General features: G+C 37.8%; 1 protein-coding gene and 3 pseudogenes across 1 annotated transcript; all 4 read left to right on the top strand.

The window, feature by feature from the left end:
* The first annotated feature begins 115 nt into the window (after window positions 1–115).
* Window positions 116–4,705, top strand: LOC115512957 (annotated as a pseudogene).
* A 32,691-nt stretch (window positions 4,706–37,396) lies between these two features.
* On the top strand, window positions 37,397–38,332 carry LOC115512068 (annotated as a pseudogene).
* A 9,358-nt stretch (window positions 38,333–47,690) lies between these two features.
* On the top strand, window positions 47,691–48,865 carry LOC115512067 (annotated as a pseudogene).
* Window positions 48,866–50,925: 2,060 nt separating this feature from the next.
* On the top strand, window positions 50,926–53,100 carry DEFB134 (defensin beta 134). The gene is made up of 2 exons (XM_030311901.1): window positions 50,926–50,983; window positions 52,958–53,100. Exons 1-2 carry the CDS (start codon window positions 50,926–50,928, stop codon window positions 53,098–53,100), a joined length of 201 nt encoding a protein of 66 aa, XP_030167761.1.
* The last annotated feature ends 18,989 nt before the right edge of the window (window positions 53,101–72,089 follow it).

The raw sequence follows: 72,089 nt of genomic DNA, 5'->3' as shown, positions 1-72,089 counted from the left end.
ATGGGAAGACAATTTTGCAATAGTGGTAAAAAGAGAGGATCTTGGCCACACCGTGATGAGCCAGAATCTGTAAGTGCCAAGTGAGAAGTGTCTCCATGCTACATGGGGATGGACAATGGACACTCAGAAGGATATTCAACCCCAAAGCAGCAGCCAACAACACATATCTCTGGGAAATGTCACACAGAAAATGACATAAAATCCTGGGATGCAGTTGGATGCAGAGAACATGCATACAGAATAACGTACAAAAAAAGAATTAAAAGATTGGTGGCTTTTGATTCTCAACAAAACATGGAATTCAGAGAAATACCTTCATTTGGATTTGGATTTGCTGTTTTGCTTTTCATTGTTACAAGTTTTTCATTAGCATACTCTCTTTATGAATACAGCAAAATATACATGATTTCATTTTTAAATCACAGTGCATTTAGGTGTCTATTAATAGTTTATAAGAAAATTATTTTTTGTTCAACTACATGATTTACACTTTAATTTTACTGTGTACATAATCTGACACACAATGAAGGTTAAAAGTGCTTCCCCAAACCACACTTTTAATCAAAGCCTAGAATCCTCAGGGGCAATTGTTAAAAATGAAGGTTTCTAGAGCTCTCTAAAGGACTGATTAAATAAGTTCCTTGGAAACCACTGTTTGACATCACCAACTGTAAACTCTCTAGCATCACACTGTAGAGAACATACCGACGCACTTACTATCGGTGTGCATACATGGTCTGGAGTTATATTTTGCATTTGTTACTTGATATAGGCCTTTCTGTATCTTCATTTAATGCTTGATTCTCTTTTTAAATCTTGGGAACAGAAAAAGAGTTTTTTTCTTAAGTTTTTTATGTTAATTCCAGTTAGTTAACATAGTGTTTTATTACTTTATATTAGTTCCACTCATAGTGATTCAATACTTCCATAAGAAAGAAACTTTAATGATTGTTTTCTGTAAGTCAAAATCAATCCCAAGGAAATGGATGAAGCATACTCATAGGACAGGTGCAGTTTCCGAAGTGTAATCCTTTATTAAGGTAAAAAAAATCCTTCAGGATATAAAAATAAAAGGGATTAGTTTACCCTGAATTATTGGATAAATGTTTAAGACTCTTGCCTTGATCTTAGGGATATGGAATTGATGATCACACATACACTCCATCTTTTCCAGGATTCCATCATTATGGAAGAACCTGGTGGCCTCCTTAACATTTTGAAGATTAAATATATCCCAATCATTAATAGCTCTATTAATATCTATGTGTCTGGGACATTCAAAAATTTATCTATGCCAGTTTTCAAAAACACCTGTGTTTCTATAACCATCCTTGAATACTAAGTCTATAAATGTATTACATCTTATACAAAGAACTGCCATGCTCAAATTTTCAGTGTTTCATTGGTTCAGGTTTTCCTTTAGCCACACCTTTTGTAATTCTGTGATTGTGCCATGTTCTTGACCTTTTTAGACAGAGGAATTCCCATAAATGTGATATCTCTATGACAGCCTTTAAACAAACCCCACCTCATTGAAAAATATAGTTATTCTACTCTTAACTGTTCTTAATTTGGCCACAGGTCCTTTGGATACCAATACTTTAATTAAATATTGTTATTTTGTTAACTAGACAGCAGTTTAATGGAAAAAGTATTACCCCTAGAATGCAACACTGCCATTTCAAGCAATTACCTAGTTCTATGTCTCCTTCATCTATAAAATGGGGCTGATGTGACCTCTTGCCTACCTTGACAGTTTTAAGGGAAAAAATGGGAAAATAAATATAAAATTGCTTTTATTTTTTTTTTCAACGTTTATTTATTTTTGGGACAGAGAGAGACAGAGCATGAACGGGGGAGGGGCAGAGAGAGAGGGAGACACAGAATCGGAAACAGGCTCCAGGCTCCGAGCCATCAGCCCAGAGCCTGATGCGGGGCTCGAACTCACGGACCGCGAGATCGTGACCTGGCTGAAGTCGGACGCTCAACCGACTGCGCCACCCAGGCGCCCTAAAATTGCTTTTAAAAGATTATTTTGAATGGTGCTCATAAATATAAATACCAGTTAGTCTGAATTTGAAGTTAACACATAACTTGCCCCCTACTAAACCACTGACCAACAACTATGTACTTGCTTTTTATGAAAAGCATATCCATGCCTATGGGAAAAGCACTAGAAATTGGTTAAAATCTAGCCCTGCTCCTCAGTGATAGGCCAGTTCACTTCATTTCTTTTAATTTCGGCTTTATTATCAAAGCGTAGGAATTATGATGGAAATAGTGCTGCGAGACTTGGAAACTATATTCAGAGACTGAACTTATGAAAAATTCAAAAATAACAGATGAAGTCAGAAATGACCAGTCTTCGGAAGAATAAAATATGTAAGGTAAGAAAGTGTAAACTGAGAAATGCAAAAATAAGTTGCCTTTTCACACATATAAATACACGCACATCTTCATCCCTTCTAGGTTCCATGTAGGAAGTTAGTCAAGAGAGAACGGTCATTCGAGCAGAGGGCTCAAGGATGAGAGGAAACCTGCCATAGAAAGACAAGGGGAAGGAGCATTCCTGAAATAGAGGAAACGGCCAGCGTAAAAGCTGTGGGTAGGAAGTAAGCTTGCCTCAAGGTAGGTGGAGGCCAGCACACTTAGGGTCTTGCAATAGGAAGCCACTGGGGCAGTAAGCAGAAGAGTGACACAGTTTAAAACTCAAAAGATTACTCAAGCTGTTCTGTGACAGTGAACAATACAGAGACAGGTGACAGCGGGGAAGCCCAATTAGGAGCCCCCTGTGATAATTCAGGCCAACAATAATGGTGGCTGGGCCAGGGTGGTAGCTTGGAGGAAGTAGGAAGCAGCTGGTTGTAAGATACATTTTGAAGTTGAGCTAATATGACTTACTGATGGATTGGTTCATACTCAGATGCCCAGTAGACACTATGGGCATCAGCGAAAGGCTTTGGGACCAAATACCCACAGTGCCCCTTGTTAGCTGGCAGCGTGATTTGACCAGGGTTCATTTTCCTTATTTGTAGGATAAACATGAAATAATAGCACCTATCTCAAAGGTTTGTCACAAGACAAAATGAAATAATCCATAAAGGCTTTCAGCCTAATAAAGGTTAGCTATTATTATCACCATTATTCTAATTATTACCATTTTCCACCGGTGATTGTATTAAGCCTTAGGATTGATCTCTCAGCTACTGACCTTCTTGTCCTCCATCCTCTTCAGATTGCTCTGTCTCAAATATAAATTTCGTGGCTCTGTCCTGCTGAGAATGAGTGGTTCCTCATTCAGATAAAATTAACTCTTGGGAATAGTATATTTAGTCTTTGGTAACCTGACTCCTTTCTTACCTCTGTCACCTCTTCAACCCACCTCTCACTTTGTCTTTTGGTTTTAAGGAGATATTTATAGCTCCTTAAGGAGGTAACAGGTCTTATTTCTTTCCTGCCTGTGCCTTTTCTTATGCTTTTCTCTCTGCCTGAAATGACCTTTTCTGGTGTCCTTCTCTGAACTTTTTAGAGTTTAACTTGAGTGTAGCTTCCTGACGTTACAATGTGGTACAGAGTCCTCTCTTAAGAGGCCCCATGACATCTGATCTAGATTATAAATTCTAAACAAGAAAAACTGCTATGATATCAAGCTTGGTCCAGTGTGAAGCACGTAATGTATGCTCAATAAATGTTCAGAGATTTGTACTTTTAAAAAAATCTTAAAACATAAAATGTGTTCCTCTTTTGACATTCTTTTGACCAGAGGAAGACCTTCTGATATGGCACCCATGATTGCTGGGATTCTCAGCGTTCATAAAAGAATCTTAACTCTACTCACACGTCATATATGACATATGCTTGTGAATTCAGCTGGCATTAGCTGCATGAAGTTAGTTTTCAGAGACTAGCCCACTGGACCAGATAATATTGTATATACTTCTCTATCAGTCTAGATCAATCGAGAAATGTGAATTTAAACTATTTCATTTTTACCCCATCCAAATTATTTTCACTTAAAAGGAGTTCCAGTGTCATGACATCAACATGTACTGGGGATTATTAAAACAGTCTTTGAAACACTTAAGAATATTGACCCAAAAGTTGTGGGAAACACTTTTACATAATTACTACTTTAGGTTGAATGGCAAGAGAAATCCCTACATTATCATACTTCATACTTCATCTTGTGAAATTGCTCACATTAATTTTCTTATATGGTAATTTGCTTATTAATCAGAATGCCTTAGTCTCATGCGTTGCTAGTTATCTTAGAACCAAATCTGTACCACTCTCATAGTAAGTATAGAGATTATAATAGTGTGGTGTTTTTTTGGTTTTGGTTTTCTTGCCTAATTCTTAATCTATTGTCCCCACCCTATTCTACTTTCTCCTTTTGTCTTACCTCAAATTATGAATCCTGGTATTAATCAGTAACACTAGTTATAATAGAGAGTAACAAATATGCTGTGTAATCTCTCATATGCATAGAACCTTATCTCATATTGACATGCACAGTCTAGGAAAGGTGACTCCAGCAGACTGAGCCTACCTCCAGGGGGTCATTCCAGAACCCAGCTAACTGAGCCTTTGCCATCTCCAATATGTGGCTTTCAATGTAAACAGATGCCATTGTTACCCCCATTCAACAGGAAGAGAAAAAGAACGCAGAGGTATAGACATAGAACTTTCTTATGGCCAGGCCTGAAAGGGATTCCCACCACTTCCGTTCACAGTCTCTGGCTAGAACTCAGGGAAATGGCCTCACCTGCCTGCTTTGGGGGCTTGGATATACAGTCTAATTATGAGCCCAAAGAAGAACCCAATGTCAATTTGTTAAACAGCTAGCAGTATCTTCTACAAACATATTGGCAAGTCCCAAACCCTTACTAAACAGGCAGAATAAGATTAAATAGAAGCACCCATATGGAAGAATGTTTTTAAAACATTCATAATAGAAGCAGAATATTAGGTTAAAAACTCAAGTTAAATGATGTAGGATACAAAAGTCATTAATCTCCCTAAATTTCAAAATTTGTTACACTTAAAGAAAATTAAACACTTAAGAAAATAAATATTGAATGTTATTTATTTATATTTTTTAAATTTTATTTTAAAGAGAGTGGGCAAGTGGAAGAAAAGGGAAGAGGGAGAGAGAAAGGGAGTGAGAGAAAGAGAGAGAGAGAGAGAGAGAGAGAGAGAGAGAGAGAGTCTCCAGTAAACTCCATGCTCAGCATGGAGCTCGATCCCACAACCCTGGGATCATGACCTAAGTCAAAATCAAGAGTTTGGACACTCAACCAAATGAGTCACCCAGGCACCCCAAATGTTCTTTATTTAGATTAAGAAAATGTTTCTTCATTTTGGAAACGAAAACATTACCAAAACTGAATTTAATTTAGTGTACGGTGTGATCATTTTTTATAGAACATATTTTTCTCAGATTAAGACTATTGATTTGTGCATACAGAATTTTACTGGAGGATGAACATAATATTTTCCTAGTAATGCCATTGTGTTATACTGTCATACTCATTTTAGAGAACGAGTCAAATGAAGAACAAACCACTTTTTACATAAGATAGGGATATCTTATACACCTAAATTATATGATGTACTTAGAGTAATCAAAATCATGAAGACAAAAAGTATAATAGTGGTTTCCAGGATGGAGAAAGAGGAGACTGGGTATGGTTTCAGCTTCGTTTCAACTTCACAAGATGAAAAGAATTAGGGAATGGATGGTAGTGATGGTTGCACAACAATGTGAATATATTTCACATCACTGAACTGTACATTTAAAAATGGTTAAGATTGTAAATTTTATGTTACGTGTATTTTAACTCCATTTAGAATAAGAAGAGAAAGGGGCGCCTGGGTGGCTCAGTCGGTTAAGCTTCCGACTTGGGCTCAGGTTATGATCTCATGGTCTGTGAGTTCCAGCCCTGCATTGGGCTCTGTGCTGACAGCTCGGAGCCTGGAGCCTGCTTCGGATTCTGTGTCTCCTCTCTCTGCCTCTCCCATGCTCATGCTCTGTCTCTCTCTGTGTCTCAATAACAAATACACATTAAAAAAAGTTTTAAAAAGGAGAAGGAGGAGAAGAGGAGAAGAAACCTAAAGAATAACGCATGAAGTAGTGGTTAATTTGGTATTTAAAATATGAGCAAAACCCCTATATAAACATCAGCAAAGTGAGCCATGAACTATATTGAAAGCCTAAGGTATTGAGACCAAGAAAGGTTTTGTGCTAGAAATGCAAGAAGACTGCAATTTATTAAGAAAACTACTAAGGAGGGCCCCTGGGTGGCTCAGTCAGTTAAGCATCCAACTCTTGGTCATGATCTCACGATTCATGAGATTGAGCCCCTTGCCTGGCTCCACGCTGATAGAGCAGAGCCTACTTGGGATTCTCTCTCTCCCTCTCTGCCTCTCCTTACTCTCTAAATAAATAAATAAATAAATAAATAAACAAACTTTACAAAAAAAGAAAAAGAACTAACGAAAAATATCAACAGATTAAAGGAGAGAAACCTCTGATCATCTTAATAGATACTGAAATTGCAATTGATAGAATGCAACCTATGCTCCTTTAACAAAATCCAATCAGATAGAGATACGAGGAAACCTCTCTAAGTTGCTGAAAGCATATTTGGCATAAGCCAACTGGGGCAGCAGCCACTGGAGCCGCTGGCATTATCACTGTCAAGGTGTTTCTTACTCAGGGCTTGATCCCTGTGAGCTAACATCAATCTTCTCTCTAGGCTCAGCTTGGTCATTGGTTCTGTTTCTTAAACAGACCAAACAATGGCTGCAGAAGGTGTAGAAGGCTTCGGTCCGGTAGTTTCTAGAACCAAACACAACGCCATTTTAAAGCTCTGATAGGAATCACATATAATTTCAAAGTCACTGCTTTGTCTGTGACATTGCTTAGGTATTTATTGCAACTAATTTTGCATTAAGTGCAAAGGCTATATTTTTTCCTTCTTTCCCAATAATTCTTTAACTGACCCCCTTAGTTAGAAAAGGAGGTGCATTTTTCCCGTTCAGTGTACACTTTTCCCCCATATATTTACGAAACGCAGAAGCATGGACAGGGTGTGTGCTCAGAAAACAAGCCATGGTCTGTGGGCAAGGGAGAAACCAAACACGTGAGCTAGACCACTACCTTCTGTGAAACAAAAGAAAGGCTTCCAGTTGCCAACATGGTGAGTTGCAAGAACCAGAGAAGACATAAAAGCTTAAGATTCTGCCAAAAGAACACAGGAAGAGCGGTGTAGGTGTGCTGATATGAAAAAAGGAAGCCTCAGTCAGTAACAACACCATCAAGCAGAATACCCTGTCCAAAGGTAACTAACAAAGACTTAAATAGGTGTCCGCTACTTCAAATGTAAAGACAGTTGTACAAACTACAAGAAACATGAAAAATAAAGGAAACATGTCATCACAAAAAGAAAATAATAATTTTCCAATACTGAGGTTGTCTTCCCAGCTGTGCTGGTCATGGTTAGAGAATTCTTGTTTCTCTCCAGCAGCATTCAGAGTACTGACTGAGGCATGACCTCCAAGTCTGAGGAGAAGAGGGCAAAAAAAAAAAAAAAAGGAAGCAAATAAAAATTTCAAAGGGCATCAAAGGGACACAGCCCCTGCTGACTGCTTCAGGACTTCAACAGGAAGTCTGTACATGAGACCCTGGGAGTAAGTCACTCGAGGATCACCCCCCACAAGAGGCACCCCCAACACCTGAGTGCTAAACCCAAACCTTCCCCCAACTCAGGCTTGCTCCCAGGTGCTGCAGTGAGCAGGTCTGGTAACTAGAATGCTCTCAGAAAAACTGACCAGGGTCTGTTTCCCAGCAAGGGAAAACTCTACAGTAAACTGGTGCTTTAGTGCCACCCTCTGGAAAACAAAAAGAAGTTTCCCAGCAGCCAACCAGGTAAATTGTGAGAATGCGAGGATACATAAAGAATTTAGAATTCTGCTAGAATTCTACCCACGCAAATCCTAAACAACCCCAGGAAAGCAACAACAAGGAACGGTGCCACATCTGAATAAGACTAATCAAGGAAGTATGCCATCACCAGAAGGAAAATAATAATTCCCAACAACTGAGTTCAAATCCATGGAACATTGTGATCTAGGTGATAAAGAATTCAAAATAGCTGTTTTGAGAAAACACTAACTCAGAAAGATATCTGCACCCTCATGTTCACAGCAGCATTATTTACAATAGGCATAGACATGGAAACAACCCAGGTGTCCATCAACTGATGAATGGATAAAGAAATTGTGGTACAAATAGACACAAGTGGATATTATTTAGCCATTATAAAACACACACACACACACATACACACACACACACACAAGGAAATCCTGCCATTTGCTACAACATGGATGAACTTTGAGGGCATTATGCTAGGTAAAATAGAGAAAGGCAAATACTGTATGATCTCACTTATATGTGGAATCTAAAACAAACAAGCAAGGAAAAAACACACCAAACTCAGAAAAAGATTTGATCTGTGGCTACTAGAAGCAGGAAACTAGGAAGACAGGGAAAGGAGGAAGCTTGTCCAAAGATACAAACTTCCAGTTACAAGATAAATAATTACTAGGGATGTAATGTACAACAGTTAACACTGCTGTATAATATACAGGAAAGTTAAGAGAGAAAACCCTAAGAGTTCTCATCAAAAGGGAAAAAGAATTTTTCTTTATTTCTCTTTTTATTGTGTCTATATGAGATGATGGATACTAACTAAACTTATCGTAATAATTTCACAATATATGTAAGCAAAACTATTACATGGTATGCCTTAAACTTATACAATGATGTGTGTACATTATACTTCAATAAAACTGGAAAATCAAACCAAAAAATAGCTGTTTTGAAAAAAAAAAAACTTAATGAGCTACAGGAAAACTCAGCTCAATGATATAAGGAAAAAAATACATGACCAAAATGGGCTCATTACCAAAGATATAGAAACTGTAAAAAGAACCCAACAAATTCTGGAGCTGAAGAATTCAGTGAATGAGGACAGGTTTCAAGATGGTGGAAAATCCTGAGCTCATCTCCTCTCACAGACCCAACAAATCCACAACCACATATGGAATAATTCCCTCTGAAGGGAACTAAGAAACTGAATCAATAGAGCCTCTCAAACAAAGGACAGCAACCACCTAGAGAGGTGAAAGGGGCTCCTTAAGCCTCTGCATAGGAGAGAAAAAAAAAACCCAAAACACATGGATTTGAAAAATAACAGGGAATATATCCAGGAAAACTATAAAACTGAAAGGAAAGGAAACCCCACTCTTAAAGAACTCAGACACAGACTCCCTCAACCTAGAAACCAGCATTAAAACACCATATTGAAACGCCCATAGACCATAGGTGATGGAGACCCCCTGACTAATCTTGGAGCACCTGCTGAAGTGGGAGGAGGTGACTGGGACTCCCTTGGGGACTGAGACACTGGTAGCAGCCATTTTTGCTGTATTTTTCTGCTATGCTGATCCTGGAGCTAGCAGGCAACATTTTGAAATCCTTCCTTTAGACTAACCAGGTGGCCTGCCCCATTGGAAGCTGTGCACAACCACGCACCTTGGCTGAAACTATTGTTGACAAGACAATTTCACAACCAGCATATCCACAGCAGTCACAACCGGGTTTCCTAACCGGCCAGGTTGGGGTCCCACCCCCCCCACACACACACCAGCACAGCCTCAACAGTCATGGACAGACCATGCAGCCAGCCCGCCTAGTCCCACAAGTCAGTGCACCCCCAGCAGTCACAGCCCCACCACAACAGCAGGGCTTCATAAGAAATACTAAAGGAACCTCTTTAAGTGGAAATGAAAGGGCCACTGCTAGAATTAAGAAAATATGAGAGGAAAAAATCTCCCAACAAAGGCAAACATACAATAAAAGTAGTGGATCAATCACTTATAAAATTAGTGTGAAGGTTAAAAAACAAAAATAGTAAAATCAACATAACTGCAATAATTAGCTAAGGGATACACAAAATAAAAAGACTTAAAATTTGCCAAAAACATAAAACATGGGGGGATAAAACTGTAGAGCTTTTAGAATGCATTCAAACTTAAATGACCACCAATCTAAAATAGACTGCTATATACACAGGCTGTTATACATGAGCCTCCTGTTAACCACAAACAGAAAAACCTACGATAGATACACAAAAAATAAAGAGAATAGAAGCCAAACATTACACTAAAGAAACTTATCGAATCATAAGGGAAGAGAACAAGAGAAGAAGAAAAGAACAGAGAACTACAAAAACTATCAATGAAATGGTGTACGTACCTGTCATGACATTAACACCTTAAATGTAAATGAACTAAATGCTTCAATAAGATAAATAAATAAATAAGGTGACTGAATGGATTAAAAAAAAAAAGACCCAATTGGGCGCCTGGATGGCTCAGTTAGTTAAGCATCCGACTTCGGCTCAAGTCATGATCTCACAGTTGGTTAGAAGACATCCAAGTTTGGCAAAGCTAATAAATTATTACCTGTACCCCATTATCTCAATGTGAAATGTTCTCCAAGATACTGTATAATGAAATTATCAAATATCAACAATAAAGAACAAATCCTAAAGGCATTCAGAGAAAAAAAAAAAGTGTGTAAGTTACAAAGGAACCACTCTTAGTCTATCAGTGAATATCCTGTCAGAAACCCTACAGGCCAGAAGAGTGTAATGATATGCTCAAAATGTTAGAAGACAGTAATTGCCATCCAAGGATAGTCTATGGCAAATTTTGCCTCAGATATGGAGAAATAAAGACATCCCCAAACAAAAGGTGAAGGAGCTGATCGCCACTAGACTCACTTTATAAGAAAAAATAAAATGAGTTCTTAAAGCTGAAATAAAAAGATGTTAATCAGCAACATGAAAACATATGAAAGTATATAACACAACTGGCAAAAGTGAAAAATATATTGTCAAATTTAGAAAAGTTTAATTCTATAAAAGGGTAGTGTGTTAACCATTTAACTCTGATATAAAGATTAAAGGAAAAAAATATTAAAAAATGACTATAGTTATTTTAATTTGTTAACAAACACACAACATAAAAAGAGGTAAATTGTGACATCAAAAATATAAAAGGGGAAACTATATAAAAGGGAGGAGTAAAAGAGTAAGCTTTTGTAGACTATTGAAGATAAGTTGCTATCATCATAAAATGGAGTTTTATCTATGAAATGGTTTATGTAAGTCTTATGGCAACCATAAGGCAAAAATCTAGAGTAGATTCACAGAAGATTTAAAAAAAGAGGAGGAACAGAGCATACCACATGTAAAATCACCAATTTACAAAGGTTGGCAGAAACAGAAGGAAAAAGAAACAATACAAATACAAAACAGCAAGAAAGCAATCAACAAGAATACATTAGTAAATCTTTACGTATCAATAATTATCCCATGTAGGTGGATTGAATTCACAATCAAAAGGCACAGAGTGGCTGAATGACTTAAAAAAAAGGGGGGGGGAGTGTCTGGGTGGCTCAGTCAGTTAAGCGTCCGACTTCAGCTCATGTCATGATCTCACGGTTCATGAGTTCAAGCCCCACGTCAGTCTCTGGGCTGACAGCTCAGAGCCTGGAGCCTGCTTCAGATTCTGTGTCTCCCTCTGTCTGCCCCACCACTGCTTGCACTCTGTCTCTCGCATTGTCTCAAAAATAAATAAACATTTAAAAAAATTAAAAAAAAAAACAAACAGATCCAAGTATATGCTGCCTACAAGACATTCACTTTGATTTTAAGGACACAGGCTGAAAGCGTAGGGATGGAAAACGGCATTCCATGCAAGTAGAAACCAAAAAAAAATAAAATAAAATATGTGTAACCAAAGTTTGACAAAATACACTTAAATCAAATGGTAAGAGAGAAAGATCATTACATAATGATAAAGAGGTCAACTCATCAAGAAGATATAATAATCAAAAATATATATACACCCCAGCATCAGAGTATGTAAATATATTAAACAAATGTTAACAGACCTGAAGGGAGAAAGACACAATAATACAACAATTGTAGGAGACCTCGGTACCCCACTTTCAGCAGTATATAGAAAACCCAGAGAGAAAATCAACAAGGAAATATTGGACTTGAACCATACTTTAGACCAAATGAACCTAACAGACATTAATAAAACATTCTATCCAGCAACACAATACACATTCTTCTCAAATATACATGGAACGTTCTCTAGAACAGATCATATGATAGAATGCAAAATAATGGTCTTAACAAAGTTAAGAAGAAAGATATCATGCCAAGTATTTTTCTGATGATAATGGTATGAAACTAGAAATCAAAACACAAGGAAAGCTGTAAAATCTACAACTATGTGGAAACTAAACAACATACTTCTAAACAACCAATGGGTCAAAGAAGAGACCAAAAGAGAAATCAAAAAATATTTTGAAACAAATGAAATGGAAACACAATATACCAAAATTTATGAGATGCTGCAGTTCCTAGAGAGAAGTTTATAGTAATAAATAAATATATTAAGAAATTAGAAAGATTTCAAATAAACAACTTTACAGCTGAAGGAACTAGAAAAAGAATACACTAGCAGACTGGATATAGAAAAAACGTACCTCGACATAATAAAGGTTATATATGACAAATCCACAGCACACAACATACCAAATGAAAAATGAAAGCTTTTCCTCTAAGATCAAAAACAAGACAAGGATGCTCGCTCTCACCACTCTTATTCAACATAGTACTGGAAGTCCTAAGTAAAGCAATTAGGCAAGACAAAGAAAAAAAAGCGTCCAAATCAGAAAAAAAAAAAAAAAAACCTGAGTAAAATTGTCATTGCAAGTGATACAATTTTGTATGTAGAAAAACCTAAAGACTTAACCAAAAAACTATTGGAACTAATCAAGAATTTAATAAAGTTACAGGATATAAAATCTATATGCAGAAATCAGTTGCATTCCTATACATCAAAAAACATGAAACATATGAAAAGGAAATAGAGAAAACTATCCAATTTACAACATGGTCAAAAACAATAAAATATCTAGGAATAAGTTTAACCAAGGAAGGGAAAGATCTATAAAACAAAAGCTACAAGACTATGCTGAAGAAATCAAAGAAGACATAAATAAAAAGATATCCGTATCATGGATTGGAATAATTAAAATTGTCAAAATGTCAATACTACCCAAAGCCATCTATAGATTCAGTACAATACCTATGAAAATTTCAATGACACTTTCACAAAAATAGAAAAAACAATCCTAAAATGTTATGGAACCACAAAAGACCCTGAATAGCCAAAACAATCATGAAAAAGCAAAATAAAGCTGGAGGCATCACACTTCCTGGTTTCAAACTATAATACAAAGCTGTAATAATTAAAACAGTAGAGTACTGACATAAAAATAGACACACACAGCAGTGGAACAGAATAGAGAGCCCAGGAATAAATCCCTGCGGATATGGTCAATTAATACAAAAAGGAGGCAAGAGCACCCAAAGAGGAAAGGATAGTGTCTTTGACAAATGATGTTGGGAAAACTGAATACACACATGCAAAAAGATGAAATTAAACCCCTCTCTTATGCCACTCACAAACATTACTTCAAAAAGGATTAAAGACTTAAATATAAGACCTGATACTATAAAACTCCTAGAAGAAAACACAGAGAAGCCCCTCAACGTTGGTCCTGACGATGACTTTCTGGATATGACACCAAAAGCACAAACAACAATAGCAAAACCAACAAGTCAGACTGCCTCAAACTTAAAAGCTCTGCACGGCAAAAGAAACAGTCAACAAAATGAAAATGCAACCTATAGATAGAATGGGAGAAAATATTTGCGAGCCAAATATCTAGTAAGGGGTTAATACCCAAAATATATAAAGAACACATGTAACCGAAAAACACAAAAACAAACAATCCAACGAAAAGCAGGGCAGATGAACTAAGTAGATATTTTTTCTAGAGAAATCCAAATGACCATCAGGTACTTGAAAAGATGTTCAACATCACTAATCATCAGGGAAATGCAAATAAAAACGGCAACCACATAACACGTCACACCTGTTAGAAAAGCTATCATCAAGAGGACCAAAGGTACAACATGTTGCTGAGAATGTGCAGCAAAGGGAACACTTGCACTCTATTGGTGGGAATGTTAATTGGTTCAACCACTATGAAAAACAGTACAGAGGTTCTTTAAAAAATTAAAAATAGATCTCTCACATGATCCGGCAATTCCACTTCTAAAGAAATGAGAACAGGATATCGATGAAATGTACACAGTCCCGTGATCATTGAAACATTATTCACAATACCCAAGATATGGGAACAACCTAAGTTTCCATCAGTGGATGAGCGAATAAAGAAGATGTAATAAAAATGGGATAATTTTGTATATTAAATTAATTGATTTTCTAATGTTGGCCCATCCTGTCATTCCCAGATAAGTTATTCTTTTACTTTGAAGTCAGATTCAATTTGAAAATAGCTTATGTAGCATTTGTATCTACGTTGATAGGTTGTCTTTTATCTTTTGCTGTCTGTAGTAAGTAGTATCTAAGGTAATCCTCAACTATCTCTTCCAGTAGGACATGCAAACCTGTCCCCTTGAGGGTGAGCTGGACTTAATTACTCAGATATATTCAGAGTAATATATCTCAGGTATATAGACTCAGAGTCTATTACCTGAGATGGGATGCCATTTTCAAAGTTAGATAAAAAAGACTATGGCTCTTATTTGGAGTATGCTCTCTCACTCTTTCACAGATGACTTGCTCTTGAGCAAGGCAGTTATCGTGTCATGATACAGTTCTGTGAAGAGGCCCATGTGGCAAAGGACTGAGGCCTGCCAATGACCACATGAGTGGGTTTAGAAAGAAAACTCCCCCAGCCTTCAGATAAAAATATAGCCTCAGCTGACAGTTTTGTCTGCAACCTCACAAGAGACCTTGAGCCAAAGTCACCCAGCTAAGCCACACCCAGATTCTTGATCCACAGAAGCCATAAGGTAATAAATGTTTGTTGTTTTAAGCCACTACATTTTGGGGTATTCTGTTATGCAATAATATGTAACTAATACATCGTCCTTGTGACATTTCTATAATGTGGTTATTCTATTTCATAAAATGTGTTGAGTAGCTATCTTATTCTATCATCTGAATTATTCTCATAAAATGGAAATTATCTATTCCTTGAAAGCTGTCAATAAATTCTAGCTTGGATGTGAAAAGATAGAACTTTGACTACTTGCAACTTTATCTTATTGGCCAACTTTATTGATTTATACTTCCCTAAAGGTTTCCATTTCATTCAGATATTCAGGGAGTTTGTAGTATTGTGTTATAATATTTAAACTCTTCTCTACCTGTTATTTTAATGGAAAAGAAATAAAGCAAAATAGCAATGATCTTTCAAGTGGTAGAATAATGCATTACATTTATCATCATCTCAATTTAATGGGTTTTCTAATTTTAAAATAAAAAATACTATTTAGAAATCAGAATAAAAAATAAAATGTAACAGAGAGTATACAAGTATCTATGTGTGTATATGTGAATATATATTTGTTTATATACAGAGAGAAAGTTATTAATAACACAAGTATATTCAGTAGAAAAACAAGAGAAGATGTCAGAAACCTGTAAGGTAAGAAGTGAATGGAAAGAATTGGAAACAGAGCATATACTACTATTTTCCTGAAACGAAGGTGGGGACATTAGGGTCTTACATAAAAAGTAAACTAGGGGCGCCTGGGTGGCGCAGTCGGTTAAGCGTCCGACTTCAGCCAGGTCACGATCTCGCGGTCCGGGAGTTCGAGCCCCGCATCGGGCTCTGGGCTGATGGCTCAGAGCCTGGAGCCTGTTTCCGGTTCTGTGTCTCCCTCTCTCTCTGCCCCTCCCCCATTCGTGCTCTGTCTCTCTCTGTCCCAAAAATAAATAAACGTTGAAAAAAAATTTTTTTTAAAAAGTAAACTAAAGAAAAGAAAGGTTGGGGCTCCTGGGTGGCTCTGTTGGTTAAGCATCTGACTTCAGCTCAGGTCATGATTTCACGGTTTGTGAGTTCAAGACCCGCATCGGGCTCTGTGCTGACAGCTCAGAACCTGGAGCCTGCTTCGGATTCTGTGTCTCCTTCTCTCTCTGCCCCTCCCCCACTTTGCTCTCTCTCTGTCTCTCAAAAATAAATAAATGTAAAAAAATAAATAAATAAATAATTTTAAAAAAAGAAAGGTAATTTTATGTTTTGTTTTTAAAGTACAGGAACTTGAGGATGTTTATAGACTGCAAATAAGGAAATATTTGATTAAGAAAGATGGCAGCAACAAGAAGGAAAAGAAATCATTGATGCAGCAAGGACTCTAAAGCTTTCAACACTACTGAGTACAAGGAAGAAAGATAGACAATTAACACTTGATTATAAATTATTTATTGAGTATCTAGCGCCTTTCTTGAGAGCTGTATCCAATAAAACACAGTAATTCCTAGGTCTAACTTTACTATTTCATGGTAAATTAGCTCCTTTATCCTTCTGCTGTGACAATGTGTACTTGGATAGCTTGATAGCTATCTGGTTTTCTTCTCCATGTTCTTTTAAGGAAAGGAATTTAACAAAGTGCCTTATTTTTTCTTTCTGATGCCCTAAGCAATTTGGTGATAAGCTACCTTTCAACATTCACCTGGTGCCCACCAACCCACCCCCTGAATGCAGTGAACCTTACTCCCACCCTTCCTTTGATGTCCCTGATTGCCAGCCCATGGATCACATAATGTTCTTGGGCTTCCCGGGCAGCCTTCCAAGCCCACCTCCTGGCTCCAGATCTACCTGGATGGGAAACAAATATTTATAGAAAATGTCAAAGCATCACTGAAAATTCCACCCTCAGTGTTCCACAAGGAAACTTGAAGACTTGTGCTCATGAATTTGATTGTTTTGCAACACAAACTATACTTCCAAAGCTTTTCCTCATAATCAAGAAGACAAGAATTCCAAGACACATGAGAAAAATCAGTAACTTCTGAAATGATGATCAGAGATGCTAAATATTCCAGGTCAGACAGGTTTAAGTAAATGGTGCAGTCATCAATAACCAGGACATATCCCAAAGACCCTCCGATCCCTCTGTGGAGTTTTTAGGATACTGGGAGGCATTTATTCCCAGGTAATATTTTCCCAGTAACGTCAGGGGAAAAAACATGAACCCAGACTTAGGGAAAGTCATCCCCAGAGCTCTCAGCCCACGTGGCCCTACTAAGGCTAAGGCTTTTGAGGTTTACCTCTTTCAGGACCTCCAGTAACAGCACTACATGCTTCCACCAATCCTATATCCTGAGTTAGCTCAAGATGTCATTTTCAAAGTCTCAATAGTCAGGGAGGACCCTCTCAAATAATGTAATTATATGTTCCATTCAATGAAACCCTGAAGTAGAACCAGCACCTAAAGGAAGCACAGCAGAAAGGAGCTGGAGTAAGACCATCTAAGAAATATAGAGATCAAATAAGATCATGAATGTGAATGTACTTTGCAGTTGCTAAAATTGATATTTTTACTATGTCTTCTTTAAGCATTCCCTAGCAGCTCCCAAACTACTCTGGTGTTCCCTTATGTTCATTTCCTTCGTGTCTATGAGGTAATTTGTGCCACTTTGCCAGACATATGTTCATATTGCATTGCCATTGATCGTTCTATATTACTTGCTGTCCTAAGTGCATCAAAGGTATGCTCTTCCTCTTTGATTCCTCTCACATTGCATATAACTGTGATGTGTAAACAATTTGTATTCACTAGGACTTTAGATGTAAACATTAGTTGATTTAATTCGGTCGGGTGGACAGAGAGGCAATCAAGCAGAAGCTTTTCTATGTCTCAGTAGTCTGTGTATGGTTTCAAATGTAATTGCATTGTCTAAGTCTGCTAATACAGACTCAAAAAATATTAATAAATAGACATGCTGTTATACTAGTGTCTCTTCCCGTTGTTGGGAAATAAACTGAATACTTTAACTCTGTAAATGCCTTAACTTTTACAGTTCTGTCAGGAACCATAAGACAATGATTTTTCACAGACTATCTCTTCTGCCTTCACCATAGCTGCTCCTTCTCTGTAAGTGCTTTGCATCCTATGATCTTCATCTACACCCTGTCAACATTTGACAAATGTACTTTGAATGACCGATAGTCCTGTCCGTTGCATGCTGTCTCCTGATATGAAGGCTCATTGGAACACAGAAATGTTCCTGCTCTAAAAGGTTCAATAAGCATACAGCAACTCATCTCTTGAGTACTAAATACACAAAGAAGTCCTCTTCATCCCAGCTACTGATTCTCTCTAACTGGCTTATTCAACATGAGGCTCTTGCATTCCATCCTTGGAGTACTTGCCTTGCTGTCCATAGTTCCTCAAGGTAAGACGCAAGCCTTTCATTACAAAGACATGAAAATATAAATGAAGGAGAATACAAAATCTCCCAAGAGTTAGACAGGTGCAGATTGTACCACACAATGTGAGAGAGGAGTGCATTGGCCCTCACAGGAATGGAGGGTTGGATAGATGCGAAGGGCAGATTCATAAGGTGGTTCCTTTCAGTGATTTCACTTATTTGTGAACTCTAACTTGAGGACTGTCGTTTGATCCAAAGATGGTGAGAGGATGTTCACAGAACAGAGGAAATTGGGGGAATCAAAACAGTGGAAAGTGAGTAGTGATTAGAATGGCCAAGGGTGAAGGGGAGGCTGCCCCGTCATACTCTGTGGGTTGCAGAACTCTGATCACAGATGAAGGTAAAGGCCTCAGTGGAAATTGCTTTGTGTATGATGGGAATTAAGATCCCATCTTAACAATTATCCAAATTACCACTTACACAGGGGATATTTATTGAATAATCAATCTAACCTTCCCAAGTTAATTTTTAAATCCACTAATACTACATAATAAAAATATATTAATTATTGGATTTACAACTGGGATTTACATTATTATCTATTGACTTATCTATCTTTTCTGAGGCACACATTGCCTTAGAGCACATTTTAATAGCTAACAATTCAAGATTTCCCTCATTGTTCTTGTTTATTATGTATTTTTCATGAGATACAACACACTCTTTTGAAGCCTACAATTTCAGTGGTTTTCTACGTATTCATAAAGTTGTACAACCATCACCACTAATTCTAGAACATTTCAACACCCCAAAAAGGAACTCCATGTTCACTAGCAGCCATTACCCATCCTCCCCTCTCCTCAGACCCTGGAAGCTGCTAATCTATTTTCTGTCTCTATTAGTTTACCTGGTTTAATGTAGTCATACAATATGTGACCCTTAGAGTCTTTTTCTTTCCCTTAGCACGTTTTTCAGAGTTCATCCATGTTGTAGCATGCATCAATGCCTTATTTCTTTCAAGTGATGAATGGAAGTCTATTGCATGGATCCACTACCTTTTATTCATCTATTCATCAGTTACTGGACATTTGGGTTGCATCTGCTTTGGAGCTATGATGAATGATGCTGCTGTGCACACTTACATCCAAATTTTTGTGTGGATATATTTTCACATCTCTAGGGTATACAACTTGGGATAGAATTACTGTGCTATACAATAACTATGTTTAACTTTCAGAGAAGTTATCAAACAATTTTCCACAGCTGCTTGCTTCATTTTACAATCCCACCAGCTATGCATAAAAAGCCAATTTCTCCACATCTTCACCAACATTTGCTATTGTCCATCTTTTTTATTATCATTATCTTAGCTGCTGTAGCAATATCTCATTGTAGTTTTAATTTGCATTTAATTCGCAATTTAATGATGTTTATCATCCTTTTTTTATGAAATTTATTGTCAAATTGGTTTCCATACAACACCCAGTGCTCATCCCAAAAGGTACCCTCCTCAATGCCCATCACCCACTTTCCCCTCCCTCCCACCCACCATCAACCCTCAGTTTATTCTGTTTTATCTTTTCATGTTTTATTGGCCATTTATATATCTTCTCTGTAAAAGCTTCTATTCAAATTCTTTACTCATTTTTTAATTAGGTTGTCTTTTATTGTTGCGTTGCCAGTTCTTTATATATTCTGGACACTAAACGTTTATCACATATAGGTTTGCAACTCTTCTCTCCCATTCTGTGGGGTTTTTTTTAATATTTTACTGGAAATGCTTGCTGTGCCAGTGGGTTTCCAGGTTCCATCTACAAACAACTCAAATTCAATTGGCTTAAACAATAAAGAAAATATATTATTACACACAAGAAACCTGAAGGTCAGACAATTCTGAAATTGGCTAATGCAGCAGATCATCTATACCATCACGTGTTTGAAGAGTGTCAGATTTATCCTTAACTAGCTTTTCCCATGGCCTCAAGATAGCTGCCACTGTTCTAGAGATCATATCCGGACCCACCACGTTACACTAGAGTAAAAGGAAAGCATTTCTTCTCATACCAACAAGGAACACTTTCTCTCACGTTCCCCAGAAATGGGTTACATACACACCCCCAAACTAATTGCTGGCAGAGAAATAGAGAACACCATCATTGGCTTACACTTAATACAGATTTATGCCTAGGATATCTAGAAAAATGGTAGACAACCAAACATTAGGACTCTGGCCACAAGAACATATATTAGGATTATGGCACCTAAGCGCATATATCGATACACTATTGTTTAGTTTTGTCACCTTGCTTTAAAATTGATATAAATGAAAGTATGTATGTACATTTTGTATCTGGCTTACTTTACTCCATATGACATGTATGAATTCAACTATGTTGCTGTATATGACACATTCCTATATAGTGTTCAGAGTAATATGCCACAATTTATTCATTTTACCATTGATGAACATTTAGATTGTTTCCAGGATTTGACTGCTATAAATACTATCACTACTATGAATTCTTGATAAATGATTCTTTTTTTTTATCCCATAGGCCCCATTTTATTTTAGTTTTTAAACAGAAGCCCCACAATGAGCACGGGACTATGCATTACAATTAACATCACTTGCCTAAGAACTTTATTTTTTTAATATGAAATTTATTGTCAAATTGGTTTCCAGACAACACCCAGTGCTCATCCCTACAGGTGCCCTCCTCAATGCCCATCACCCACTTTCCCCTCCCTCCCACCCCCCATCAACCCTCAGTTTATTCTCAGGTTTTAAGAGTCTCTTATGGTTTGTCTCCTTCCCTCTCTGTAACTTTTCTTTTCCCCTTCCCCTCCCCCATGATCTTCTGTTAAGTTTCTCAGGATCCACATAAGAGTGTACAACCAATCCCTCAGAAATACAAGCAATTAGCAGGGAATACTATGAAAAATTATATGCCAACAAACTGGACAACCTGGAAGAAATGGACAGATTCCTAAGCACCCACACACTTCCAAAACTCAAACAGGAAGAAATAGAAAATTTGAACAGACCCATAACTAGTGAAGAAATTGAATCAGTCACCAAAAATCTCCCAACAAATAAGAGTCCAGGGCCAGATGGCTTCCCTGGGGAATTATGACAGGCATTGAGAGCAGAGATAACACCTATCCTTCTCAAGCTGTTCCAAAAAATAGGAAGGGAAGGAATACCTCCAGACTCATCCTATGAAGCCAGCATTACGCTGATCCCTAAATGATTCTTGTTGTGTATGTGAACACCTATTTATCAGGTATATAACTAGGAATCAAAGTTTTGTCACAGAACATGTATATCTTCAACTTTAGCAAATAATGCCAAAGAGTTTCCCAAGTAGTTGAGCGAATTCACACTATGTTCAGCAGCAAAGAACAGCGCTGATTGCTCCACATCCCCAGTAAGTTTATATGATCAAGGTGTTAAGTTATAACCATTCAAGTATATGCATGGTAGTAACAGAGTCTACTTTACATTTAAATTTCTATATTAGTAATAACATTGAAGACAGTTTCATTTGGTTTTTGGCCATTTTAATATCAATTCTCAAAGTACCTTTCAAGTATTTTGTTCATTATTCATTGAGCTATTTGATATTTTCTCAGTGATCTGTAGGGTTGCACTATGAATTCTGGATGCAAATGCTTTATTATGTGCTTTGTAAATATATTCTGCTCTATGGCTTGCCTTTTTACCCCCTTTATGATGTTATTGTATAAAAAGGGATTTTCAATATTAATGTAAGTCCAATTCATCAGACTTCATTTTACCTTGGGCTTTTTGTGTTCCTTTTTCACCTAAAGGCCATAAAGATATTCTCTGAATATCCTCTTCAAAATGCTTTTCTTTACCTTCCAAAAGTTTTATTATTCGCCTGTCAAATTTAGATTGTAAATCTCCACCTCGTATTGATTTTCATGAAATTGGGGTCAAATTTGTTCTTAAATTTGTTTTTACTATATATGTAGCTAATTGACCCAAAAATTTTCTGGAGAAAACTTTTTTCTCAATGACTTACAGTGCCCTTTTGTCATAAATCTAGTATATATTCTAGGCTACCTACTCTGTTCCATTTGTCTTTCTTGGTACAAATAATATACTATTCTAATTAATGACAATATATAATGTCTTCATATATGGTAGAGAAAGATATCTACATTTTTTTCAAGGAGTGTCTTGAATATTCTTGCCCCTTTGAATGTCCACATAAATTTAAGAATAAGGTATTCAAGTACACACACATATTCAGTGAGAATTTTCATGAAGATTGCAGTGAATCTAGAGGTCAATTTTGGGAAGGCGGACATCTTTGCAAAATTAAATCTTTCTGCAGCTTTGTAATATTTTGAAATCAGGAAGTGGAATGCCTCCAGCTTTGTTTTTGTTTCCCAAAGTTTCTTTGGCTATGCAAAGTCTTTTGTGGTTCCATATGAGCTTATAAAGGAATACTATAAAAAATTATATGCCAACAAATCAGACAACCTAGAAGAAATTGATAAATTCCTAACATATAATCTTTAATAAAGTAGCAGAAAGACAAATAAAAAAATCAACCTCATTTACAATTCCACAAAAAAGTATAAAATACCTAGGAATAAACTTAAACCAAGGAGGTGAAAGATCTGTACTCTGAAAACTATAAAACATTGATGAAACAAATTGAAGATGATATAAACAAATGGAAAAATAGACTATGCTCATGGATTGGGAGAATTAATATTGTTAAAATTTCCATATTACCTAAAACAATCCACAGATTCGGTGCAATCCTTATCAAAATATCAACAGCATTTTTCACAGAACTAGAAAAACTAGTTCTAAAACTTCTACAGAACCACCAAAAATCCCAAATAGCCAAAACAACCTTGAGAAAGAAAACTATAAAGTTTGAGATATCACAGTGCCAGATTTCAAGATATATTATAAAGCTGCAGTAATCAAAACAGTATGGCACTGGTACAAAAATAGACACATAGATCAAGAGAACATAATAGAGAGCTCAGAAAGAAACCCACAGTTACATTGTCACTTAATTTATGACAAAAGAGGCATGGATACACAACAGAGAAAAGACAGTCTCTTAAATAAATGCTGCTGGGGAAACTGGACAACTACACACAAAAGAATGAAACTACCACTGTCTAACACCATACACAAAAATAAACACAAAATAGATTAAGGACCTAAATGTGAGACCTGAAACCATAAAAATCCTAGAAGAGAACACAGGCAGCAATTTCTTTGACACCAGCCATAGCAACATTTTTCTAGGTGTGTCTCCTAAAGCAAGGGAAGCAAAAGTAAAAACAAACTATTGGGATTATATCAAAATAAAAAGGGTTTGCATACTGAGGGAAATCATCAACAAAATAAAAAGGCAACCTACTGGGGGCACCTGAGTGGCTCAGTCAGTTGAGCATCTGACTTTAGCTCAAGTCATGATCTTATGGTTCATGAGTTCAAGCCCCACATTAGGCTTGCTACAGTCAGCACAGAGCCTACTTTGGATCCTCTCTCCCCTAATTGCTAAACCCCCCCCCCACTTGTGCTCTCTCAAAAATAAATAAACATTAAAAAAAAGGCAACCTACTGAAAAGGAGAAGATATTTGCAAATGATGTACCTGATAAGGGGGTAACATGCAAAATATATAAAGAACTTACACAACTCAATGCCACAAAACCCACAAATAATCTAGTTAAAAATTAGACCAGAATAGACATTTTTCCAAAGAAAACACACAAATGGCCAACAGACACATGAAAAAGATGCTCAAGAGCATGAATCATCAGGGAAATGAAAATCAAAACCACAATGAGATATCACCTTATACCTGTCAGAAAGCCTAAACTAAAAAGATAGGAAATAACAAGTGTTGGCAAGGATGGGGGAAAAAGAAACCCTCATAACACTGTTGTTGGAAATGTAAATTGGTACAGCCACTTTGAAAAACAGTATGTTTTAATTCTATTTAAAAATAGATTGCTTATATGATCTAGTAATTTCACTACTGGGTATTTACCCAAGGAAAATGAAAACCCTAATTTGAAAAGATATATGAACCTTATGTTTATTGCAACATTAGTTATAATAGCCAAAATATGGAAGCAACCTAAGGGCCCACCAACAGATGAATGGACAAAGAAGATATGAGATATATATAAATACACACAAACACACACACACACACACGAAATTTTCACAGCTATTAAAAAAAAAAAGACGAGATCTTGCTATTTGTAACAACATGGATGGACCTATAGATTATTATGCCAAGTGAAATAAGTCAGACTGAGAAAGACAAATACCGTATGATTTCTTTCATATGTAGAATCTAAAAAAATAAGACAAATTAGTAAACAAAAAGTAGAATCAGTTCTGTAAATACAGAGAACAGACTGATGGTTTCCAGAGAGAAGGGGAATGGTAGTGGGGAGGGGTGATGGACAAAATGGGTGAAGGAAAGTGGGAGATACAGGTTTCCAGTTATGGAAAGAGTAAGTCACATTAATAAAAGTCACAGCATAGATAATATAGTCAAAGATATTGTAACAGCATTGTACGGTGACAAATGGTAGCTACACCTGTGGCAAGCATAGCACAATGTATAGAGATGTTGCATCACTGTTCGTACACCTGAAACAAATGTAAACTATCCTTAAAATGATTTTTTTAAAAAAGAAAACAGAAATACTTCAAGTAAACAAGCTCACTCTATATCCAAGAACTAAAAAGAAAAACAAACTAAGGCCAAAGTCAGCTGAAGGAAGGAAATAAAAAAGACTAAAGTGGAAAGAAATAAAATAAACACCAGAAAAAAAAATAGAAAATATCAGTGAAATGAGGAGTTGTTTTTCTGAAAATATAAAATGTGCAAATCTTTAGCTAGACTACCTAAGGAGGAAAAAAAGGGGTTTCAAATAAATAAAATAAAAAATGAAAGAGCAAACATTGGAACTGATACCACAGAAATCATTGGATCATAATTGTATCATTGATCATTCACTATGAATGATTATATGCCAAAAAGTTGGATAACCTAGAAAAAATGGATAAATTTCTAGAAATATACAACCGACAAAAACTGAATCAGGAAGAAATAGAAAACCTGAACAGACCAATAATAAATAAAAAATTGAATGAGTGATCAAAAACCTTCCACACAAAGAACCCTAGGAACAAATGGTTTCATTGGTGAGTTATACCAAATATTTAAAGAAAACTTAACATCAATTCTTCTCAACTGTCCAAAAAATTGAAGAGGAGGGAACACTCCCAAGCTCATTTCATCTGGCCAGATTTACCCTGACACCAAAGCCAGGTAAAAACACTACAAAAAAGTAACAAAACCACAGTCTAACATTCCTGATGAATATAGATGCAAAAACTCTCTACAAAATATTAGCAAACTAAATTCAACAACACATTAAAAGTATGCTACACCATGATCAAGTGGGATTTATTCCTAAAATGCAAATATGGTTCAACATATCCAAATCAATACATATAATACACTAAATTAATACAATGAAAGACAAAAATCATATGATATTCTCAATAGATGCAGAAAAATCATCTAACAAAGTACATCTATTAATGATAAAAACCCTCAACCAATTCTGTATAGAAGGACCATAATATGGACCACATATGACAAACCCACAACTAATATCATACTCAACTATAAAAGGTTGAAAGCTTTTCCTCTAAGATCAGGAATAAGACAAGAGTTTCCACCTCACCATTCTTATTCAACATAGTTCTGAAAATCCTAACTAAAATAATTAGGCAAGACTAAGAAATGAAATGCATCCAAATTGAAATGGTTAAGTAAAATTGTCATTATTTGCAGGTGATATAACCATATAGCAAATCCTTACTCAGCCAAAACCTTTTGGAATTAATCAACAAATTCAGTAAAGATTCAAGATATAAAATTAACATACAGGGGTGCCTGGGTGGCTCAGTTGTTTGAGCATCCAGCTCTTGATTTTGGCACAGATCATGATCCCAGGGTTGTGGGATTGAGCCTCACATTGAGCTCCATGCTCAGCATGGAGCCTGCTTGAGATTCTTTCTCTCTCTCCCTCTGCCCCTCTCCCCCACTCTCTCTCTCTAAAATTAAAAAAAGAAAAATCAAAATACACAAAACAGTTGCTTTTCTATACACAACAACTAAATATCAGCAGAAGAAATAAAGAAAATTATCTCATTCACAACATCTATAAAAAATGTAGGTTTAGTTCAAAATGGTGGCAAAGGAAGATCCTGAATTTACTCCATCTCAAAGATACAACAAATATACAACCATATATGGAATAATTTCCTCTGAAAAAGACTAGGAAACTGGTTGAACAGAGCATCCACAACAAAGGACAAAAAGGACAGCATTGAGATGGGTAGGAAAGGCAGGACATCATCTGGCCAAGTAAGCCCCACCCTGGGTGTGGTGATCCACAATTGGGAGATCTCAAAAATATGGAATCTTTTCCTGAGAAGTAGGGGATGTGTGCTCCACATCAGGGACTACAACCCTTAGATTTTTCCCAAGCCCCCTAAATACTAGGCTTTGAAAAACCAATGTGAAATATGTCCAGGAAAACCATTGAACTCTAGGGAATATGAACCCATTCTTAAAGGGTTTATGGCAGACTTGCTCACCCTGGGAGCCAAGGCAAAAATAACAACGTGAAAAGACCCTAGACCATATGTGAAGAAAATCTACTTATTAATTTTAAATTGCCTGCCAGAACTTTCCCAGGGATGGAGACACTAATGGATGCCATATTTGTGACCTCATTCTAACTTGCTAAGGTTGGCACTGGCATGTGACATTTTGAAACTCTCCTTCTAACTTTCGGGAGACAGTGTGCATAACCAGCTGAGAACCCTACCAATCTTTGTAATACAAATGTGCCTCATAGCTGGGTCAGGCAATGGTTCAGCCCACCTCCATATCCCAACACAGCCATGTGTCACAGTCAGGCTGACACCAGCCCTACCCAATCCCACAGTGCAACTATGGGTCACAGCCCCACCCACCCTTCTACCACATACACACTCCACAACAGCAGACAGGTGTGTGCAGCCCACATAGGAGAAAACCTTTGAGCACGCCAACTCTAATAGTCAGAGGACATTGCATTCCTGGGCTCCAAGTGACATCTCCTAAAAAAGGCTGCTCTGTCAGGACTGGGAAAGGTACTTAATCTGACCAATAAATAGAAACAAACAGAGCCAGGGAAAATGAGGAGACAGAGAAATACATTCCAAATGATAGAACAAGATAAAACATCAAAAAAAAAGCATTAATAAAACAGAAATAAGACATCTACCTGGTAAAGAATTCAAAGTAATGATAATAATGATGTGTGATGGACTCAGGAGAAGAATGGATAAACACAATGGATCCTCAACAAAGAGATAAAAAATATAGCAAAGTTCCAAACAGAAGTCATAGAGATGAAGAATACAATAACTGAACTAAAAAATATAGTAGGGGTTCAACAACAGACTGGGTGAAGCTGAAAATCATATCAGAGAGCTAGAAGACAAGCAATAGAACTCATCCAGACAGAGCAGCAAAAAGAAAAAAAAATAATAATAATAATAATAATAACAACAGTAATAATAAAGAGAACTTAAGGGACCTTTGGGACATCAAATGTAATAACTTTTGCATTACAAAGAACCAGATAGGAAAAAGAAAGGGCCAGAAAACTTATTTGAAGAAAGAATGGCTGCAAACTTCCGTAATCTGAGGAACAAAACAAACATACAGATTCCCAGGAAGTTACACATATGATGAACCCAAAGAGACCCAAACCAAGACACATTATAATTAAAATGATAAAAGTTAAAGATAGAAAGAAAGAATCTTAAAAGTAGCAACAACTTATTACATACAGAGGAAACCTCATAAGGCTACAAGCAGACTTTTCAGCAGAAACTTTGTAAGCCAGAAGAGAGTGGCATAACATATTAAAAGTGCTGGAGGAAAAAAGTTCCAGCCAAGAATTCTCCACATGGAAAGATTTTAATTCAGAACTGGAAGAGAGATAAAGAATTTCAAATGCAAGCAAAAACTAAAGGAGTCCATCACCACTAAATCAGACTTATAAGAAATGTTGAAAGGTCTTCTTTAAGTGGAAAGCAAAAGGCCATGATGAGAAGAAAATTACGAATGGAAAAAAAATTCCCTGGTAAAAGCAAATATATACTAAAGTCAGTAAACCAACCATTTATAAAGCCAGTATGAATATTAAAAGACAAAACTAGTAATCAATAATCAATTATCTACAATAATTACCTAAGGGACACCCAAAATAAAAGATGTCAAATGTAACATCATATACACAAAATATAGAATGGGGAGTAAAAATGTAGTTCTTTTAGAATATATTTGAACTTAAGTAACCATCCACTTTAAATAGACCTCTATATACATAAGATGCTTTGTATGAACCTCGTGGTAATCACAAACCAAAAACCTATAATAGATCCAAAAAAATAAAGGAAATCAAGTATAACACTAAAAAAGTCATCAATTCACAAAGAAAAAGAGCAGGAGAAAAAGAAAGGAACAGAGAACTACAAAACAACCAGAAAGCAATTAATAAAATGACAGTAAATACATTTAAGTATAATAATTACTTAAAATGTAAATGGATTAAATGCTCCAATCAAAAGACATAAGAGGTTTACATTGATTTAAAAAAAAAAAAAAGATTCATCTCCATGCTGCCTAGAAGAGACTCCCTCCAGGCTGAAAGACACATACAGACTAACAGGAAACGATGAAAAAACTTTCTATAGCAGACTTCCCTAGTCCAGCCAGTGAACAGAATTTTCATTCCAACATTTGAGCATATTTAAAGCTAATTATTGGAAAATTGATTTTCCTTACTATAAATATTTGCCAGAATCTGCCATTACAGAAAGAATTTAAACAGTTTATTAACCTTCAGCAAACCATCATCTTTAAGATGTATGCTTGGAATTTACTCCTCTTAGTTCTTTCATTTCTACCCCCTTTCCAGGACAGTAAGAATTTTTTTATTCACTGTATACTCCGGTTTCTATAAACATGACAAGCATATAAGCTCTGTGCTCTCATTATTTGTGAAACAGGTGAATCATTATCATATACTTGCTAAAATCCTAAACTTTTAATTCTTTTACATATAGTAGATAGAAATACATTAAAATATATTCTATAAATTCATTGCAACAGCTCATATAAATTTCAGCAATCAGTCCACTGTAAAAGTGCATATGTAAATTATATTTCTTGGGTTTCTGAAGAGTTCTTTAAAAACAATATTAGACTTGGGGCTTCTGGGTGACCCAGTTGGTTAAGTGTCCAACTTCAGCTCAGGTCATTATTGCACAGTTTGTGGGATGGAGCCCCACATCAGGCTCCTGCACTAACAGCTCAAGAGCGTACTTGTGGGTTTCCCTATCCCTCTCTCTCTGCTCCTTCCCTGCTCATGCTCTCTCTCTATCTCTTTCTCTCTCAAAATAAATAAATAAACATATTTTTTACTAAAATAAAGCTGTTTGGGAAACTTTCTTCTGGTTTCTGGTTTAGCATGTAAGGAGCTTAGAACCATAACTGCCATTTTCACAGAAAGAGAAAAGCAGAATGAACTGAAAGCCAACAACTCTTTCTTTCGTCTCTCAGAGAACTGAAGTCACAGAGCAAACCACAGCCCCCATAATTAGAGAGATAGAAAAGCGGATACAGAGAATTAAAACTTACCAGAACAGAAGCCCACGTGCATTATCCATGAGAACAAGTACCAGGGTAATTGACAAATTTCAGGAAACTTAATATAAATTCGAGAGTTAAAACCTAGAAATTAAGAAAAAAAAGTCTTAGGGGTGCTTTCACACTACTATGAATTTTACTTCCTGGAGTGCTAACAGGTTTTTACAATGATTATTAGGAAGAAAATCCTTTCATAGGTCCAGCAGAAAGAGATGAGAGTAGTCATTTTGAAATATACCCAGATCAATCTGTTCTTAACAAAGCCTGCCCTCAAAAGAAACTATATCACCAGAACCTAACCAACTGAGGTTTTACCAGGGCCAGAGTGACCAGGTGAAAGTGAAATACCCAACTCTAGCCTGATCTAGGTTTCCACATGGGGGAAGGAAAATGCCCAACTCCAGTCTCCTCTAGACTCTTGTCTCACCTAAGGGTGGGAGAGGGGAGTACTGAGAAACAATTTGTGAACATCATAGCCCTTCCAGGGGCACAGTATCACTAAAAACTGATATCTAATCATAGGACTATAAAATGATTTCTCTGCCCCCACACCAAAATATTACAAAAGGGGAATACAACTGGAAGGACTGTGTGTCTCAGACCTTACTCAAGAAGTCATCTTGAGGTAAATCCAAAGGCATTCGGGAATATAAAAGCAAAGAAATCAGAAGAAATTTTCACTTCTAATAGCTACTGTTAAAGTGAAAAGTAAAAACAACTTAACCTCTAGCAAGAGAAACAGAAAATCTCACACTAAAGATTTATTTATCTCAATTCCTTTAGCCCATTATATCATGCTCAGCTTTCAATACAAATTTACAAGATACACTAAAAGACCAAAACACAGTTTAGAGAGACAGGACAAACAACCAAACCAGACACAGATATGTCAGAGATGTTGGAATTATCAAACTGGGGATTTGAAACAACTATGATTAATACACTAAGGTCCCTAATGCAAAAATGGACAACAAGCAAAGGCCAATGGATAATGTAAGCAGAGAGACAGAAACTCTAAGAAGGAATCCAATACAATGCTAGAAATCAAAACACTGTGACAGAAATAAAGAATACCTTTGATGGGTGTATTAGTTTGCTAGGGCTATATAACAAACTATCACAGATTGGTGACTTAAACAAAAATGTATTTTCTCATACTTCTGGAAGCTATAAGTTCAAAAGCAAGGTGTCAGCAGGTCTGGTATCTCCTGAAGCCATTTTCCTTAGCTTGTAGATGACCACCTGTTCATTGTGTCCTCATATAGACCTTCCTCTGTCAAGGCACATACCTGAGGTTTCTTCCTCTTCTTATAAGGACACCAGTCATATTGGATTAGGGCTCCACCATAATAGTCTCATTAATTTCATCTATTTTAAAAATTTGTGTCCAAATATGGTTATGTTCTGAAGCTCTAGGGGTTGGGATATGAAAATATAGATTTTGGGAGAATACAATTTGGGTGATAACAATGGGCTTATCAACAAGTGGGACACATCCAAAGAAAGAGTTAGTGAGCTTAAAAAATGTCAATAGATTGGGGCACCTGGGTGGCTCAGTCATTTAAGCGTCTAACTTCCACTCAGGTCATGATCTCACAGTTCATGAGTTCGAGCCCCGCATCGGGCTCTGTGCTGACAGCTCAGAGTCTGGAGCCTGCTTTGGATTCCGTGTCTCCCTCTCTCTCTCTGCCCCATCCCCCCCTTCTCTCTCTCAAAAATAAATAAACGGTAAAAAAAAAATCTAAGGGGTGGCTGGGTGGCTCAGTCAGTTAAGCATCTGACTTCGGTTCAGGTCATGATCTCGCAGTCCATGAGTTCAAGCCCCACAACAGGCTCTGTGCTGACAGCTCAAAGCCTGGAGCCTACATCAGATTCTGTGTCTCCCTCTCTCTATCCCTCCCCCACTCACACTCTGTCTCAAAAATAAATAAACATTAAAAATAATAATAATAATAATAATAATAATAAAATGAAAATAAATAAAAATAATTTTTTTTAAATATGTCAACAGAAATTTCCAAAATTGAAAGGCTTAAACAGAATGAAAGTGAACAGACTATCCAGTAACTGTGTAACATTACAAAAGTTGTAAAATATGTCTAATGGGAATACCAGGAAAAGAAGAAAGAGAGAAAGATAAAGAAGATATCATTGACGCAATAATGACTGGTAATTTCCCAAAATTAATGATAGACACAATACATTCTAATAAACTCAGAGAATATCAAGGATAAATGGCCCCCAAATATATAAACCTAGCAATATTATATTCAATCTGAAGAAAAATAAAAGACAAAATCTTGAAAAGAGCAATAGAAAGAAAAAATCCGGCCTATAGAGGAGCTAAGATAAGAATTACAACAGTCCTCCTCAGACACCATACAAGAAAAAGGAAGAGAAGTGAAACATGTGAAGTGTTGAAAGAAAAAATACTCCACCAATCTAGAATTATTCTTTCCAGAAAAATTATTCTTCAAAACTAAAAGAGAAATCGTTTCCTTCTTTTCTTACAAGGACTTTAAATTTATTTCATTGCGAACAGTTTTTTGTTTTGCATTTCTTTACACAAAACCCAATCACATCTCTGAGAACAATGTATTAAGAAACATAGCTGGGAAATATTTTCGGTTTGTTTTTGTTTTATCTTCTATAAGGATGACACACTGGACCGGATGGACTTAAAGATATATTCAGAACATTTCATCCTAAAGCAGCAGAGTATATATTCTTCTCCAGTGCTCATGGAACACTCTCCAGGATAGGTTCCATAGTAGGACACAAGTCAACCTTCAAAAAATACAAAAAGATGGAAATCATACTGTGCATATTTTCAGACCACAACACTATGAAACTCGAAATCAGCCATAAGAAACAATTTGGAAAGGTAACAAATACTTGGAGACTAAATAACATCCTACTAATGAATGAATGGGCTAACAAGAAGTTAAAGAGGAAACTAAAAAGTACATGGAAGCCAATGAAAATTATAACACCACAGCCCCAAACCTCTGGGACTCAGCTAAGGTAGTCATAGAGGGAAGTATATACCAATCCAGGACTTCCTAAAGAAGGAAGAAAGGTCTCAGATACACAATCTAACCTTACACCTTAAAGAGCTGGAAAAAGAACTGCAAATAAAACCCAAGCCCAGCAGAAGACAGGAAACTATAAAGATTAGAGCAGAAATCAATGCTATTGAAAGCAAAAACAAAAAAAAACAAAAAAAAAAACAGTAGAACAGATCAATGAAACCAGAAGCTGGTTCTTTGAAAGAATTAACAAAATTAATAAACTCCTAGCCAGTTGATCAAAAAGAAAAAGGAAAACTACCCAAATACATAAAATCAAGAATGAAAGAGGAGAGATCACAACCAACCCAGCACAAATGCAAATAATAAGAGAATATTGTAAGCAATTATATGCCAATAAAATGGGCAATCTGGAAGAAATGGACAAATTCCTGGAAACATATAAACTACCAAAACTGAAATAGGAAGAAACAGAAAATTTGAACAGACCCATATCCAGTAAAAAAAAAATGGAAATAGTAATAAGAAATCTCCCCCAAAAACAAGAGTCTAGGGCCAGATGGCTTTCCAGGGGAATTCTACCGAATATTTAAAGAAGAGTTAACACCTAATCTTTTGACTCTGTTCCAAAAAATAGAAATGGAAAGAAAACTTCCAAACTCATTATGAAGCCAGTACTACCTTGATTCCAAAATGAGACACAGACCCCACTAAAAAGGAGAACTACAGACCAATTTCCTGATGAACATGGATGCAAAAATCCTCAAGACACTAGCCAACCAGATCCAACAATACATTAAAAGAATTATTCACCACGACCAAGTGGGATTTATACCTGGGATGCAGGGCTGGTTCCATATCCGTGAAACAATCAATGTGATACATCACATCAATAAAAGAAAGGACAGGAACCATATGATCCTCTCAAAAGCTGAAGAGAAAGTATTTGACAAAATACAGCATCCTTTCTTGATAAAAACCCTCAAGAAAGTAGGGATAGAAGGATCATACCTCAAATCATAAAAGCCATATATGAAAGGTCCATCGCTAATATCATCTTCAATGGGGAAAAACTGAGAACTTTCCTCCTAAGGTCAGGAACAAGACAGGGATGTCCACTCTCACCACTGTTATTCAACATAGTATTGGAAATCTTAGCTTCAGCAATCAGACAACACAAAGGAATAAAAGGCATCCAAATCGGCCAGAAGGATGTCAAACTTTCACTCTTTGCAGATAACATGATACTCGACATGAAAAAAATTCCACCAAAATACTGCTAGAACTGATCCACGAATTCAGAAAGTCACAAGATATAAAACCAATGCACAAAAATGGTTGCATTCCCATACACCAATAATGAAGCAGCAGAAGGAGAAAGCAAGGAATCGACCCCATTTACAATTGCACCAAAAACCATAAAATATCTAGGAATAAACCTAACCAAAGAGATGAAAAATCTATATACTGAAACTATAGAAAGCGTATGAAAGAAATTGAAGAAGACACAAAGAAATGGAAAAACATTCCATGCTCCTGGATTGGAAGAACAAATATGGTTAAAATGTCGATACAACCCAAAGCAATCTACATATTCAATGCAATCCCTGTCAAAACAACACCAGCATTCTTCACAGAGCTAGAAAAATCCTAAAATTGGGATGGAACCATAAAAGACCCCAAATAGTCAAAGCAATCCTGAAAAAGAAAACCAAAGCTGGAGACATCACAATCCCAGACGTCAATACATATTACAAAGCTCTAATCATCAAGAAAGTATGGTATTGGCACAAAAACAGACACTCAGATCAGTGGAACAGAATAGAGAACCCAGAAATGGACCCACAAACATGTGGCCAACTAATCTTTGACAAAGCAGGAAAGACTATCCAATGGAATAAAGACAGTCTCTTCAGCAATGGTGCTGGGAAAATTGGACAGCGACATGCAGAATAATAAACCTGGACCACTTTCTTACACCATACACAAAAATAAACTCAAAATGGATGAAATACTTAAACATAAGGCAGGAAGTCATCAAAATCCTAGAGAAGAGGGGCAGCTGGGTGGCTCAGTTGGTTAAGCACCAACTTCGGCTCAGGTCATGATCACACATTTTGTGAGTTCAAGCCCCCGTGACAGCTCAAAGCCTGGAACCTGCTTTGGATCCTGTGTCACCCTCTGTCTCTGCTCCTCCCCCACTCATTCTCTCTCTCTCTCTCTCTCTCTCTCTCTCTCTCTCTCTCTCTCTTTCAGAAATAAAATAAACATTAAAAAAAATTTCGTTTAATCCTAGAGGCAAAAGCAGGCAAAAACCTCTTTAACCTCAGCCACAGCAACTTTTTACTCAACATGTCTCCAGAGGCAAGGGAAACAAAAGCAAAAATGAATTATTGAGACGTTATCAAAATAAAAAGCTTCTTCACAGCAAAGGAAACAATCAGCAAAACTAAAAGGCAACCGACAGAATGGGAGAAGACATTTGCAAATGACACAGCAGATGGGTTAGTATCCAAAATCTATAAAGAACTTATCAAACTCAACACCAAAAAAATAATCTGGTGAAGAAATGGGCAAAAGACATGAATAGACACTTTTCCAAAGAAGACATCCAGATGGCAAACAAATACATGAAAAAAATGCTCAACATCACCCATAATCAGGAAAATACAAATTAAAACCACAATGAGATACCACCTTACTCCAATCAGAATGGCTAAAATGAAAAACTCAAGCAACAACAGATGTTGGTGAGGATGCAGAGAAAGAGGATCTCTTTTGCACTGCTGGTGGGAGTCACTCTGGAAAACAATATGGAGGTTCCTCAAAAAATTAAAAATAGAACTACCCTACGACCCAGCAATTGCACTACTAGGTATTTATCCAAGGGATACAGGTGTGATGTTTTGAAGGGGCACATGCACCACAATGTTTATAGCAGCACTATCGACAATAGCCAAAGTATGGAAAGAGCCCAATTGTTCATTGACAGATGAATGGGTAAAGAATATGTAGTATATACATACTATGGAGTATTACTTGGCAATTGGAAAGAATGAAATCTTGCCATTTGCTACTATATGGATGGAACTAGAGGGTATTATCCTAAGCAAAATTAGCCAGAGAAAGACAAATATCATATGACTTCACTCCTATGAGGAGTGTTTTAAGATACAAAACATGAACGTAAGGGAAGGGAAGCAAAAATAACACAAAAACAGGGAGGGAAGGGCACGTGGGTGGCTCAGTCGGTTCAGTGTCCAACTTTGGCTCAGGTCATGGTCTCACAGTTCGTGAGTTAGAGCCCCACGTCAGGCTCTGTGCTGACAGGTCAGAGCCTGGAGCCTGTTTTGGATTCTGTGTCTCCCTCTCTCTCTGCCCCTCTCCCACTCATTTTGTCTCTCTCTCTCAAAAATAAATAGAAACATTAAAAAAAAAACAGGGAGGGAGACAAAACATAAGAGACTCTTAAATACAGAGAACAAACAGAAGGTTGTTGGAGGGGTTGTGAGAGGGAAGATGGACTAAATGGGCGAGGGGCATTAAGGAATCTACTCTTGAAATCATTGTTGCACTATATGCTAACTTGGATGTGAGTTTGAAAATTTAAAAAAAAAAAAACTAAAAAAAATAATAATAAAATTTTTAAAAATTAAATTAAAAAAATAAAAGTAAAGAAATGATCTCTATAAAACTTAGATTTCTTGGAGGGCAAAAGATAGAAGGAAATGCCTATGTGACACAGAAAGAGAGAGAGAAGTGGGGGTAAGAACTGGAAACCAAAGTGAGAAATTATGACTTACAGGAATTTGTGTAATCTTAGAAACTTCCTCAGTAAAGGAGACATGGCTTTGAGCCTAAATATACTGGACAGTTAGAACCAAGATTCAACTTCCTTATTGTCAGTTGATGATTTCTTTTTATTTCACCAAGAAAGTAAAAGCACCAAGAGATAACTGCTGCATTTTCCCACCACCATATGTCTTCCCCTAATTTTACCTTCCTCTGCCTTCTCTTCATTTTCTGATTTAAAGTTAGCCCTCCGCGAGGTGTCATGGTTGCCTCCAGAGACTAGTAGGAGTTTGCACCTGTGGTGGAGAGAGTCCCAAGCCCACATCCGGGAGGCTGCGTCTTGGGAGGAGATGACTTCTCCGATTCCTTGGTGATGGCTGCATCCGGGAGTGGTACGGCTCAGAAAACCTGGGAATGGGCCAACAACGTGCAGGAAGCATGTTGTTCATGATATCGATGAAATCTAGAAATACAAGAAACAGCAGCAAGAAATTCTGACGGCGAAGCCCTGGACTAATGATCGCCATTGCTTTAAGTACTGCAAAATCTCAGCATTGGCCCTACTGAAAATGGTGATGCCTGCCAGATCAGGAAGCAACTGATCTGAAGTGATGGCCTAATGCTAGGAAAGGTGGATGGTGAAACCATGATCATTATAGACAGTTTTGCTTTGCACTGAAACCCAAGTAAATAAGTGCTCAGGCTGCTGCATATGAGTACATGGCTGCATGTATAGAAAATGCCAAACAGGTTGGCCTCCTTGGAAATGCAATTGGCTGGCATCATAGCCAACCTGGCTGTGGCTGCTGGCTTTCTGGGATTGACGTTAGTAATCAAACGCTGAATCAGCAGTTCCAGGAACCATTCCTAGCAGTAGTAATTGACCCATCAAGAATAGTATCTGCAGAGAAAGTGAATCTTGGAGCCTTTAGAACACACCCAAAGGGCTACAAACATGCAAACAATATTATGCCTTACAAGTGTCATATTTCAAATCCTCCTTGGATCGCAAATTGAGCTTTTGCAGAATAAATACTGTGTGGATATGATGAGTTCCTCTAGCTTTCTTCCGAATGCAAACTATACCACTGGTCAGGTCTTTAATTTGTCTGAAAAATTAGAAACAGTCAGAAGCAAGCCCAGCTGGGATGAGGGAGTTTCATGTTGGGTTTGGAAACACATGACAGAAAGAAGACAAACATGCCAAGTCTAAAGTGACAGGTGTAGTAAAACTACCATAGAAGCTACCCATGGATTGATGTCTCAGGTTATTGAGGATAAACTGTTTCACCGAATTAACATCTCTTAATCACTAAGTAGTACTTTTGACTGAAAGTCAGTGTGAGAAAAATACTCAAGGAACACTTTAAAGCCAGTTACCAAAATTCTGATTTTAACTAGAAGGTGCTCTGAAGTATTCCGATTATAACATCCTGTAATAAAACTCTTTAAAATGAAAAATAATGTAACTAGATTTCATCCCCACTCACTTGTTAAAGACTTCGCTGCTGAAATGGAACATTGTTTCTTGCATCATGAATCCCCACCACTAAACAAACTACCCATTTTACACAGAAATATGCTGTCATATTCTCAGGAAAAACTCTCCTCTTTAGCTCACTGCCCCATTTATCTACCCTATAGAAGAAATCCTCATTTATTGTTATTCACTATCTCTGCTTTTCTCTTCTGCATTCTTTTTGTTGTTGTTGTTATTTTTTTCTGAGCAAGTTCTTTACTGATGTTGTTTTAATTTATTGTAAAACACTTCAGACATTAAAATATACAAATAAAAGTATCACTTTTTTTTCTCTTTTCAAAGCCAGGACCTCATTTTTTAAAGACATATGTTCCTCAAGAAACTATCACTGCAGAATGAAGTGCAATCCTGATGAACATGCAATTAAATACTGTGCTGACTGGACCATCTGCTGCAAACCAAAGAGAATTCAATTTAGGGAAAAAAAGTGGTGAAAAGTCTATCTCCACCTTCTTCAGATTCTGGGAAAAGAAGCTAAAAATGTTTAAAACTCTTTTCTATATAAGAATAATCAATATGATGGATAAAGGAAATTCATGATAATTATATGTTTAAATGACAAGGTTCAAGTAAATATGAATTTTATAAAGGCTTACACTCTATTTTCATGTGTGCACTTTTACATTAATTTCTTTAATTTATATCCACAACCATATTGTTGTTTCACCTATAGTACTATATCCCAGCCCCACAATTTGCTGTCTGACCTTGAGCAAGTTCTTTACTCTCTCTATATATCAGTTTCCTTACCTACAAAATGAGATAACAATGATACCTACATCATGGTGTTATGGGAATTATATTACTTAGTATGTGTAAAGGTCTTAAGCAGCACCTGACCCCGTGTATGTTCTGTATGTGTTAACTATAATTTCATGGAGCCAGAGAATGTGACCTGTTCTATAGCTTTTGGAATTTATTAAAAAATTCTTTGTGATCTAAGTTAAAATTAATATTTGTGAAAATTCCATGTGTTTTTTAAGTAAGATATATTTTCCATTTATGAGATATACAACCTTATAAAACACAATATGTTTATTCAGCACTATTCTTACTGCAGTAATCTAGGACTGGGACACTGGTACTGAGGGCTAAGAAGAAAGAAGATATTCAGGATGGATTTCAAAAATAAGATTGACAGAATTTAGTGGCTATATGATATAATAAGAAGAAAGTATGAAAGATGATACTGTGATTTCAAAGCTGACAAAGAAATGGTTAGCAATACAATTCACTACACTAGAGAGGCCAGAAGAGAAGGTAGGTTGGGAGTGGGGGGAGTGTCAATAAAGAGATGTTTTAGCATAATGGAGTCATGCAAGGGATATGGATATCAGTTCACTGGACATATTTTTAAGAGTCTAGTTTTATTTCTTTTTTAATTTATTTTTGAGAGAGACAGAGCACGAGTGGGGGAGGGGCAGAGAGAGAGGGAGACACAGAATCCGAAGCAGGCTCCAAGCTGTCAGCACAGAGCCTGATGCGGGGCTCGAACCCATGAACCATGAGTTCATGACCCGACCCAAAATCGGATGCTTAATGGACTGAGCCACCCATGCACCCCAACTTTATTCTTTTAATAAATGAGCCTAATTCCTATTATGAACCTCATTCCCCTTCGTCACAGAAACTTAAACTCAGTGTATTCAGAGTTGTTTCTCTAGAATTACTTGGAAGTTTGAGAGGACTTATAGTGGTGAGGCATCTGGGAGAGCATTGATTATGCTAACATTACTAAGATATCATTATCCCTACTTGGTCTTGAGTCACTAGCCAATGTACAACTGCTAAGAGGCTTCTTGTTCTTAATAACATTCTTAAAATTCTTTTGGGGGGCTTGGGGGACAGCTGGCTGCCTCAGTCAGTTAAGCATCCGACTTTTGATTTCAGCTCAGGTCATGATCTCAAGGTTTGTGGGATCGAGCCCCTCATCGGCCTCTCTGTCTCTCCCTATCTCTCTGTCCACCCTCACTCTCTCTCTCTCTCTTTCTCTCTCAAAATAAATAAATAAACATTTTTTTAAAAAACCTCTTTGGGAAAGGCTCATTCTTTAGTGCATAGGATAATTCTGCCACTCAAGCATCATTCTAGTTTACCAGAAATTCCAGTGGGAATATCTATCACTCTACCACATCCTATGGTGAGTACTACTCTTACTCCCTTCCCATGCTGGGGGAACCCATGTGAGGGAAGACTACTTCACAATGCTGTGAGAATCTCAGACCTATCTACCAAAGAAAACCAATCAGTGCTATGCTATGCTATGGCCTTGCCACCTCTCTGAGCTCCACTCACCTAAGCAAACACTAGTGTCTGTCCTCCATTACCTGCTCCCATTTCTCTCCCCACCCACTATATGAATTCCAGAATTGGAGACAGAAACAGTGATGCCCTTCCCCCCAATATCTAAAACACTCATTATTTCATTTTTATTCTATCCTTCCTCTACCTTACTCAAAACATGGTTTAGGGAAGAAATAAGCTCTTAATTCATCTGCATTCTCCAAAATCTATCATAAAATCTGAATCCAAGAGTTCCTTCCAGTGCCCAAGAGAACAAAGTCTTTTGACATACAGAAACCTGCTCTTCATTTCTCTCTTTTCAAGGGGAAAAGGTACACATTGTTCAGAATATGGTAATGGTGAATTGTTTTGGACTTTTTAAAACAGGGGGGAAGTAAGCAGATAAAATTTTCTTAATATTCTCAAAATCAAAATCTAAAAAATTAGTAAGAAATTTCCCAAACAAAATCCATGTATAGGGTATCAGCTTTTAAAATGGCTTCCAATGATTCCAGCATCTTGGTATACATGCTCTTATGTAATCCTCTCCTATTGAGTTACTCACCTCTAATGGATGGTATTGAGTTGACTCTTGAACAACATGAGTTTGAACTGCATGGCTCCACTTACACACACCTTTTTTTTTAAGTTTATTTATTTTTGAGAGAGAGAGAGAAAGCAGGGGAGGGGCACAGAGAGGGAGACAGAGGATCCAAAGCTGGCTCAGCAGTGAGCCCAATGTGGGGGCTCAAACTCACAAACCAAGAGATCATGACCTGAGCTGAAGTTGGAAGCTCAACTGATTGAGCCAGCCAGGTGCCCAAAACACAGATTTTTTTCAATAAATATATTAGAAAAATTTTGGAGATTTGGGACAATTTGAAAAACTCACAAATGAGACATGTAGCAGAGAAATATAAAAAAGAAAAGAAAAAGAAAAAGTCATGTCATGAATGCATAAAATACATGCCAATATAGTCTATTTTATCACTTACTAAACTATAAAATATGCACAAATATATTATATTTGCTTTCATTTAACTATTTTTCCTTCCTTTTTATATTTCTTCCTTCTAGTTGTATCAATTTTAAAATAAAAATAAAGATGAAACAGACAGACAGACAAACATAAAGAAATAAATCCAGCATAAAGATCATTGTAAAAAAAAAGAAAAGGATGAGGTGTTCAGTCGGTTGAGTGTCCAACTCTTGATTTCAGCTCAGGTTGGTCCCAAGGTTGTGGAATTGATCTCCACATCAGGCTCCATGCTCTCTCCCCCTCTCTTTCTGCCCTCCTTTGCTCTCCCTCTCTCAAAAACATAAAAAATTAAAAAAAAAAAAAAGGAATTCATCAACCCATCCTCACAGCTATACCAGCAAGTGTAAAATTTGCACTTTTTGCAAAATATCTTTTTTTTAAATGTTGTATTTATTTTTGAGAGAGAGAGAGACAGAGTGCAAGCTGGGGAGGGGCAGAGAGAGAGGGAGACACAGAGTCTGAAGCAGGTTCCAGGTTCTGCTGACCCACGTGGGGCTCGAACTCACGAACTGTGAGATCATGACTTGAGCCAAAGTCAGACGCTTAACTGACTGAGCCACCCAGGTGATCTTGCAAAATATCTTTTTATGTCCTACTGAAAAATGTATTTTTTATGTAGGTGCAGAATTGCTATAAGAAAGGCTTACCTGTAGACTCTCATGTGATCAGAGAAAAAAGCAAAGTTAACTTAAAGCAAAAGGGGGGTTAAGAATCTAAGGCTGAAAAGTTTAATGCTAACAGAGGATAATTTGATAATAGAAAGAGGTATGACTTTTAAAATGTCGAGATAACAGGAGAAGCAACTTCAGCTAACCAAAGGGTAGCAAACAAGTTCCCAGATGCCATTAAGAAAATGGATGTATTCTAGCATACAGGTTAAAAAAATGGTCAAAAATATACCTATGATATTTTGTTAATGGGTACACAATATAAAAATATGTAAATAGGAGCACCAATAACATAAACTTTAAGGGTAAGAAAATAAATGTATGAACTTTTTTATGCAATCGAAGTTATTATTACAGCTGAAAATAGACTTACAGCTGTAACATGTACTATGACACCTTCATTATAATCACAAGGCAAAATCCATAATAAATACATAGATAATAAAGAGAAAAAATAATAGAATACTACTATAAAAAAATCAGCTAACAAAGAAAGACAGCAAAAGAGGAAAAGAATTTAAAAACTACCAAAAACATCATAAAGCAATTGACAAAATGGTGATAGTAAGTTCTTACCTCTCAAAAATTACTTCCAATGTAAATGGTTTAAATTTTCCAATTAAAAGACAGAATGCTTCAATGGGTAAAGAAGTAAGACCCAGCTCAGCTATATGGGCCCACAAGATACTCAAGCATTAAGGACACTCATCATCAGAAATTGAAGGGAAAGACATTCCATGAAAACAGAAAACAAAAGAGAGCAGAACTAGTTATATTTTTACCAGACAAAATAGACTTTAAGTCAAAAACTGTAATCAGAGACAAAGTCATCATATAATGAAAAAAGGGTAAATTCATCCAGAGGATATAACAATTATAAATATATATGTGCACAATATTGCAGCACATAAATAAACAGACCTGAGGGCAAAAATAAAGAGCAGTATAATAATAGTAGGGGAATCTAATACCCTATTTTCAAAAATGGATAGATCATCCAGACAGAAAATCAATAAGGAAATAATGGACTTGAACTGCACTTTAGCCTAAACGTACCTAACAGACATCTACAGAACATTCTATCCAACAGAAGCAGAATACATATGATTCTCAAAGAAAATTTTCCAGAATAAATAAGTTAGAAAAACAAAACTAGCCTTAAAATGTAAGAACATTAAAATCATAGAAAGCATGTTTCCCAAATCCGATGTTATGACACTAGAAATTAGTGACAGGAAAAAAGTCAAAAATTGGCTAATGTGGGGGAAATTAAACAACACTCTTCTGAAAACACTATGAACCAAAGAAATAAAAAGGTAAATAAAAAAATATCCTGAAACCAATGAATGAACAAACCACACACCAAAACTAATGCAATACAACAAAAGAAGTTCTAAGGGGGAAGTTTGTAATGATGAAAAAGCACATTAGGAAAAAAGATACCTCAAATAAACAACCTGACCTAACACCTCGACTAGAAAAGAAAAACAAACTAAGCCCACAGTTAGCAGATAGAAGACAATAATGAAGATTAGATTGGAAATAAATTAATTAGACACTAGTAAGACAACAGAAAAGATCAATGAAGCTAAGAATTTTTTTAAAAAAATAAAATTGACACATTTGGCTAAACCAAGAAAAATAAGAGATGACTCAAGTTAATAAAATTATAAAGGAAAGAGTAGACATTAAAACTGATAACCACAGAAATGCAAAGGACCATAAAGACTCCTATGAAAAATTGTATACCAATAAATTAGATAACAGGAGAAATAAATTCCTAGAAACACACAATGTATCAAGACTGAATCATGAAATAATAGAATGGCTGATAACCAATAACAAGCAAGGAGATTAAATCAGAAATCTAAAATCTCCCAATAAACAAAAACCCAGGACAAGATGATTCCACTGATAAATTCTACCAAACATTTAAAGAAGACTTGGGGCGCGCCTGGGTGGCTCAGTCGGTTGGGCGTCCGACTTCGGCTCAGGTCATGATCTTGCCGTCCGTGAGTTCGAGCCCCAAGTCGGGCTCTGTGTTGACAGCTCAGAGCCTGGAGCCTGTTTCGGATTCTGTGTCTCCTTCTCTCTCTCTGACCTTCCCCCATTCATGCTCTGTCTCTCTCTGTCTCAAAAAAATGAATAAACGTTAAAGATAATAATAATAAAAAATAAAGAAGACTTAATAGGGCGCCTGGGTGGCTCAGTCAGTTAAGCGTTCGACTTCGGCTCAGGTCATGATCTGGCGGTTCATGAGTTTGAGCCCCGCATCAGGTTCTGTGCTGACAGCTCAGAGCCTGGAGCCTGTTTCAGATTCTGTGTCTCCCTCTCTCTCTGCCCCTCTCCCACTATGCTCTGTCTTTCTCTCTCTCAAAAATAACTAAACATTAAAAAAAATTGAAAGAAGACTTAGTACCTTAAATAAAAATAAATCTTCTCAAATATTCCCCCAAAAATTGAAAAGGAAGTAACACTTTCAAACTTATTGTAAAGGCCAGCATTACCCTGCCACCAATACCAGTCAAAGAAACCACAAGAAAATTATAGGCAAATACCCCTGATGAATAAGATGCAAAAATCATCAAGAAAATATTAGTTAACCAAATTCAAGAGCACATTACAAGGATCATACCCCATGATCAAGTGGAATTCATCCCCGGAATGCAAGGATGGTTGAACATAGGCAAATCAATAAATGTGATAAATCATATTAACACAATGAAGGATAAAAATTATGTGATCATTTCAATGGAAGTGTTTAACAAATTCAACGTTCTGTTATGATAGAAACTCTCAACAAATAAGGTATAGAAGGAATGTTCCTCAATATAATAAAGGCCATATAAGACAACCACACAGCTAACTTCATACTCAATGGTGAAAAGCTTTTCCTCTAAGATCAGGAAAAGGACAAGGGTGCCCATTCTCACCACTTCTATTTAACATAATACTGGAAGTCCTAGCCATCACAATTAGGCAAGAAAAAGAAATTAAATGTATTCAAATCAGAAAAGAAGTAAAATTGTCTCTGTTTACAGATTATATGAGTTTATGTATAGAAAACACTGAAGACTCCACCAAAATAACTTCTAGAACTAATAAGTGAATTTGATAAAGGATACAAAATTAAAATAGAAAAAATATTTACATTTCTATACACTCACAAAAAAACTACTTGAAAAAATGAATTAATAAAATAATCCCCTTGGGGTTCCTAGGTGACTGAGTCAAACATCAAATCTTGATTTCAACTTAGGTCATGATCTCCCAGTTCATGAGTTTGAGCCCCGCATCTGGCTCTGCACTGTCAGTGCAGAGCCTGCTTGGGATTCTCTCTCTCTCCTGCCTCTCCCCTGCTCATGCTGTCTCTCTCTCAAAACAAATAAATAAACTTTAAAAAAGAAAGAAAGAAAACAATCCCCTTTTTAATAGCATCAAAGGAATTAAATACTTTGGAACATATTTAAATAAGGAAGTAAAAAGATCTTTACACTGAAAATTATAGAATATTGATGAAAAAGTGAAGAAGACAAATAAAGGGAAAGAAGTCCTGTGTTCATGGACTGGAAGAATTAATATTGTCAAAATGTCCATAATACCCAAAGCAATCTACAGATTCAATGCAATCCCTAGTAAAATTCCAATGGCATTTTTCACAGAAATAGGAAAAATGATCTTAAAACTGCTATGGGAGCACAAAAGACCATGAATGACCAAAGCAATCTTAAGAAAGAACGAAGATGAAGGCATCACTCTCTTGACTTCAAACAGTATAAGGCTTTAGTAATCAAAACACTATGGAATTGGGGCACCTGGGTGGCTCAGTCGGTTAAGCGTCCAGCTTCAGCTCAGGTTACGATCTCGCGGTTCGTGAGTTCGAGCCCCGCGTCGGGCTCTGTGCTGACAGCTCAGAGCCTGGAGCCTGTTTCGGATTCTGTGTCTCCCTCTCTCTCTGCCCCTCCCCCGTTCATGCTCTGTCTCTCTCTGTCTCAAAAATAAATAAAAACGCTAAAAAAAAAAAATTAAAAAAAACACTATGGAACTGGCACAAAAACTGGCACATATCAGTGAACAGAATAAAGAGCTCAGAGCTAATCCCACACATATATAGTCAACTAATATTTGACAAGGGTGCCAAGAACACATAATGGGGAAACTATAGTCTATTTAACAAATGGGGTGTTGGGAAAACTGGATATCTACATGGAAAACAGTGAAACTGTATTCTTCTCTTACACCATATACAATAAATTCAAAATATATTAAAGATTTAAATGTAAGACCTGTAAGCATAAGACTCCTAGAAGAAAACATGGGGGGAAAGCTCCTTGACGTTGAGTTCTTGGCAATAATTTTTTGGATATGACACCAAAAGAACAGGCAACAAAAGGAAAAATAAACAAGTGGACTACATCAAACTAAAGAGCTTCTGCACAACAAAGGAAACTATCAACAAAATGAGAAGAATGAGAGAAAATGTTTGTGAATCATAGATCTGATAAGAGAGTAATATCCAAATTATATAAGGAGCCCATACAACTCAATAGAAAAATAACAAACTAATTAAAAAGAGGCAAAGGTCTTGAATACAGTTTTCCAAAGGAGACATTCAAATGGTCAATAGGTAGATAAAAAGGGCTTCAACATCACTAATCATCAGGGAAATGCAAAGCAAAACCCAATGAGATATTGCCTCACACCTGCTGGAACGGCTATTATGAAAAAGACAAGAGACAGGAAGTGTTGGCAATGATGTGGAGAAAAGGGAACCCTTAAGCACTATTGCTGGGAATGTAAATTGGTACTGCCATTACAGAAAACGGTATAGATTTAATCAAAAAAATAAATCAAAATTTAATCAAAGAATTAAAATTACATGTGATCCAGCAATCCCATTTCTGGGCACATATCCAAAGGAAACTTTATCAATATCTCAAAGAGTTATCTGCACACTCATGTTTAATGCAGCATGATTTACAATAGCCAGGATATGCAAACAACAGAATTCCACCAGTAGCGGGAGCAGAGAGCAGGTCCCAGAGAGCCCTGAACAGCCCCACCACCACCACCCGTCTAGGTACCATCACACCTGGGAGGAGCTGCCACAGCCGGCCCAGTCACCATCACTGCAAGCATGAGCAGCAAGGCAGAGTCTCAGCAGCTGCCTGACACCCCCAGCACTGCCCACACCAAGCTGGGCATCACCAGGCAGCGGCACAGGGAGCAGTGACCCCGATGGCCTCACATCCACAGTGCCTTCCAGCAGGGACAAGGTCATCCAACCAAGGTTTTGGGAAGAGTGAAATGGCTCCGTGTAGGAAGACAGATATGGGTTTATCAAGAGGAATGACACCAAGGTAGATGTATTTGCACGCCAGACTGCCATAAAGAATAACCCCAGGAAGCACCTTTGCAATGGAGGCAGGGGATGGAGAGACTGCAGAGTTTAATGTTGTTGAAGGAGAAAAGGGTGCAGAGGCAGCAACTGTGACAGGCCCTCGTTGTGTCCCAGTGCAAGGCAGTAAATATGCAGCAAACCATAAGCATTATGGATGTTATGCATGTCACAGAGGTCCTCCACGCTACTGCCACCAGAATTACCCGAATGGTGAGAGTGGGGAAAAGAACCAGGGATCAGATAGTGCTCCCTAAGGCCAGGCACAACAGTGCCAGCCCTAAGGCAGGTGATGATTCCCACTTTACTTACATGCGGAGACCCTATGGGCGTCAACCAGTCTTCCAACCCTCCTCGGCAGGGAGAGGTGGTAGAGGGAGCTGTCGAGCAGGGTGCAGGAGAGCAAGGTAGACCAGTGAGACAGAATATGTATGGGGGTGGGGGGGATGGGGGTTATAGACTATGATTCTGTAGGGGTCCTGCTGACTGAAGGCAACAATGCAGAAGATAAGGGAAATAGCGATGAGACCCAAAGCCAGCGGTCACTTCAATGTTGGTACCGCTGCAACTTCAATTATAGAAGCCGAAGCCCAGAAAACCCTAAACCACAAGATGACAAAGAGATAAAAGCAGCCAGTTCACCAGCTGCAAAATCATCTGCTCCCAAGAATGGGCAGGGCAGGGCTGAGTAAATGCCACCTTACCATCTTTACCATCATCCAGGTTAGTCTTCCAACAATAAGAAACGGATAAGGAATTCTAGCAATAAGAAATGAACAAAAGATTAGAGTTGAAGACCTTAAGTACTTGTTTTTTGCCCATTGACCAGATAAATAGAACTATCTATGCAGCATGGGGGTTTTATCACTTTTACCTAAAGATGTCTCTTTTTGGTAATGACAAATGTGTTTAAAGGAAAAAAAAAACTGGTTTTTCTCAATACACCTTTAAAGGTTTTTTAATTGTTTCAAATCCTGTCAAGCCAAGATTTTTAAGAACCTCATTTTTAATTTGTATTAAAAGTCTCTAACTTCATTTTTTCAAAAAAAGTCAACAAATGGCAAGCACCTGTTAATAAAGGTCTTCAATAATTGTCAAAACTAAAAAATAATAATAATACAAATTTTTAAAAACCATGGAAACAACCTCAGTGACTGTCAATACTAAGTAGATAAAGAAGATGTGGTATGTTTATGCAATGGACTATTATTCAGCCATAAGAAAGCAGGAAACCTTGCCATTTGGGACAACATGGATAAACCTAGAGAATATTGTGCTAAGTGAAAAAAGCCATATATAGACAAATACTGGCTGATCTCACTTAAGGAAATCTCAAAAAAGTAAAACTCAGAACCAGAAGGTAAAGTGGATATTGCTAGAATTTGGAAAGTGGGGGAAATGGGGAGATGTTAGTCAAAGGTAACAAACTTTCAGTTATAAGAATACGTTCTAAGGACCTAATGTGCAATATGGTGACTCTAGTTAATAAAATATTGTATACTTGAAATTTGCTAAGCAAGTAAATCTTATATATTCTCACCAGAAAAAAATTGTAACTATTTTTTAATTGTTTTAATTAAATGTTTAATGTTTATTTTTGAGAGAGAAAGAGACACAGCGTGTGAGCAGGGGAGAGGCAGAGAAGGAGGGAGACACAGAATCCGAAGCAGGCTCCAGGCCCTGAGCTGTCAGCACAGAGCCCAGCAAGGGCTAGAACTCACCAACCTCGAGGTCATGACCTGAGCCTGAAGTCAGACGATTAACTGCTTAACCGCTTAACCCACTGAGCCAACCAGGCGCCCAAATTGTAACTATTTGAGGGGATAGATATGTTAATTAGTTTGATTGCGGTAAGCATTTCACAATGTATATGTACTTCAAATCATCACATTTTACTGCTTAAACATTAGCAACTTTCATTTGTTAATTATACCTCACTAAAGCTGTTGAGGAAAAGTCTTGAAGAATGGTTGGGGTAACAGATATGTTCATCATCTTGAATGTGATGATGGTTTCACAAAAGTATATGTGTCAAAGCTTATCAAATTGTACACTTTAATATTTAAATTTTTATGTCATTTATATCTCAATAAAGATTTTTTTAAGTTTATTCATTTACTTTGAGAGAGAGCAAGCACAAGTGAGGGAGGGGCAGAGCGAGAGAGAGAGAGAGAGAGAGAGAGAGAATCCCAAGCAGGCTCTATACCATCAGCAGAGACCAGGGCTCATAACCCATGAACTATGAGATCATGACCTGAGCCAAAATCAAGACTCGGAGGCTTAATCGACTGAGCTACCCAGGCACCGCAGTAAAGATTTTTTTTTAATAGTGATAGTTCTAAAAAATGACCTTGACAGAATATTATGCAGCTTTTAAAATATCATTTATGAAGAGTTTATAATGAGACAAAAAATACTTATGGTATATATCATGCTACAAAAACAGCATATCTGAGTATATTGTTTAGAACTATACAAAACAAAATATCAAATAATAAACCAGGCATAAATAAAATTTCTTTAAGAAACACACAGCTTGTTTCTGAGAGATGAGGCTCACGTGTTAACTTTTCCTTCCTTGTCATTTTTAGTATTTTATAAATTTTCTAAAATTGGCATTTAATTTTTGTTGTAACATGAAAAACCCAAAAATTCAAGGTTATTTCCTTGAAAAAGAAAAACTATAGTTCTCAGCTCTCCATTAATACTTTTGGGAAATCCAGGTGGGGGAGCAGTGCCTTCATCAACAGGAGAAGCGGCCACACCAGAAAGAGCTGGCTGTTTTTCCTCACACAAGCTGGCCAACTCCACTGCCTCGGGGAAGATCAGTGTAGCATGTCTACCCAGAGCAGTGTATACCCCAGACCTCTCAGGTTTGTACGGGACGGTGTGTCCAACCTTCCCTTTCTGCACTCTGACAGCCAGTGTCAGACCCTGCCTGACAACCCTTCATCCTCAACAGAAGCTCCCGGCCATGAAGCCTCTCGTCATTGTCCTTGTCTTGCTCTCCTGTGTGGACCCAGCTCTGGCAGGTAAAATGGGTCTCTTCCTGGGGAACCATTTTTCTAGAAGAGCAATTCCACTAAGCAAACCTACAAATGTCCTCCTACCTTGGACCCTTTTATTTTCAAAGTGGAAGCATCAACCGGTTTGATGTTAGCAAGACCTGAGCTTGAATCTGGGCTCTCCAACTTGTTAACTGTGCAGCTTTAGGCAAAAGTCAAAGCTTCTCTGAACCTTAGTTTCTTCATTCACAAAATGGAAACAAAACTAACCTCTGAGTCTTGCCAGGATTAAGTGTGCTGCTGTATAGAACAGGCCTATACATAACAGGTACGTGACTCCTGAGAGTTTTCATAATATTTTCATTAGTAATACCCCATCCTGTTTTGCCACTATTGTTTTGTCCCTAATTTAGGAACACGTCCAGGCAGAATAGTCCAAAACAGAAAACAGTGATAACACAATTTGTTAGCTTTCTAATTTACTGAAATTTATAATTTGTAGATTCCTTAGATACGTGGAGAAACAGATTTGGAACTACTTGTTCCAAGAGAATTAAGGAGCTTTACGTGCTAAAAGAAATATCTAATCAGGGGCACATGAGAGAATGCTGACTGGCCTCAAACTGTAGCTTGACCACATTCATGACTGATTTTTAAAATCTCTCCTGAATATTCTCTTCACTCAGTGCTATTGAATCAGTTCAAGTCCATATGTTATAGGGTCCCATTTAATTTCTCATCCGCCCTCAAGTAATCTCTAGGCAGGTGAACCAGATTTTCTGGTCACCTGACTCATTAGGCTGGATTTAAGAATCCATTCAACCCAGGCCTCTTGAAGCTATTGATGGGACCAATTCCACTATGGTTTATGGAAATGGATTCATGGCTTCTAGACAACTGAGATAGTCTACAATATTCACTTTAGTGCCTTATACATTCCCAAAGCTGTCATTTCCATAGGAATTTCTTGTCTTGTTACACAGCCCACTTCACTTCATCTCCCTGGGCTTTCATCTTGCCAGGTAAGTAACCCTGATCCCTTTTCTGCCCTATAGGACAATTACCTTCCAGGACATGATAACTTGCACAGGATATGGGCTGACTCAAAATTTCTACAGATGACCAAAATACTTGACATTCTTTTCCTTTTAACACCTTCTTACATACGGAAATAAAGACATATCCATATTTTGATAATTCTACAGAGTAACATGTCCATAAAATCATAAGCTCAGCTCAAAATGCCCCGGGTCCCAATAAGACATTCTAAATCTTCAGAATATATTTTATCCTCCACTGAACTCATCATAGCATTCTGTTTTGCAAATGATTCTGTCTTCTGCGCTCTCATAGATATTTTGTGTTTCTTCTCTCTTGGTCTAGATTGAAAATTCTTTGAGTTTAAGGTCTACATTGCATTCAAATCTTATGAAAACTGGCTTGGGAATGAATACATAATTAAATAATGAGTGAATGACTACATGCATAGGTAACTTGATTGTTTAGAGTATATTAACTTACCAATTTGGGCAAACTTCCAAGCTACTAATTGTCTCAGCTCAGAGTACCATAACAAAATACCACTGACTGTGTGGTTTCAACAAAATGAATTTTCTCACAGTTCTGTAGGCTGGACAGTCCAGATCAACCGCAGGCTGATTCTATTTCTGATGGGAGTTATCTTCCTGGATTTTGGACAACCAGCCTCTCTCTGTGTCTAAGAGCCCCACCCTTAGAAATGCAATTCACTTTACCTCCTAGAATCCCTCTCTCCAAATAGTCACATTGGGGGTGAGGGTTTCAACATACGAATGGAGGATGAGGGATAAAGTGAACACAACTCAATTCATAGCACTAGTTCATCCTTTTTCTACTACAGAATCAATCATTATGATTAAGACTCGATTAAGTCCCCTTGGAATCCAGTTTGATAGAAATGGAGGCACTAATTCTGTGACTTTTTGGACTAAATAATTATTTTTGCATTCATCTTCTTTCCAGGCTTGAATCCACTGTCATCAGAAATGCACCAGAAATGCTACGGGAATGGTATCTGTAGACTTGAGTGCTCTACAAGTGAAATGTTAGTTGCCTACTGTATGTTTCAGCTGGAGTGCTGTGTCAAAGGAAACCCTGAGCCCTGACACAAGAAGCCAGTGAATGCCAATTAACTTGAAAGTAATTGACATCCTCTCCACCAACTTTCACACAGTCAGGGAATTTAGATTAAACTGTGACACTGTGATGTGCCACAGTTGTTGGTTTTTAGCATTTTTTACATAAGCCATCAGAATCTTATGATTTTGCATTTGAAAAGCTGAGCTGCAGCCTTACTCAAGACAGCTAAGCTTCTCATGAAAACAACTTAGGATATGTTTTCTCGCTTCAAAGTGATATCCATGCTCTTCTCAGTGCCTATTTCTCTCTTAGAAAAGACACCTTAATTATTTATAGAAGCTTCAAATTACAGAAACATCCAGTCCCTTCAGTTCCCCCATTTTCTTTCTCTTTGTACCGCCCATCTTAGAGAAACAGATCTGCCCTGGCCCCCTGATGACTTTGTAGGTTTCTCACAAAGACCACATAGGTGAGGCTTAACTGCAGGCTGGCCCAAGTCTTGACTGAGTCTGACCCTGTAGTTCTTCGTGAAACACAAGGGAAAAGGCTTTGTGGTAATGGGAAGCCACGAAGTAGGTTCTCAGCCACAACCATGATTTCAGAGAGTGAAAGCACAGGACCTCCCCCCTCAACCTCCTTAGGGTTTAGTTACAGGCTACCAGACCACTTGGCTATGGTTTGCAGTCAACTCCTCAGCAGCAGAGTGGCCCAACACCTCTGCTACCTCTCATCTGGTCCCTCTGGTTGGGGGTCATCCTGTGGCACTAGGAACTAACACCACGCTGATCTTACTTTGCCGTGCGTATAAGTAATAAATTGTCTGAATCCATTTGGACTCACTGTTTTCTTTACCAGTCAACCCTATGAAGGTGTCCAGGCAAACCTACAAATTCTATTATGGTGCTGATTATCCCACTGACTACAGTGATGCTGCTGCACGTCTGCCTAACTGCTTAACACCGTCAACCTATACACAAATGCACGAGTGCGGAGTTCTGCACTTGCTGTTCAGGATAAGGGGCGCAGCGGCCGAGGGGGTAGATTCTGGTTGTCTTCTTTAACTTCAGTGCTGAACACAGCATGGTCTCTCTAGTAATTCTGAGAAGATGGAGCTGTAGCTGCAAATAGTCGATTGGCGATCTAGTACATGGCTGAGGAAACAACGGCTAAGTCCTGGCTTGAAATCACAGTACTGCCCTTGCAGCCACTCTCTGCAACTAGACAGAGAAGAAAGGAGAATAGTAGATGAGAAAGATGAGGGGTTGTGAGGAGCTCTACCCTCCCAGACGCTGTTCAGTCTTTGAGAAAATCCAGTGTTTGTGACTTTAGGGAGGAAGGTACTAAAAATATGGTAGTGTGTCCTCTTCTCAGAAGCCCGAACTCACCTGCAGAGTCAGTAGGGGAGATGGGCCAAATGGAATAGCATTAGAGATGGCCTGGAATGGCAGTCATGGTTATTAAGTATCCAGAGTAAAGAATGCATCCAGACAGGGCCCAGGAAAACTATTGGACTCTGAAGGAGGCAAGGGAATCTTCATCCAAAGAGCACTGGATCTTATCAAAGTGTGACTCCAGACCTCCTAACATCCCAGGTAGCCTTAGGCTTGCTTCTCATTTTACTCTTTCACCTCAGATGTACATTCTCTATACACACAGATAACTGAAATTTGAAAGCAATTCAGTCTACTATCTGAGGAGCCTCTCTTTCCAAATGGATTGAAGGACACCATTCTCTCATTAGGGAGGTGATCGTCAAAGCAACAGAGAAAACATGAGTTCTCTCTGCTGGAACAATCAGAAACTCTCTGGAATCTGGTTAAGTCTTGAACAAACAGAAATTCCCACCACTAAGGAAAAAAAAAAAAAGAAAGAAAGAAAAATAAAGTTGGATAGGCCAACAGTACACTGCCTTTACCTTACTGTTCCATAAACCCAAACCTCTACATTCATATGCCCTGTCAGGAAATGAACTCTGTTATTAACAATGGTAGCTGTAAACTGTTTTATTCTTTTGACATAAGGTGTTGAAAGGGCGGGCCTACGCCGGCCGACTCCATCTTGTTCTGTGTCCTTCACCTAGACCACATCTCCTCCCCTTGAGTAACCTCCTGCTCACCCTTCCAAACTTCCTGATCAAAACACGCCCAGCGACCTGCGTAACAGGACTCTGACCCTTCCCCAGCCAATCGGCCGAGGCCACGCCCCTTCCCCAGCCAATCGGCTGCCCCTAGACCCCTATAAAACCTTTGTGCTTTTGAAACTCTCTCTCCCTGGTATCTCACCACTGCGTCGGTGCAGGTAGGGGACTGAGCTCGAGCTAGCTCGAATAAAGGCTCTTTTGCTTTTGCATCTGACTCGGCTCCCTGGTGGTCTTTGGGGATCATGAATTCTGGGCATAACAGTGTGAATATTACACAAGCAACTTCTGGCTTTTCTGGGATTCTGTAAATATGGAACCTGAAAAGAAATTGGCTAACTATGGTTAGTCTCTGTACATGGACACATCCAAAAGAAACTTAATTCTAAGATCCAAAGCATTTTTTTAAAATAACGTATTTACCAAATCTCTCAGTAAAGCCACAAAATGTGGAAGGGTATTCTCACAATAGAGAGCAAACTTCCTTTAGAATTATTTTTGGGTATCAGTCCCTGACATCCCACTCATCTGGTGGCAAAATTGCAGTCTAAAAATGATACATGGTGTCCATCAATAGATGAATGGATAAAGAAGATGTTGCACACATGCACACACGCACACACACACACACACACACACACACACACACACTGGAATATTAGTCATAAAAAAAGAATGCCATTTGAGACAACATGGATGGACCTAGAGGGTATAGTGCTAAGTGAAATAAGTCAGACAGAGGAAGATAAATACTATATGATTTATTTCACTTATATGTGGAGTCTAAAAAATAAAACAAATGAACAAAACAGATTCTTTTTTTTTTAATTTTTTTTCAACGTTTATTTATTTTTGGGGGGACAGAGAGACACAGAGCATGAACGGGGGAGGGGCAGAGAGAGAGGGAGACACAGAATCTGAAACAGGCTCCAGGCTCCGAGCCATCAGCCCAGAGCCCAACGCGGGGCTCGAACTCACGGACCGCGAGATCGTGACCTGGCTGAAGTCGGGACGCTTAACTGACTGCGCCACCCAGGCGCCCCACAAAACAGATTCTTAAATGCACAGAACACACTGGTTGCCAGAGGGGAGGCAGGTGGGGAGATGGGTGAAATAGAAGAAGGGGACTAAGAGGTACAAACTTCCAGTTATAAAATAAATAAATCACAGAGATGAAAAATACAACATAGGGAATATAATCAGTAATATTGTAATAATGTTGCATGGTTGACATCTGAGGACTACACTTATCATGAGGAGCACTGAGTGATGTATAAAAAATGACATCTGGGATGTCTAGAAGATGCGCTAGAGATTCTGAGAAGACTCAAGAGCAAGAAAAAGCTCTGTCTTTAAGGAAATTCGTTTTTACTTAGAGCTGACTTAAATAAGTGGATTTGATGTCTCTCAATCAGCCAAGGAGCTGATGAACTAGAACTGCCTTTAAAGATTCAGAGATCATGGCAACAACCACAGAGATAGATTTTTAACCCAGCCTTCTCCTTTTGCTCCTTTTAGTGGAGACAAGATAGGGTAGAGAAAGAGAATCCATTACCTTCCCTAGTGCTCTGAGTGACTCTCTTCACCAATTGCTTCCTGTGACCGTAAGCCAGGGAGATAGAGACATCCTCGATCTCTCTCCTTTTCTCGTATGTCACACAAAAGTGGGACGGACTCCATAGCTTGAATGTGTCCTAAAATCAGCTAGAATATAAAAATAATCTTGCCTCATTAAACTAAAATCCCATAAAGAGCAGGATGTTGGTTTTCTGATGCTTTGTATTTCAGAACATTTTCATCATTCAGGATTTGCATTTCAAATCCTGTTAGCTTGTTTAAATATTGGAAACCTCCATTCATTTGTATATTTGATCCAATGTGCAATCCATACCCTTCTGACTCAATAACTGTGAATTATTTGCTTTACTCCATCGAGTTCATTCTCTTTTTGATTTTTCCAAACAGCTATTTTGAATTCTTTGTAAGGTGAATTGCAGATCTCCTTATCATTGGACTCCGTTATTGGAGATTATTGTGATCTTTTGTGGTGCCATGTTTCCTTCATTCTTCATGTTCCTTGGAGCTTTGTGCTCCTGATCTCCCATCTCAAGTATCAGTGTCCTCTTCCCATCATTACTAGCTGCATTCAGATGAGAGGCACTTTTTGTTGGTCTTGCTTATATCTGGGGCTTTTTCTGACCTTGTATAGATACACCTGCTCCAAACTGCAGGTACCCTCTTGTAGCAGAATTCTTAAGTTTTTGTCTTCATTCAATTTTCAACACATCAGGATGATTGCTAGAAAACTTATTTTCCCAAATGGACCACTACAGCCCACAATTGTGATTTCTCCCTTGACACACACAGGCTTTGGTTCCCCACCATGTTCGCTCCCACGTACTGGGGCTCACTTTTGCCACCACCCTTAGAAACACATACAAGGAACAAGTCACAGTGTGAAAGGGAAAGGGAAAATATGAGTTTGGCACTCAGGGAATTGGGGGAGATTGCAGACCAGGTGGATTACCGCTAGACATCTTAAAATGGCCAAAATTCAGAACATTGACAACAGCACTGTTGGCAAGGATGTGGACTAACAGGAACCCTAATCATTGCTGGTGGGAATACAAATTGTGCATCCATTTCAGAAGACTGTTCGAGAGCTTTTTAAAAAACTAAAAATACTCTGAATATGGTCCAGCTATCACACTCATTGGTATTTATCCAAAGAAATGGAAACCTATGTCCACACAAAAATCTACACACTTGTGTTTATAGCAGCATTATTGATAATTGCCATCACTTGAAAGCAACCAAAATCCTTCAGTAGATGAATGAATGAATAAATAAACTATAGCACATCCACAATGGAATATTATTCAGCACTAAAAACAAGTGAGCCATTAAGCTGTGAAAAGATGTGAAAAAAATTTAAATTCATATTACCAAGTGAAAGAAGCCAATCTTAGGGCTACATACTGTATGATTTCAACTATATGATATTCTGGAAAAGGCAAAACTATGGAGACAGCAAAAGATCAGTTGTTTACAGGGGTTAAAGGGGAGAAAGAGATGAATAAGTATAGCACAGAGGATTTTTAAGGCATTGAAAATACTCTGTATGGTACCATAATGATGGATACACGTCAGTATACAATCGTCCAAACCTACAGTATGTACAACATCAAGAGTGAAGCTTAGGGGCACCTGGTTGGTTCAACCAGTAAAGCATGCAAATCTTGATCTCAGGGCCGTGAGTTCAAGCCCCACATTGTGCATAAAACGTACTTTAAAAAAAAAAGAGCGAAGCTTAGTGTAAGCTACAAACTTTGGGTAATAATGATGTGTCCATGTAGATTAATCAGTTGTAACAAATGTACCACATTATTTTTTTAATATTTATTTTTGAGAGAGACAGAGACAGAATGCGAGTGGGTTAGGGGCAGAGAGAGAGAGACACAGAATGCGAAGCAGGCTCCAGGCTCTGAGCTGTCAGCACAGAGCCTAACACGGGGCTCAAACTCACACGCTATTAGATCATGACCTGAGCCAAAATCAGACGCTCAACCGAGTGAGCCACCCAGGCACCCCAAATGTACTACATTATTTATAGCAGCACTATCAACAATAACCAAAGCATGGAAAGAGCCCAAATGTCCATCAACAGATGAATGGATAAAGAATATGTGATATATATATACAATGGAGTATTACCCAGCAATCAAAAAGAATGAAATCTTGCCATTTGCAACTACATGGATGGAACTAGATGGTATTATGCTAAGTGAAATTAGTAAGAGAAAGACAAATATCATATGACTTCACTCCTATGAGGACTTTACGATACAGAACAGATGAACATAAGGGAAGGGAAACAAAAATAATATAAAAACAGAGAGGGGGACAAAACATAAGAGACTCTTAAAAATAGAGAACAGAGGGTTACTGGAGGGGTTGTGGGAGGGGGGTTGGGCTAAATGGATAAGGGGCATTAAGGAATCTACTCCTGAAATCATTGTTGCACTATATGCTAACTAACTTGGATGTAAATTAAAAAATGAATAAATATTTTTTTTTTAAATGTACCACATTAGTGCAGGATGTTGATAATGGAGGAAGATAGGACTGAGGACCTGGTTAGGGGAGTGAGTAAATGGGAATCTCTGTACCTTCCACTCAATTTTTCTGGGACCTAAAACTATTCTAAACAATTAAAATCTATTAAAATACAAAAAAATAAATAAATAAAAGAAAGAATGATACTGATTTCTGATATTAGCTGCTGATATATGGTACAACACGAATAAATCTCAAATGCATTATATTAAATTAAAAATCCAGATTTAACTGGCTACATACTGTTTGATTCCATTTTAATGACCTTCTGAAAATGGCAAAACTATAGGGAAAGAAAACAGGTCAGTGATTGCCAGGAACTAAGGGAAACAGGAGAGGTTTTCTATACAAGCATATGAAAGAATATTTGGGCAGGATACAATTACTCTGTATTTTGGTTGTGGTGTGGTTACACAACTGTATCTGTTTGTCAAAGCTTAAAGATATATACTGAAAAAAAGGTTATGTTTACTTGATGCACACTCCTTAAGGAAAATAAGTAAAAATGAGGAAAATAAAGTTTGTTTAAAAAAAAAGGAGTAAGTATACCTTTATTTGCAGATGACACAATTGTTTATGTAGAGAGTCTTAAATGTAAATCAGAAATTTTAGAATTAGTGAGGTTAGCAAAGTTATGATGCAAAGTCATCATAAAATCAATTGTATTTTTATATGCTAGCAGCAAAAGAAAAATGAAAATGAAATTTAAAAGGCAATTCCATTTATAGTAGCATCAAAACTATAAAGCATTGCAGCAATAAATAAAAGAAGACCTAAATGGAGGAAATACTATATTCATGAATTGTCATCGATTCTTTCTAAAACGACCTATAGATTTGATACAATCCCAGAAGACATTTTTGTAGAAACCAAAAAACTAACTCTAAATTTGATATAGAAATGCACAGGACATAATATTTTAAAATGATATTGAAATAGAAAAACCAAATAGCAGAACTATCATTCTATGAATTTAAGACTTATTATAAAGCCATTATTAAGAAAGGCAGCATGGGGGTGACTGGGTGGCTCAGTCGGTTAAGTGTCTGACTTTGGCTCAGGTCATGATCTCGCAGTCCATGAGTTGGAGCCCCACATTGGGCTCTGTGCAGACAGTTCAGAACCTGGAGCCTGCTTCGGATTCTGTGTCTCCCTCTCTCTCTCCCCTCCCCTCTCCCCTCCTCTCCAACTCCCGCTCACACTCTGTCTCTCTCTCTCTCTCTCTCTCAAAAATAAATAAACGTTTTAAAAGGCAGCATGATACTGTTTAAGGATTGACTAATGGAACAGAATAGAGAACCCAGAAATTTGATTTTGTACACAGCTGCCAAGGATATCCAATGGGAAAAGGAAAATCTCTTCAACACGTGCTGCTGAAACAGCTTAATATTCATATAAAAAAAAAAAAAGAAACCTTTTCTCAGACCACACTCAAAAATTAATTCCAGATGGATCATAAAAGTAAGCATAAAAGCTAAGCTCACAAGAGAACAGAGAATATTTTTATAACTTGAGGTAGGCAAAGGTTTCTTGGGACCCAAAAGAGCAATAACCTGAAAAGGAAAAACATTGATAAATTTGACTTTAACAAAATTCAAAACTACCAAACATCAAAACACACCATTAAAAAAATAAGAAGAAAACTAAAGATTAAGAAGTCAATAATAACAGACCAAAAAAAGTAAAAAATGGACAAAAGTTTTGAACATACACCTAACAAAAGAAATATAGAAATCGCCAAGAACCACATTAAAAAGTGTTTTCTGGTCATCAGGAAAATGCAAACTACAATGACAGTGAGATACCACTGCACATATACACTGCAATGGCTAAAAATTAAATAGGCTAATGCCACCAATATTAACAAGAATGTGGAGACACAGGGTATACATTACATTATTGGTAGAAGTATGAAATGTACAACCGCTTTGAAAAAAGTTCCTAAGTTTTATTATAAAATTAAATGTACATCTATACAACAGACTATTTGGTAAATTAAAAATGAAATATTGGTTCGTGCTACAACAGGAATGAACCTTGCAAATCTTATATGAAGTGAAATAAAATCAGTCAAAAATCTTTTTATATGAAATGTTTAATTCAGGCAAATCAAAAGGAGATGAGTGGTTGGCCAGTGCTGAGTGAGGATGTAAAGAAATAGAGAATCTTATGGGTTAAATTGTGTCCCCCAAAATTCATATTTTGAAGTCCTAATTCCAAGTACCTCAGAATTTGACCTTATTTTAAAATGGCATTGTTGTACATGTCAAAATGGCCTTATGTTGTACATAAGGATGGGTCCTAATCCAATAGGACTGATGTCCTTAGAAAAAGGGTAAATTTGCAAAGGATACAAAAATACAGATTTGAAGGGGTACATTCACCCCAGTGTTTATAGCAGCATTATTAACAATAGCCAAACTATGGAGAGAGCCCACATGTCCATCAACTGATGAATGGATAAAGAAGAGAATGGAATGTTACTCAGCCATCAAAAAGAATGAAACTTTGCCATTTACAATGATGCTAAGCAAAATAAGTCAGAGAAAGACAAATACCATATGATTTCACTCATATGTGGAATTTAGGAAACAAAACAGATGAACACGTGGCAAGGGAAAAAAGAGAGAGGGAAGCAAACCATAAGAGACTCTTACTGATAAAGAACCAATTGAGGGTTGATGGAGGGAAGGGAGTAGGGAATGGGCTAAGTGGGTGATGGGCACTAAGGAGGGCACTTGTTGTGATGAGCACTGGGTGTTATATTTAAGTGATGAATCAGTAAATTCTAGTCCTGAAACCAATATTATACTATATGTTAACTAACTAGCATTTAAATAAAAATTTAGAATATAGAAAAATAAATAAATAAATAAATAAATAAATAAATAAATAAATAAAGTTGGGAATTATAAATACAATAATAATAAAAGGGTAAATTTGGACAGAGACCTATGCACACAAGGAAAACACCACATGAAAGGTAGCGATTAGGGTGATGCTTTCTTAAGCTGAGGAATGCCAGCAAACCATGTGAAGTTAGGTGAGAGGCATGAAACACATTCTCTCTCCCAGCCTTCAGAAGGAACCAGTCCTGCTGATATCTTCATCTTAGACTTATAACCTTCAGAACAATAATACAATAAATTTCCATTCTTTAAGCACCTGGTTTGTGGTACTTTGTGAAAACCCTAAAATACAAACACCGGAATGACTGCTACAGAGTTTCTTTGGGAAGGGATCAAAACATTGTAACGTTGTTTGGGCAGTGGGTGGTACAAGTCTGTGACTATTCTAAAAACCACCGGAGCTCATACTTTAAAGGGAGGGGTTTTATGAAATTATGGAATGTGAACTGTATATCTATAAAGTTGCCTAAAAGAAAACTAAACATACAACTACCCTGTGTCTGAGAAATTCCACCCATAGGTATTGACCCAAGAGAAATAAAAGCTTCTCTTCACAAAGAGATTTGTACAAGAGTGTTCGTTGCAGCTTTGCTGCAATAGGTAAAAAGTAGAAACAGTTCACACGTGCATCCAGAGGAGAATGGATAAATAATCTGCGGTAAAGTCACACAATAGAATACTACTCAGCAATGAAAAGGAATGGACTACAGATGAGGCAGTATCATAGAAGAACCTAAAATATTACCTATGTGGAAGGAAAACCCTTACACAGTAAGGGTAACAGTAAGTAACCCTTACACACTCTAATGACATATATATATATATATATATATATATATATATATATGAAGTTCTAGAATAGGCAAACACAACCCACCACCTATGGTTAATATAAAACTTAACAGAAGTTGCTGCTCAGCAAATAGAAAGCTGGTGGCAAATAACTGGAAAAGGGAACGAGGGAACTTTCTGGAGGGATGCAAATGTTTGATACCTTGATAAGGTTTCAATTACATAGGTGTATGCATTTGTCAAAGCTCTTTAAATGATACACTTCATACCTGTGTATTTCATTGTATGTAAGTTTTTAATGTAAAAAAAAACTATTGAACACTAATTAATGATATCATTCTGAAGTGTTGAGAGAGGAATGTTCTGATGTTTGTAACTTACTTTGAAATGCATCCATAATTAGATGGATCAGTGGTTAGATTTCTTATATCCACAGAAATAAGTGTTTTGTGTGTAGTTGAAGGCCTGATATTGGCTTTCCTCTACTGGCACAAGTTCAGTTTTATGTGGAGAAAGGGACATAAAGGAGAAAATTTTTGCAGATGTTCCTGGAAGGAGAGAGGAATGTGGAGTCCGTTAGATGACTCTCAGCCACATAAATATTTGCCTGAGTCCTGTGCAGAGTCTTCAGGAAGTAGCAGTAAATGCTGTTTTCTAAAGGGACTCTGTGAGACCTGAGGCCATGAGCAGCATTGATCTCATGCTGAAGTTATGGGGGGGGGGGGGGGGGAAATACAACACAGGTGTATTTACCTATCTCAGTATGGACTATAGTATGAGGCTGGCTCAGTGGAGCCTGCAGGGAATGTGGCAGCCCTTTCTTTTGCCCTAAAGAATATGGAGAGACATCAGAGTGAACAGGACAGTACCAACCAGTGGCACCTGCAAGGGGAAGATCCCACCTCCAGTCAAATTTCCAATAGCAGACACCAACACCAGAACTCAAACAAGAAAAGCATGGAAGAATTTTTAGGGAGGTCAGTCTCATAAGGCACATCCAAGGTCTCTAAGTAAATGAGTGATTTGAGGCAGACAAGACAAGAAAGCATAACTCTGTACAATTATAACTTCATCACCATTCAGAGGCTTAATGGAACTCATGTATCACAGATGACTATTAAGTTAGAAAAATTAAGTCTAGCCTATTTTAGTCTACTCTATTTCACAAACATGTATAGAGTCCACAACAGCAAACACTAAAAAAGAAGAAGGAAAAAGGGGAAGAGGAAGAAGAAAGGGACCAAAAAGAAGGAGTAGTAGTAGAGGTGGTAGGAGAAGAGGAACAATAAATAATGAATAATGAAGAAGAAAGAAGAAGGAGAAGGAGAGTGAGAGGGAGAGGGGGAAGGAAAGAGTGAGGGGGAAGGGGAGAGGGAGGGGGAAGGGGAGAGGGAGGGGGAGAGGGAGGGGCAGGGAGAGAGAGAGGGGGAGGGGAGAGGGAGGGGGAGAGAGAAGGAGAGGGAGGGGGACGGAGGGGGAGGGGAGAGGGAGGGGGGAGGGAGGGAGAGGGGGAGAGGGAGGGGAAGAGGGAGAAGGAGAGGGGGGGAGAGAGAGGGCGAGGGGAGAGGGAGGAGGAGGGGGAGGGGGAGAGGGAGGGGAGAGGGAGGAGGAGGGGGAGGGGGAGAGGGAGGGGAGGGGGGGGGCAAGGATCCTCTTTATTAGTTATAGTAGATAAAGAAGGAACCCCCTATATTACCTACTCTTCCCACCTGAACAGGACACCCTCAGGACAGATGTAGCTGATGACAGTAGTGATGTTAATGACATTGAAACATAACTTGGCTGTGTGTATAATCACCTTTTTTCCTTTTCACAGAAGAGCTTAAAAAGTCTCGTTCAGTCTTAGGATATAATCTGCACAGGATGGGTATTTGACCTTTCATAGCAGCCAGTGTTGACTTAAAACCCCATACTTTGACAGTGTCCCCTCCCAGAAGTTTGCCCATCAGGAGCAAATCTATTCCTTCTTTCCCTGTCATATTGGAAGAACTGCTTCTCTTTTGGCTTAATTCCCCCTATAACCTATTCAAGAAACAAGAGGGTTGAATCACTACTAACTTCAATGATTTATCTTGCTTGTGATGATAAAATTTAATAATATTTAAGAATAGAAACATTTTCACAGCCTTGTCATACTAAACAGTACAAAATTTCTCTAACTGTGCATTGTAAACTACAACATTCTCCATATTTAAACGCAAATATTTTCAACGTTATTATTTCCAGTGTCAAATAATGAGTGTTTCTTAGGAGATTCCCAAATAGAAAAAGTCAGACAATTCCATAGAAAAATGGATGAAACTCTTGAACAGGTATATCACAAATAAGAATATCTAAATGGCCAGTAAGGGGTATCTGGCTGGCTCAGTCAGTAGAGCATATGACTCTTGACCTCAAGGTCGTGAGTTCAAGACCGACACTGGGCATGGAATCTAATTTTAAAAATGGCCAATAATCACATAATAAGTTGGATAGTTTCATTAGTCATCAGTGAAATGCAAATTAAACCACCACATGACATCACTACATACTCTTCAAAATGAAGGGGGGAAAAGACCAAAAGTACTAGTTGTGGAAAGGGTTGGAAAAAAGCAAGAACTCCTGGACACTGCCTGGAGTATTAATTGCTATAACCAATTTGGACAACAGTTTAACAGTATCTACTAAAATTGAATATATGCATGGTTCATGACTAGCAGTTTCACTCCCAAGTATATACCCACAGAAATGCTTGCATAGAAGACTCAAAAAACACGTACAAGAATGTGCATCACAGCGCTATTTATAAGAGGTAAAACCCAGAAACTACATAAATGACCATCTCTGCTAGAATATTCAAATCTTCCCCAATGCAATACTATACAACACTGAGAATACATAAACTATAATTACATCAAACAATATCAATTAAGGTCATAAAGTAATTTAGATTAGAAGCCAAACACAAAAGAGTACCATTTATATAAAGGATTCCATTTATATAAAGTTTAAAAATTGGGCCACCTGGCTGGCTCAGTCTGTTAAGCATCCGACTTTTGATTTCAGCTCAGGTCATGATCTCATGGTTCATGAGATCAAGCTCCGGGGATCTGTGCTGACAGCGTGGAGCTGGCTTGGGATTCTCTCTCTCTCCCTCTCTCTCTCTGCCCCTCCCCCACTCTCTGTCTCTCTCAAAATAAATAAATACACTTTTTTAAAAAAAGCAAAAAATAAAGTTCAAAAATAGGTGCCAAAGCTTATGCTATTAGAAGCTGGGCTAGAGATTATTATCCTTTGTGGAACACGGACTAGTAGTGACTGAGATGTTGTAATATTCTTTTTCCATCCGAGAGCAGGTTACGTGGATGCATTAAATTTATGAACTTCATTAAGATATTCATTTATGATTCGCAACTTTTCTGATTGCATCATATACTTCAAAAAAAGTTTTTAGGAAATGTTTAATAAGGAATAAATTAACGAAAAGAACAATCCTGAAGACAAGGAATTTAACCAAGAGATTATTTTCATAGGAGAGACACTGAATGCCTCTAAAGGTAGAGAAACAAAGCAGACATAGAAACACAGAAGGACTAAAACCATCATTTTATTAGGATAGCACAATTGAAAAGGATCTGGGTCCCAGAGGAAGTCAGCAGGAGCCTCAGATACTCACAATTATCTTCTAACCCGTACATCTAAAAGCTTTTTGTTAACGCAGCACAGACGTCTGACATCACAAAAAATGTGATAGTCTTCATTTCCTCCACATAATTTCCTGCAAACACCTTTTCCTCCCCAGCATGTAGAAAATGCTGTTCTTATATATGTATTCGGTCCACTTCTAACTGTCAACAGAAACAAGGGTTAATGCACAGTGTTCTGCAGGGTCATGATACCATGGATAAATCAGATTGAAGGCTGTACTTTATAACATTTTAATGGTAAATTGGATAAGATCAAAACATCCCAGTCATGTTATGGCTGAATGCCTGTTTTTCAGTGGCTCTCATTTTCCAGAGACCCTATTATAAGTCATTAGTTCCCATGGTCCCCCCTTACATGAATCACTAATCAACAATATGCAGGTACCAGGGCCCAGCAAATTCTGCTTGGGACTATTTGCCATGGAAAGAACACTAAGACCTCAGGGTAGTCCCAGGAATCCACAGAGGCCCTATACCAGAAGGCATGCGGGGTCTGGGATAGTAACAAGGTAGTTGGAGATTATCAGAGCCTCAGCTTGAAGAAGCAAAGACCACTGACCTAGAATTACAGAAGCCCATGGTTCTAGCTCTACATCCCAATAACATTCTGTACGATTTTTAGCCAAGTACCCTACTACCAGTCTTGGCTTAGTCACAGAGTACATGAAAGCATCACATGGGATAATGAGTGTGAAAGGATTTGAAATACCTGAAACACACATCTTATATCCATAAGGTTAGCATACTTTCTAACCTTAACACCTGGGTACCTCCGGAAGCTGAAAACATGGAGGGGGTGGTAGGAAGGCGACTTAAAAGAGTGCAGGTGGCTCTGAGTCACCCCCTGAACTATACACTTTTGTGTGCTAAGCCTTATCAGTCTCACCCAGCTGGTTCATGGAACCATCCCTTGGGCCTTTGCGATAGAAGAATAATCAATGTGGTATGACCAAAGGCCACTGGCAAGCAAACCTGCCTGTCAGGTGCCCATTAGCCCTGAGGCACCCCTCTTGGGACAAGGGAGCCCAGCAGAAACACGGCTCACACTGTCCAGAGGTACTTCCATCCAGAACAGCAGCAGTAGTCTCAACACAATCACATCTGGGCCTGTCTTCTGAGTGCTTCACACCTGACCTTTAACTGGCACCTTTCGAATATGAAGGTCTGGGGCAGCTTTCTGCAGACCCCAGCAAACTACAAGCAGTTTTTGAGAACCTCCACTTCAGAGACTTAAGTGGACCCTTCTTGGTATTATCAAGTTGCTAGTTTCTGTCCAGAGGACATGAATTCTCTCAATGATGTTCCAGGGTATCCCATCATGCTGTAAGTTAAAACACTAGAACAACCAGCTCTATTTTCTGATTCTGCTCAGCATTGAGTTTGCCTTGGCTTCTAAATGTGTGAAAAACAGTCTGGGTAACTGACTTAGGAATACAAATTCTAAAAGTCCTAAAGGAACGCCCCCCACCCTCCCGTCCCCGAATCCTATCTGTCTTCTAAATACCAATGTGATGCCAATATCATCAGTCTGACTTTCCCCTCAAACATCACAGACTCCCCAGACCAAAATCCAGGACCATTTTCTTCACTGGAAAGAACCAACTCTTGTTATGTGTCCTCAGTATCTTCTCTCCATTTTCCGGAAAAGCCCAGAATGTCCATCTCTGTTCTCATCCCTTCCTGTTTCATCTTCCTTCCTCCAAGTCCTGCTTTCTTTTCACTCTTGTAGAACTTCATGCCCTCTCTCCCTTCACTGTTCATAGTCGCACAGGAAGGGGATTTCATTTTACCTGGTGGAACACAGGAGAGCAAGACAAGGACCACAAGGACCAAGAGTAAGCTCTTCATTGCTGAACCAATCAACAAAGGGACAACTGGAAGGCAAAGGACAGTCACTCTATATGTAGTTCTCTAGACATGGGGAGCTGCATGGCTAGTGAACCTTTCAGGAACAAGAACATCTCCTTGCTCCACTGAGCAGTCCAATAAACTAAAGGGCTGACTTTGAACATGACATCTCACCATGAAAATCTACTTCCTTAGTGTCATTTGTATGCTGGCAACTGAATTCACACTGCATCAACAGCCCTATTCTATATTCTCTATATATGATAGAATATAAAGTGATATATATATATATGTATATAAAGTTATATACATATATATATAGTGAGATAGTATATAAACTGGACTGCTGTTTTCAACTTCAAGAAGTGTGTGATGTGATTGAGATTTTAGATCTGTGAAAGACTCCTAAAAGAATTGCAAAGCAAAAATCAGTATATACAGGAAGAGTAGAAGACATGAGTTGGGAGCACCCCAAAAAGAAGTGATCAAGGGAGCATGAGGGTACTAAGGGACACTCTCCTGAGGATCACTTTCTAACCTGGAGCATTGGCTACAGCCACATCAGCATTCTCTCACTCCATCTGCCTGTTATCTCCTTTTATCCAACCAATCTGCTTGTCCTCTAACTTTACTCTTTCTACTGTGCCCGCCAGAATCTCAGTTCCTTCTACTTTGCATCTTCTCCCCCAGCACACCCTTCCGCCTATGGGTCCCTGTGAACTGCTGGGTTCTCCTCGAAGGACACTACTCCATAGTAGCCTTCGGTGATTAGAGGCTGTTCATCTGCTGAGGCCCCACATATCATAGGACAGGTAAGCAGCATTTCATAATCTCCTAACAGCCCCATGCTATTTCCAGATCAATAGCAGGCATGCCCCTGATACCTCCTTCCCCTCACCCCACTTACAACCAACCTTACCAATTGTGCTCCAACATATAGCTCACACCCAACCATTTCACTCCATCTCCACTATCACCACCCACTCCAAGGCATCACCATGATTCATTAAACCAATTAAATCACTTCCTAACTGGTCTCCCATATATTTTTTTACATATTTACTATTCATCCTTCCTGCAGTAACCAAAATAACCTTCATAAGGGTCATGAAATTGGGTCATGCATTTGCCCTGCATAAAACCTTTCCGGTAAGAATTAAGACTAGAATTACCATATGATCCAGCAAGTCCATTTCTGGGTATATATCCAATGGAAATGAAATCGTTACCCTCAAGAGACAGCTGCACTCCCATGTTCATTAAGATATATATATATATATTCACAATAGCCTAAACAGAGGAACAAACTAAGTGTCCATCAAAAGATGAATGGATAAGAAAATGTGGCATATATACACCTACAATGGAATAATATATATTACTAAAAAAAAAGAAAAGAGGGGCACCTGGATGGCTCAGTCGGTTAAGCCGCCGACTTCGGCTTGGGTCATGATCTCACGGTCGGTGAGTTCAAGCCCCGCGTCGGGCTCTGTGCTGACAGCTCAGAGCCTGGAGCCTGTTTCGGATTCTGTGTCTCCCTCTCGCTGACCCTCCCCTGTTCATGCTCTGTCTCTCTCTGTCTCAAAAATAAATAAAAAGTTAAAAAAATTTTTTTAAAAAAAGAAAAGAAAAAAGAAAATCCCACCATTTGTAACAACATGGATGGATTTTAAAGGTATTATGCTAAATGAAGTAAGTCAAGCGAAAAGAGACAAATTCTGTATAATCTCACTTATACATGGAATCTTAAAAAAACAAAATCACAGAAAAAGAGATCAGATTTGTGGTTGCCAGAGGTACAGGGTGGGAGGTGGAGGAAAAATGAGTATAGGTGGTCAAAGGTGCAAACTTCCAGTTATAAGGTAAAGAAGTTCTGGACATGTAATGTACAACATGATAACTACAGCTTTAAGAAAAAGTTCTGTGTATTTGAAACTTGCTAAAAGAGTAGATCTTGGGGCGCCTGGGTGGCTCAGTCAGTTATGCATCTGACTTCAGCTCAGGTCATGATCTTATGGTGTATGAGTTCAAGCCCCGCACTGGGCTCTGTACTGACAGCTCAGAGCCTGGAGCCTGTTTCAGATTCTGTGTCTCCCTCTCTCTGACCCTCCCCTGTTCATGCTCTGTCTCTCTCTGTCTCAAAAATAAATAAATGTTAAAAAAATAATAAATTTTTAAAAAATTTTTTTAAAAAAGTACATCTTAAAAGTTCTCATCACAAGGAAAAAAATGTGTACCTATGTCAAGTGATAGATATTAACTAAATTTATTACACTAATCATTCTGAAATACATTTGTATGTCAATATGCTGTACGTAAGGTACCTTAAACTTATAAAATGTTATATTCAATTCTATCTCAATAAAACTGGGGGAGAAATCTAAGCAGTCGGCAGATTAACCAAAGTTGTTCAGGAAGATCAGAGAATTTGATTCAAAGAATGTTAAAGACAATCTTACAGCTCAACCTTCCCAGTCCCTTTTCTGGGACTTCATCAAGATAAAAAGCTTCTGAGAACTCCTGAGTGGCTCAGTCGGTTGAGTGTCTGACTTCGGCTCAGGTCATGATCTCGCGGTCCTTGAGTTCGAGCCCCATGTTGGGCTCTGTGCTGACAGCTCAGAGTCTGGAGCCTGTTTCAGATTCTGTGTCTCCTTCTCTTTCTGCTCCTCCCCCTCTTGCTCTCTCTCTCTCTCTCTCTCTCTCTCTCTCTCTCTGTCTCTCCCTCTCTCAAAAATAAGTAAACATTTTTAAAAAAGATTAAAAGCCTCTGCACAGTGAAGGAAGCAATCCACAAAACTAATAGGCAGCTTACAGAATGGGAGAAGATATTTGCAAATGGCATACCTGATAAAGCGTGAGTATCCAAAATCTATAGGTTTATCAAACTCAACACCCAAAAGACAAATAATACAGTTAAGAAATGAACAGAAAACACTTTTCCAAAGATGACATCCAGATGGCTAACAGACACATGAAAAGATGTTCAGCATCACTCATCGTCAGGGAAATGCAAATCAAAACTATTCTGAGATACCACCTCACACCTGTCAGAAGGGCTAAAATTAACAACTCAGGCAACAACAGATGTTGTTGAAGATGTGGGGAAAGGGGAACGCTTTTGCACTGTTGGTAGGAATGCAAACTGGTGCCACTCTGGAAAACATTATGGGCGTTCCTCAAAAAGTTAAAAATAGAACTAACCTATGACCCAGCAATTGCCCCACTATGTATTCACCCAAAGGGTACAAAACTTCAGATTCAAAGGTGTACATGCACCTTGATGTTTGTAGCATTATTATCAACAATAGCCAAACTGCGGAGAGAGCCCAAATGTCTACTGACTGATGAATGGATAAAGAGGTGGTATACATATATACAATGGAATATTACTTAGCCACCAAAAAGAATGAAATCTTGTCATTTGCAATGACATGCGTGGAGCTTGAAAGTATTACACTAAGTGAAGTAAGTCGATCAGAGAAAGACAAATACCATATGATTTCACTCATATGTGGAATGTAGGAAAC

Source organism: Lynx canadensis, chromosome B1 (assembly GCF_007474595.2).
Source record: "Lynx canadensis isolate LIC74 chromosome B1, mLynCan4.pri.v2, whole genome shotgun sequence".
NCBI lineage: Eukaryota > Metazoa > Chordata > Mammalia > Carnivora > Felidae > Lynx > Lynx canadensis.
Note: the sequence above shows the minus strand (reverse complement) of the source record. Positions and strands in the feature narration are given on the sequence as shown.

What these genes read in the sequence shown, in the direction of transcription:
- DEFB134 (XM_030311901.1), top strand. Translation starts at nt 50,926, where the DNA reads ATGAAGCCTCTCGTCATTGTCCTTGTCTTGCTCTCCTGTGTGGACCCA. An exon ending in TGTGGACCCAGCTCTGGCAG is followed by an intron (nt 50,984 to 52,957) that starts GTAAAATGGGTC and finishes TCTTCTTTCCAG; the next exon opens with GCTTGAATCCACTGTCATCA.